Source organism: Cajanus cajan, chromosome 3 (genome assembly GCF_000230855.2).
Source record: "Cajanus cajan strain Asha chromosome 3, NIPB_CcT2T_4, whole genome shotgun sequence".
Classification (NCBI taxonomy): Eukaryota; Viridiplantae; Streptophyta; class Magnoliopsida; order Fabales; family Fabaceae; genus Cajanus; species Cajanus cajan.
Genome location: NC_138519.1, coordinates 62,405,398 through 62,477,486, shown reverse-complemented (window position 1 = coordinate 62,477,486; position 72,089 = coordinate 62,405,398). Strand labels below are relative to the sequence as shown.

Genomic DNA, 72,089 nt, shown 5'->3' with positions numbered 1-72,089 from the left:
GTACACATCAACCTTTAATTTCTTTTAGTACTCGTCAGGTCGATTAACACGTTAGATTAATTTATAATTAAACCTAATTATGGTCCCCTAAAATAGAAGTAATCACTCCATATCATTCATGAATGATGCAGTAAAAGTCAACTGTGTGACTTTTTAAAATAAAAAGTCCATTCAATTTTTCTATATACCTACAAAGAAAAGGATGAATATCATATATTATTTCAAACCCATCCCAATTCCCAAACTAAACTATGATCCCACAATACTCAACATGTTATTCATACTTATCAGATATCCGATTTGTTTAAAGAAAGTAATTTATTTTAAAATGTAAATATTATTTAATGAGAAAGTCAACACTTAATATTGCATGCATGCATAAATAAATCATACGTATATAAATTATTAATTTTCTTAACAAATTCGACGTACGGATGCTCTAACTGCTTTCCATAAGAAGTATATGTCGGATTTTCACTATAATATATGGCAATAGAAAATGTTAAAAGGCCAAACCCACTTACGTACTTTGGAAATTATTTGAGCAATTTATAAAGTATATATTAACCACCAAACACAGCTGAACTTTCGGTTTTTATTCTTGTGTGATAAAAGTTGTGATTAAAAATAATTAATGTCGTATATATATACATATCTGTCAAATAAAACACTTGCAACACACGTGTTTGTCAATTGGATACTCGCAAAATTTATCAATATAGTATTGGATATTTTCATCACGCAAATGCAATAAGTGCATGCTTGTTTAATCTTGTTTTAAAATTAATAAATAAACATATGTTATTAGAAATAAATTAATCCAAATATTTACTTAAATCAATTAGTTGTTTTTTTTTAACGTTTTTGAACATATATAGATTAATCAATAACTATCATCTTTAAAATATTGTGTGAATCTTAAATAATAATATTTATATCTATTATGAAGAGAATTTTCTGTTTCATATATGTTTTATTTAGGATAGCTTTAACCTTTTAAATAAAAATAAGAAACCGATAAATAGAGGTTATGAAAAGTTACATAAATCTTTTAGTGTATAATATCTACATACTTCGACTTATATATAACAAAAATAATTATTTTAAATATATTAAGAAAGTTCATTAAATATATTTAATTTTCATAATACACCATATTTCCTAAAATATTATTAACTACATTCATGATAAATAATACTTTCATTTATTTTCATAAATATTTTTGGATTAAAAATATTAAATAATATTGACTTGATTGAAATTTATTTATATTTTAGTCAAAATATTTTAAGCATCTTTTGCTTATATATAGATCTAACGGGAGTAATATTCTATTGATGTAGGTAGTTAAACAAAGGTACATAATGCCTTTCTTTCACTAATAATAATAATAAGTGGTGTATTTTAACATTGCATAGTGTTAGAACATGGAAACAGAAAAATTATAATGTATTATTTATCAATGAAACTACATCAAGTTGAGCATTAACAATGATAAATTAAACTAACAAAGAATTAAATAAACAAGATAAATAATTTAACGAAATTTGGGTTGAAGTACATAAGACGTCATCCTTAGAGTGAAAATGTCTCACTCTACTGATAGATTAATTTGTAATACGCTCCTTTCCCAAGATATTACAATTCATTAGATCAATCTAATTCGATCGTATGCAATGAAGGATCTCTGAAACAAAAAATATCGTTCCAAAACATACTTGAAGTAGTGAAAAATAATGCTCAAAAAGGGAAAGAAAATTTTAAGATGTAAATTATACTCCTCATAATATAGTAATGTAATATGTTGTGTCTTTTGTTCTCATAGCATACAACCATATATATGGATATTTTAGTGTTGTTAACTTTCAACCAAAAGAAGCGTCCAAGTGTGGCAACAAATCTAAAACTAAATCCAACGTGCAACAACAAATTTTTCTAACGTGTACCAACACACTAACAAAAGAATAAGACTTGGTCAAAATATATTAAAACCTTATTAGATTTTAAAATGTTAAATAAATAATTAAATAAAATATTGTAATAGAAAAAGTAATTATTTAATTAAATTTTAAACTATATAAAAAATTCCAACAACCCCCATTAATTTAAAATTTAAATAAAGAATTAAAATTTATGAAAACCTTAAAACCAATTTTTAATAGAGCATGACATTATTTTTTCAGTACAAGAAACCTTTCGATTTTGAGTCTTATACCTAGTGTATCTGAAGTTTTACATCAGAAAAATATAAAGACTTGATTGTCTCTTGAGACATATCCCCTTTAATCAGAGTTTGGAACATATAACACAAATAATATATGTGTTCATTTTGAAATCTAATTAGTATTACCCATTACGACCTTGCACAAGTATCTTATTTCGTGATTGTTACTTAGAAATTTGCCCATTGTTATCTTCCTTAACAAGTGTACCAAATTGTATAAGTAGTTTAATGAAAGTATGAGTATCATCTCCCAAGGGACTTACGCAACATTTTACAAAATCACTCGTTATACTAACTAAGCTACCAAAAAATAATAAGAATTTGATTTGTTGCAGTAAATAATGTAAGCAAACATTGTGAATGTTATAAGAATTATTTTTGGTATTTTTATAAACACTTAGGGCGTAAAACTTGATTCTAAAACAATATTAATAAATGTTGGGGTTTGACTTCACTAAACCTTCCTCTCATGTTTATCAATGAGCTCACAATAGTTATCATTCAGAATTTATGAATCGCTATAAAAAATAACCAACCATAATCCCTTACAAGTTGTCATCTAAGTTGCTAGATTAACCTTTCAATTCCTTTCATAGTTTAACCAAGAAACCAACTTTCAAAACAGAGCTTAAGAAAGACTGATGGCATTTACTCTATTCCTATATGTAAGCACCATTAGTTGCTCTATTTCCATTCAAAGGTTCAAAAGTATTTTCCAATCTATTAAAAACCTCAAGTTCTAGTTAAGGGAGATCAAATCATAACAAGAATTATGCATAGGAAATAGAGCAATAAAACTGAATAACAACTGAGATTGATCACATAGAGTTTATACATGAGAATGGGTTTAGTTACATAAACCCCAACAAGGGTGAGATTAGCTACACATAGACATGTAGAACTCTACAAACTGATGAAGAAAGGAAGAAACTTGATCTTGAAGGTTCTAGAGCTCTCCAACTGCCACACAGACTCCAAGAAAGGTTTTCCCCCTCTCCCCCCTCGAAATTCCCTCTTTTAGGTCATAAAAGTTTTTCTCTTATTTGAGTAACGACATGTCAGCACAATTCATGCTAAGCATGAGATGTCATGCTAAACGTGAGGGATTGGTCTAGAAGGGAGAGACTTTCTAGAACACTAACGCTCAACGCCAGTTTCCACGCTCAGCGTGAAGACTGAAGTTTGTTCCTTGAATCTCTGCCAAGCTAAGGCTAAGCATGGATCTGAGGCTTAGCGTGGAGACTAGCCAAAAATTCCTTCTGTTTTGAACTCACCACTTTGAACTTTGCTTCCTTCCACGTTTACTAACTTTCTCCTAAACTACAAAATAGCAACCAAATGCTTGTAAGTCACCTAAAAACATGATTCAAAGACAAAATGTGATCACCTACCAATTTAGATATGTTTTAAGTTCAAAGCAAGATCTCAAGCTATTGGAAATTGATATAAGTGCTTCAAATTGGGCCATAAACTTAATGAAATCATAGCAATTATCACCCATATCTAACAGTGGTGGTCACACCACCACACTCACTAGGTAAACATTTCAAGGGGTGACTTGTGACCAAGGACTTAAAGGAGATTCAACACTCCACTTCAAGAGACAACTTATCCAATAATGATTTTTTTAACAATTTGGAATCTTAAAGCACCACAACACATCCACACAATGGGATATCTCATGTTTTAAAAAAACACTTCTCCTTTAGTCCTAAGTTCTCAACATAGCTCAATAACATGCATCATGCATCTTACAACATAGGTCATCTTAACACAACATCTATGTCTATTTAACATAGTTTATACAACACTTGGAGTAATATCCAATTCAACTTAAACAACTTAATATATTTCATCTTCAGCTTTCTACAACATGATTCACTAATCATAGCAACATATTACAATAGAACTTTATAATAATTCACCTTATCATCTCAACACAATGTATACAACATTTAAAAGATTATACAATCAATAATATTCCATTCATTATACTTCATATTAATATATTATACCATGTTATTCATCATAAACAACATAAACACTTCACAACTCCACAATTATATAACTTAAAACTTCTCATACAAGGTAAAAACTTCAAATATAAAAGAGTCTCAAAATAGGGCTCTCGTTGGGTGCAATTGATCTTTTTGGGTGAACTGAGCTCTATGGAGCTTCTTGTTGAAACGAAGGAAATGCAATATAGCTTTCCTCTTTGAGAAACCATTGCTCGCTATGCAAGAAAAATCCGTCATGGGTTCTCTCATCGAGCACACTATGTCTCATTGGGTGAGAATAATGTTTTCACCCAAGGATATACAACTTCTCACTTAAAATTAAGTCATCACTCAACATAATCTCAACATGTTTCCTTCAAAATAGTATATAATACATCTTATACAACTCAAAATTTACAAGAGAAACAACATGATCCAAGATCATCATTTCAACTCACATTATCATTAACATCTTTTAGTATCATAAACAATCTCGTAGAAATCATTATCAACTTCATCATATCACCAACTAAATTATCATTTTTAGTATTATACAACATATAATTATCATCCATTTTATAAAGCAACATATAATTGTTAATCGATTATGACAAGCACACCAATTGCACAATAGCTAGTAATAGGTAAATATTGTCCTCCAAATTGTGTAATACATGACAATAAATATACTTAATAATTAATTTAGATAAAAGAATATTCTATTAATATGATGATTTATAAAAGAAATAAAAACTATACAAAAGAAAGGTAAAGTTCTTTTTGGTATTTTGTCAAATAGTTAGAAGGTAATTTAGATTAGAAATGAAATGATATGTTAATGTTGGGATTAGACTTCACCAAACCTCACTCTCATACATTATAATCACTCAAACCTTTTTTCACATTTAATGTTAATATCAACCCATTAGTTTACTCAAACCCTAATTCCTTAGAAGAAAGAATCTAAGTTTCCTTATTAAACATTAATTAATCCCTTAATTGTAACAAACTTGCATTAATATAAAGAGTTTAAGACAACTAATGGGTCAAGTTTTATTCCTAGATATAAGCTCTATTAGGTATTTTGTTCCTATTCTAGATTACAAAAGATATTTTCCAATACTTAATGAATCAAATATATATCAAATTATGGTTGATCACTCCACAACAAACATTAAGAGTAAAAACAATATTAACATTGAAATGGAATGACACACACACACACACACAAACACACACACACACACACACATATATATATGTGTGTGTGTGTGTGTATAAACAATAGAAACTACATGAGAGTTCAATTGATTACATCTAACCCTAACAAGAATGGACTTAGCTCCTCATTATCATAAAATGGACAAAAAAGAAAATAAGATCAATTATTGAAGATGGAGTTAAGGAGAAGATTGAAGGTGATGAAGGAAACCTTAGAAGTCTCCAAAAGAGCCCCAAAACTTGTTTAAGTCAAGAATGATTGAAGAATCCTCCAAATCCTTCAAAGAAAAAGGGAAAAAGTAAACTAAAAGTATCACATCATAAAAATAGAGCCCGACACATGATGACCCATATCCGGTGTAGGCAGCAAAATAAGAAATGGGGACTCTCTCTCAAGACTGCATTGGGCATGGGTAGTGTGGCATCTGGCATTGGCAAGATAGAGATTGTCTAACAAGGTGGCATCAAGCATGAAAAAAGTAGCAACCAACGTTAGAGAGTCTAATGTTATTTGCCAGGATGGCATCGAGCCCAATGTTGGAGAGTAACTTAGTTCTTTTTTTTTTTCACTTCATGTGTCCTTTCTTGCTTGGCTTGCTCCAAATTTACTTCCTAATCAAATATTAGACAAAAAATAGGGATTAGTTCTATGATTAGATGATGGTAACCAATATCCAATTAATTACAAAAAATCATCAAAATGAGGATTATTAAGCTAGTTAAAAGCTAAAGAAGAGTTGATCTTGTTAATATAAAATAACCAATAATTATAGGTAAAAATTAACATTATTAATAACCCCTCATAATCAACTTAAATGACTCATCAACTTAGCAATGTAGCAACATATCAGTATGAAGAATTCAACATAAAACAACACATATGAAGTTCTACTAATCTTATTAGGCTCGTCTTTATCTCATGAAAATTAAGAAAATTATCTACAACACTTATGTTGACCTCCAATTTTTATTAAAACATTTGCTATGCTAAAAACCACAAAAAATTGCAATAATTTAGCTTAAAACTAATAGGTTGACCTTTGCTCACTCAAAAGATTATAACTTGAGTTATAGATCTCCTTTTTAGGTAATTCTAAAGCCATTGGAAAGCTAAATCTAATGCTACAACTTTCAAGAAGACAATAAATACGAATTCAACCATATACTACTTTTTGAGCGATCATTTTCTCACAGAGTGAGCTAAGCTCTCTTGAGCTCCTCGTCGTATGACCAAAACTCATCGTTGAGCAAAAATATGAAGATTGGGTCGATGTTCTTCATTTGTGTATGAATGCTAAGTGACCATACACTTCTACATGAGCGAGAATGTAATGTTCCTCCATGGAAATAATCTTTTCTCAACAAAATCTAGCTAATCATATCAAAAATGATACATGCATTCCATAATTTTTCTTCTCAACGCCTCATACAGTTCAAAACACCTCAAAAAATCACATACAACCAATACCGAACTCAAAATCTTCAACCCATCTTCATCCTTCAAAACCTCGAAACCTCACTGTTGAACTTCATGCATCCTCAACATAAAGGTTGTCAATATATGGGCCAAACAACACAAAAATTAACACATGCAAACCTTGAAACTCTTCGTACAACGATTCCTGTCTAAGATTCTCCACTCCTCAACTTGAATCTCAGCTTCTACAACTCAAACTATAGATCAGGGGAAGAGAGAAGATCTTCCAATAGAATTGAATTGAAGATCGAATTCCATTGGCTTCAAAACACATCTCTCTATGATTCTAGAGTTATGAACTTATGAAGTTCATTTTACTAAAAAAATTTCTTATATACTTAGTCCTCCCTAGAGCAACTCTCACATGCTTAAGCTATATCTTTTATAACATAAGCCTAAATTTATCGCAACTCAAACTCCCACCACAGGTAGAACAAAAACAATTAAAACAAGATAAGACATCACTTTTAATTACATATATCATCAATATACATAATTAAAAAAACATGGTGTTACATGTGTGGTCAACAATTTAAACCCACGAGAAAATTTCAAATAAACATGGTAGTAACAAGTTTTGAGAAACAATCCCACACTCCAGTGAAGCAATTTTTGCCACTTCTATAGTACATGGCTTTGACAAGAATACATTTGTTGACAGGAACACACAAGAAATGTGGTGAAGATGAGTGTACTTAAACATACCCATTTAAAAATAAAAAACCATTGAGCAAAGTGAAGTGAGAATGATAATTAGTAATAATAATTGACTTGTACAACATTCTCTTATTTCACACAAAAGTTTTGCAAGTGTTTTCCTTTTTTTTTTTGAAGATGAAACTCATGAAGTGTATATGTTTTTCAATTTTAGTTTTTCTTATGCTTTAAACATTAATCCAAAGAACCATTAGTAATCACCCTTCCATTAGTAACAAATCAACGAAAGTATGAAGGTATAAACCCAATATGTTTCAACAAATATTATAATTCACATTAGGCATATATAAAAGTTCCAATATTGCATAATCAACCAAAGTAAAATATAAATTTTCATCCTTAAAAAATGCAAGCATAATGTTTATGTCATAAAGATGGAAACTTTAATAAAGTTCTTTTCAAGTTTTAGAAATGGAAAGAATGTAATCATGTATCAAAATAAACAATTTTGGTTATCATGGTAAATATATTTTTTTAACCGAGGCATGCTTACACAATTGAAGATCATATGAGCACTAGACCCTATCTCAAGGTTATGTCATAGGTGTGTTAAATATCATAACTTTTCATCACTATAGAACTATATAACCAATCATGTATGAGTTGTCATTCTCTACCATCATGTCCATATTTTCACATGATTGCACAATTTATTGGCTTCTTTAAGAAAATGTATTCCCTTTATATCACCATATCCATGTTCTTCCTCTACCCATCAAAACAAAGTTCATCAAATGATAACCCAATTCATATTATTAAATTCCAATATAATAATTTCTATATTCATGAAAAATATTTTTCATAAAAAAGAATTAAAGTTGAGATTTTTCTCTTTAAGATTGTAAGAACATGGGATTAGGAAAATTATAATGTATTATTTATCAATAAAATTACATCAAATGAACATCAAAAAATGATAAATTAAAGTAACAAAGACTAAACTAATAAGTTAAATAGTTTAGAGAAGTTTGGGTTGAAGCATGTTAGGTGTTATCCTCAAAAAGATAACATTCTCCTGCACCGGTAGATTAATTTGTAATATGTTCTTCTTCAAAGATACGACAACTCATTAGATCAATCGTATTTAGTGAAAGACTCCTAAACCAAAGAATATTGCTCCAAAATATACTTATAGTTAAAAGAAATAATTCTCAAAGAATGGAGATAATTTTAAAGTGTAATTTGTACACTTAATAATGTAGTATTGTGTGTTGTGTCTATTGTTCTCTCAACACTCAACCACACACACATACATATATATATATATATATATATATATATATATATATATATATATATATATATATATATATATATATATTGGTGTTAACTTTCAACCAAAAGAAGTGGACAATTGTGCCAACCAATGATTTAAAACCCGGATCGAACCGGCCGGTCAGACCGGTTGGGCCAAGAACCGGTGGTGCCGATTTGAATCTTAAGTTGGATCAGTTATGTAGTCGACCCGTTTTAAACCGGATGGAACCGGTCAATTTTCCGGTTCAACTAGTAAACCGATGGGTCAAATTGGTTCAATCACTTTTTTTTCTTATTTTTAAAAAAAAAAATTTAAGGGACCATAAACCACAAAAATAATAATGAAAATTGAATCTCTTAATGGAAGAGCAAAGAGTCTTATTAAATATAATAATGACTACTTGTTCTAATGTATTTGTTTGTAATATATACAACTTAAATAACTTTTATAATATATTATTAATTTTAAATTATATATTTAATAATATAATTTCTATGTAGATATTACATATATTATTTTGTGATATCAATTGCAAGCATATTATATATATATATATATATATATATATATATATATATATATGTACATATTATTTATATTTTTAATTTGTATTAATATACAATTTAACATGCAATTTTTTATGTATTTTTTACAAAATAAAAATAAAAATAATTTTAAATAAGATAGAAAAATTGAAATTTAAAATAAGATATGAATTTATTAAAATTTATAAGTATAAAATATATTTAATATAAATATTTTTTAATAAAAATAAATAAAAATTGAGTCATGCAGTTCAACTAATGACCCACCAGTTCATCCTTTGACCCACTGACCTAGTACCTTAACCGGTTTGATGACCGGTTCGATTTTTAAAACTATGGTGCCAACAAATCCAAAAATCAAATCCAACATGCAATAATTTTCTAATTAAAAAAAGAATAAGACTCGATCAAAATATATTAAAACCTTATTATATTTTAAAATGTTAAATAAATAATTAAATAAAATATTGTAAAAAAGGTAATTATTTAGTTAAATTTTAAATTATAAAAAAAATTCCAACACATGATAACAATATTTTAAAAAAAGGATCATATTAGTTGGTCCAACTGGTTGAACCGAGAATCTAGCTTGTTTAAACTTTGATTTTGATCATTTAAATGTGACTCATTTCAAAGAAACTTGAATTAATTGGTTTTTGATTTTACCAGTGGCTCTGTGTGTAACAACTTGGACTGATACAACCAATGAGGTTGGTGAATGTTAGAGCCATATATGTTGGTTCACAAACTACTATACCACCAACTTTAATTCTTATATGGGTAACTTATATTATTTTTATAGTATCCACCAAGTTTAAATGTTATAGGGACAGTTTATATTATTTTTATAATATATTATTGACTTTTAATTATATAATGTATGTGTGCATATTATATATATTATTTTATCACATCAAAATTGCAAGTATATTATAGACATATGTACATATAATTTATATTTTTAATTATATTTGTATTAATTTATATAATTGTTTACGGGAGAATTCGTTTATGGATTCTTTTTATTCGAACTAGCACGAAAAGCGTTTCAATTTAGGTATATCACGTTTTGCATTTTAAGGAACAAGAAAGAAATGGAGTAGAAAGATTAATAATTACTTGTTTCCAAATATTCATCAATGATCAACAAGAAATAATGTTCATGCATATAAATACTCAAATGAACAAAATGAACAATAAATATATTAGTAATACAAATCATGGTTCTGATAAAGTAACAGTGAAGTGTTTTAATAAAGAAGAAATTGCAGAAGGAATACTTGTTATTGAATGAAAAATATCCAGGCTATAAATATCCATACAGAGCAAACAGAAACAGTGATAAATAAGGGGTCTACTGCAACTATATCTCACAAAACAGTAAAGCCTATTCTAAAACTAAGAATCCCAAATAAACCGGGATTTTATTTACCGACTAATATCCTAACATTTCCTCCTTTAAACTAAATGCTGAGAAAATTTAGTTTATACTATTCTCTGCATGAACTCCAAGCATAGTGCGCAGCTTCAGAAAAACATCCAACTTGAGAGGCTTTGTCATCACATCAGCTATTTGTTCCAAAGTAGTGCAATAAACCAGCTCTATCATACCTTTCTGTGCAAGCTCTCGAAGGAAATGGAAGCGAACATCTATATGTTTGCTACGACCATGCATTATTTGATTTCTTGAGAGCTTGATTGCAGAACTATTGTCACAATGGATAAAGTTTTTATCTTGTTGAGTCTGATCCAACATTTTGAGCACCCTTTTTAACCAAATTGCTTGACAAGCACATGCAGCAGCAGCAATGAATTCAGCTTCGGTGGTAGATAAACTCACAATGGGTTGTTTCTTAGAAGACCATGATATAGCTCCTGAACCAAAGAGAAAAACATATCCTGTCGTACTTTTTCTATCATCCAAGTCACCTGCATAATCACTATCCGTGTATGCTATAAGACCATCATTTTCTCCCTTTTTATAGAAAATTCCATACTCAGTTGTTCCTTGCAAATATCTCAACACTCTCTTTGCTAGTTGAAAATGAAGCTGAGTAGGATTCTCCATATATATTCTCAAGAGACTTACTGCAAACATCATATCTGGACGAATAGAAGTAAGATACATAAGACAACCTACAATTTGTTTGAAGTGAGTCTTGTCCACCTTAATTCCGTCTTCATCCTTGCAAAGCTTGAAACCGGGAACCATTGGAGTTTGAACAGAATTGCTTTGAGTCATTTGAAAACGCTGCAACACCTCATGAGCATACTTTCTTTGACTGATAAAAATTCCACTTGATTTCTGCAAAACTTCGAGACCCAAAAAATATTTCATTCTACCAAGATCAGTCATATCAAACTCATGCTGCATTGAGTTTTTAAACTCAGTAAACATCAATTCATCATTTCCTGTAAAAAGAAGATCATCAACATACAAACTGACTATGAGCATGCTGCCCTTAATGTTTTCGTTTAACAAAAAGAGTATGCTCATAATCACATTTTTGAAAATTTTCCTTCATAAAATATGCTTCAATACGACTGTACCAAGCACATGGAGCTTGTTTTAGCCCATAAAGCGCTTTCTTCAGCTTATACACTTTCTCCTCTTTTCCCTTTTGAATGTAACCGCAAGGTTGCTCAACAAAAACATCTTCAACCAGTTCTTCATGTAAAAAGGCGGACTTCACATCTAATTGATGAATAACCCACCCTTTTTGTGTTGCCAAAGCAATCACCAGGCGAACAGTGTCCATACGAGCCACGGGAGCAAACACTTCTGTGTAATCTATACCATATTGCTGAGCATATCCTTTTACGACTAACCTTGCTTTAAACTTGTCGACTTCTCCCTTTTCATTTAATTTAGTCTTATAAACCCACTTTACACCAACTGTTTTGACTCCTTTGGGTCGATCAATTAGTTCCCATGTGTCATTTTTCTCAATCGCCTTAATTTCAGCATCCATGGCATTTCTCCATTTTTCACTTTTTATCGCTTCTTCATAATAAAGTGGATCAGCAACTGCTATATATGATGTAAAAAATGCTGCAGTTTCTTCATCAAACAATCCTTCACCTGATACATAATCTTTCAACCAAGTTGGTTGCTTCCTAGTCCTCCCTTCAACTGAAGAATTTTCTTGATTAGTGGCAAGAGACTCCCCTGACTGTGTATCAATAGTAGTTGTGGCAAGAGACTCCTCAGATTGTGTATCAGCAGCAGCTTCTTCTACAAGAGATTCTTTAGTCACATCCTTTTCAGCATCTTCCCATTCCAGCTCGCAAAGAATGGTTGATTCATGTTGTTTGTCCCATTCCCATTCTTCACTTTCTTCAAAAACTACATCTCTGCTCACTATAATCCTTTTTGAGATAGGATTATAGAGCCTATAAGCCTTTGATTCATCACTAATTCCGAGTAAAACACACTTCAAGCTTTTTTGATTTAGTTTAGTTCTCGAATTATCAGGCACATGAACATGGGAGACACAACCAAAAATTCTAAAATGTTGAACTGATGGTTTGATTCCACTCCAAGCTTCTTCAGGTGTTTTGTCCTTTACAGCCAGCGTTGGACTATACAGTTTAAAATGTGTACCGCCCAGTTTACAGCTTCTGGCCAGAATGTTTTGGGCACTTTCTTTTCAGATAGCATGTTGCGGACCAAATTCATGATAGTCTGATTCTTCCGTTCTGCAACGCCATTTTGTTGCGGTGAGTATGCAGCTGTTAATTGTCTTTGCACCCCATGTTCTTTGCAGAAATTGTTGAATTCTTGAGATGTAAACTCTCCACCACGATCTGTCCGCAGCCCTTTTAGAGACATATTTGTTGCTTTCTCAACATGTATCTTGAAGCTCTTAAAAACAGCAAAAGCTTATGATTTTTCTGTCAAAAATTACACCCATGTTTTTTTGGCTAAAGTCATCAATAAACGTAATCAAATACCTTTTGTTGCTATTTGAGGCTGGCTTAATTGGTCCGCAAATGTCAGCATGAACAAGTTGCAAAATTTGTGATGCTCTCCAAGAACTCTTTATTGGAAAAGAGTCTCGATGCTGTTTGCCCGCAATACAATCCTTACACAACTTTGAGGGAGACTTTAATAATGGTAAACCTTTCACCATTTCTTTTTGCTGCAAAGTTTGTAAGCCTTTGAAGCTTAAATGCCCAAACCTGCAATGCCACAAGTGTGCCACGTCTTCCGTGGCTATTTTGAAACAAGTGGATGATATAGGCAAAGAGATGGAATGCAAGATAAACATTCGATTTGCAAACATATTAGCTTTCATGATCAACCCTTTATCAGGATGGTATATTTTGCAATGCCCTTGTTGAAACAAAATACTCAACCCCTTCTCTTGCAATTGTCCCAAACTCAGCAGATTATTCTTTAATTCTAGAACATAAAAGACCCCTGAAATGATGCTAATAATTCCATCAATTTTCAGCCTAATGTTACCCTTCCCATTGACCACTATATTTGAATTGTTTCCCAACTTCACCAAGTCTGTGAAATTTTCATCAAGATCAGAAAAATATTCCCTTTTTCCACACATGTGATTACTGCACCCAGAGTCAAGAAACCACATGTCTGTCTTATGTTGCTCAATTTCTTCAACATAAGCCATCAGCAACATGTGTTCTTCACTCTCCACTTGACTTTCTGCAAAATTTGCCACTCCTTTATTGCATTCCCATTGAAAATGACCAAGCTTGTGGCAAGCAAAAGATTCCACCGTTGCTTTGTTAAAGTTTTGTCCATTTCTTCCACGACCCCTACCTCCAAAGCCTCCACGCCCTCTTCCTCGTCCAGCATATTGGTTTCCATGAGTCACCTTTAGAGCCTGTTCTTCATGGACAGTGTTACTCATGCGTTGTTCATGCACGAGCAAACTGCTTTGTAGCTCATCAAGTGATAGCATACTTGTATCTTTGGATTCTTCAATTGAGCACACAACATAATTAAATTTTGGTGTCATGGACCTTAAAATCTTTTCCACAATAGCAAAATCTTTCAAATCTTCACCATTTGCTTTCATCTTGTTGGTGATAACAAGAATACGAGCAATGTATTCATTCACAGATTCTCCTTCCTTCATGTGAGCAATTTCATACTCCTTTCGCAAAGCTTGTAGATTTGCACGCTTTACTCGCGTTGTTCCTTGATATTTCTTCTTCATAGAGTCCCAAATACTCTTTGACGTATCTTTATTAATGATTGTCTCCAAAATAGAACGATCTAAAGCCTGAAACAAATAGTTCTTGGCTTTGAGATCCTTCAATTTCTGCTCTTCACAAATTTTCTTTTGTGCCTCAGTTTGAGTGACACCTTCTGCTACGAGAGAAACTCCATTTTCCACCACACCCCAGTACTCCTTTGATCGCAGAAAATTTTCCATAAGCATTGCCCAATGATCATAGTGACCATCGAACCTTGGCACTGCTGGTTGAATAAAGGCACCCTCTGTTGCCATTTTCATTACCTAAAAGACGTTTAGAAGACTGTTGCTTCTACAGAACCTCTTGCGAGGCGCTGATACCAAATGATAAAGTAACAGTGAAGTGTTTTAATAAAGAAGAAATTGCAGAAGGAATACTTGTTATTGAATGAAAAATATCCAGGCTATAAATAGCCATACAGAGCAAACAGAAACAACGATAAATAAGGGGTCTACTGCAACTATATCTCACAAAACAGTAAAGCCTATTCTAAAATTAAGAATCCCAAATAAACCGGGATTTTATTTACGGGCTAATATCCTAACAGGTTCACTTTGCATAATGTTCAAGCATTACAATATTAAAGTAAAACAATCTAGAACTACGTGATTAAAAGGAGAAAAGAAAACTACACTAATTGTAATCCTAAAAAGAGAAAAGAAATGTGGTCGAGAAATGGTTATACCCAGAAACAATTCCATGCACGGAAGCCATATGCGCAGGCAGTGAGTGCTTGAGAGTTTCAAGTATGGTTCTCCTCGAGGGTGGTTACTCCTACGTAACTCCATCATGGGTGCATAACTGTCATCCACTATGTCCTTTACATGGGTTTAAAATATAATTTCTCGTAACCGTTCGTCTCACGTGTTTTTATCTCTTCGAATTATTTTTCATCAACTGCTCTGAGATAACTACTCAAACTGCTTGAAAACCTCCAATAACCTCCTTCATCCATTTTTCGAGTTATTTGACCAGTTTCTATTCGACCATGTCTCAAATACAAACAAATAAGGCTCTTGATAGGTGTTATCCTTTATTCCTTCTTTCGAGTGGCTTCCTAAATGTAACTTTCGAGTTTCATGATTTTCGAGTGGTCTTAAAAATAATTAAACATACATTTTTCATGTATTTTTTAATATAAAATAAAAATAAAAATTATTTTAAATAAAACGATAATTTAAAATTTAAAATACAATATAAATTTATAATTATAAAAAATATATAAAATAGATATTTTTTTTTAAAAAATAATAGAAATCAAATTATGTGATCCATTAATTACTCATCAAATTTTCTTATTACTTACTTGTACAATAATGGATTTGATATCAGATACATCTTTTAAAAGTATGGATGATGATGTTTCAAGTTTCAACCCTATTCGATTTTATAACGGAATCTTGTTTTAAAAGTATGGATTCCAGTTTCAACTGGACAATGATGAGCCGAAGAAAAAAAGGAGTCGGAAGAAACATTCTAAGATCGTACATTCGTACCTCGCGCACTTGACTTTTTACATTTTACTTTTCCTTTTCCTGCATGAATGCAACATATTTTCCTTTTCACATCCAAATTTTGTTATTTCGCTTCAAATAACAAGCCAACACCAATATCAAACTTATCCATGATATTCACCACGGTCAACAATTCTTATTTTATTCTGTGTAAACAAATAAAAGTCAAACCATAAATTTAAAATAGCATAAGTTTTTATATTTTTTTAAGTCATTTCATCGGAATACTTTTTTTAGGTGGAACGTACTAGTCCGTGTCTAAAAATTTTGAGTTATTAAAATTTTAATTTTTAATATAATTTAATACTTCTAATAAGACATTATATTATTTTGTTGTTATATCTTTTAATACATTAAATTCAAGAAAAAATTCAATACCATTAATATTAAATTAATTTATGCTCACTAAAAATTAAATTTATTTTTAATTTGAATACTATATATATATATATATATATATATATATATATTTCAATTCACTCTACATAATTAAATTAATCATTAATTGGATGTGATTTTATCAATAATTATATTGTGGTGATTTTAGAGTTGTTTGTTGAAAAACTCTTAGGATTAAAGGATTCTTGTGAGTTTTAAATGTGTAGGAGTTTCTTTGAAAAGAGGTTCAGTTTAACCTAGAGAAAAATGTATACAAGATTTCTTTTAATATTTGAGTTTTTTATGAATTAATTCCTTAAGAAACCTTAGAGAGAGAGAGAGACTAGAGAGAACTCTAGATTTCTAATCTTCTTTCTAGATTCTCAATAGTTGTACGTAGAAGTTCATAGTTGAGTAGCTGGTCGACGATTCAAAGTTGTTGAAGCTAAGAGTCGTATTGGGTGAGGTGTGGTTTGGAGCTTCCCAAAGCTAGCTTGGAACCGATTTCTTCTTCCTTTTGTCTTGTTTCTCTTCGATCTAGAGGTAAGGGGAACTATAATCTAGTTGTTGTTGATTGTTGGGTTGTGATGCATGAAATGGTTATTGAATGATTGCAATTGTGTTGCTGAATTGCATGATTTTGAAGTTGGTTGTTAAACCTTTGGGTTCTTTGTTTTTCAAAGAAGAGAACATGGTGATTTTGAGAATATGATATTGTATGTTGTAATTCTAGTTGAATTTGAGTTGCTTGAATATGGTGTTAGATATGCTTGATTTTTTCTAAATTTCAAGTAGATTGAGCAATATTGTGATTCTACTATGTAAGGAAATCACCATCACGCTAATTAAGTATGCTTTCATGGCGTTGGGTGTGGCTTAAATTAGGGACTCAATCCATTTTACAACCACTTCCAAGAAACCAAAAACTCAAGCAACCACATTCTCATGGAATTCAATTCAAAACAACCATCCTTGATGAATATCAATAGCAAAAACTTCTCTTACTTATAGTTGATTCAACTGAGAAGAGGAGAAGAAGAAGAAAAGAACTTCGCACAACCTTTGACTTGAGATCTTCTACTCCACAAGCTTCAATTTCATAGTTAGACACCTCGGATCAATTGTAGGGAAGGATTGAAAACAAGTCTCAATAGGAAAAAGAGGAAGAAGAAAAAGTTTGGCTTCAAAGAACTTCTTTCTAACTTCTCTCTAGTTTTTCTTAAAGCATAAACTTATGCAACTCACGTCTTAAAAAAATATTAAATACCCTTCCTTATATTAAACCAATAACTTAACTCAGTCTAAAACTATCTTATAGACAACTTAACCCTTAAGATCTCCCTAAACTCCCTAGAGTTTTAAAACAACAACAACTACAACTATTAATACTTAATCAACCAACTAATCATATAATTAATCAAACATGTTAAAAGAAGACAATGTTACAAAAGGGAATACCCTGATTTGGTGTCCACATTTTTTTGACCTTTTTATTCTATTAACTAATTTATTTAACTATCTTACTCTTTAAGTTAATTGAGTAAAAATAATTCTTATTTTTAATATCGGAGGCAGAAAGTGTCCCTTTCATTAATTAATTAATAATAATAACAATAATAATAATAATATAAGAATTGATGTAGTAAAATCACGTGTAAACATTATTTTTCTATTAAAATAATATTTGATCAATAAAAATTATGTCAAATAAGTATATATTAATTTTTAGTTGTCAATTTTGAAAAACTACCTAAAGAAAAAAAAAACCATGTTTATAGGAAAAAAGAAAAAATATGTATGGTGACTCTCGTTCTTTGAACACGTACATCCATACAATGAAGTGAGACAAAGTTTTCCAACGTAAGACCCAACCATAAAAAGAGTCCTTTTCATCTTTCTCCTTCTTCACCCCCACAGAAAAAATCAAAACCAACTTGTTTTTCCTTTCCATTGCATCACCAAAACAAGCCACGAAGCCCCAACTTTAATTTCCCTGCAGGAGCTGCGTTGTCTACCTACCTTTCTAGCCCTTCTCAACCTTAATTAAACACAAGCGCCGAAACAGTACTACTCTTCCTTCCCCACCATACCAACTCCATCAAACTTCTTAAACACCATACAACACAACACAACACCCATCATCACCTTCACCTTCACCTCCCCAAGAACCCAAAAAGATGAAGTTCGGAAAAGAATACACGTCCCAAATGGTGCCCGAATGGGAAGAGGCCTACATGGACTACAACAAGCTTAAAAACGAGCTAAAGGAAATCCAACGCTTCAAGCGAAAGAAGAAGCCCACACCACCCACTCCAACAACATCGCTAAGGCGAAAGCTAACACTCTACAGAGCCTTCAGCGGCCTCACCACGCAACAAACAAAACACTACCACCCTCTCAGTCCCATGGTACTCATGGATGGTGTTATTTTATGATATTTGTTTCAGAATATATAATGTTATTTAAATGATGAGGTCTAAGCCTTCACGGTTTTGTTTTTGCTGATCACCTAAAAGGCTTCTCATTCATTAGAGTATGTTTGTATTTTTATAAATTATTATTTCATGTCTTATTTTATCGATGCGAGACATGTTTGTATCTCAACAGGAAATGATGTCCCAGCACCAAAACGATGACGTGGAGAGCCAACAAGCCATCACGGTGGGGCGCGGCGGGTCGGACGGGTACGAGACGACGTTCCTGATGAGCGGCGAGGAGGGAGGGGAGTACGAGCTGGTGTTCTTCAGGAGGCTGGACGATGAGTTCAACAAGGTGGACAGGTTCTTTAGGGCTAAAGTGGAGGAGGCCATGAAGGAAGCGGAGATGTTGAACAAGCAAATGGATGCCTTCATTGCTTTCAGGATCAAAGTTGAGAACCCCACTTCCTCCTTTGATCGCTCTCTGGAGATGACTCGTCTTGCTTCCCATGTTGCTTCTTCCTCCGCGGTGTTGCAAGCTTCCACGCCCAAAGAAGCCAGATTCAACAGTAATAATTCTTTCTCACACCATTTTGCTTCTATATTTTTAGCTCTAATAATTATTACATCATTTTTGTCATTTTTGTGATAATTAATAATATCTCTCCTCATAATATGTGTAACATTATTTTTTATTTTAATATGCTAGGGAACACATTTTTTTAGAATATATTTTTTGAAAATTTATTGAAAATTATAAAATTTAGTGTATTCTATTTAATAATCTCATAATTTTGAATAAATTTTAAATATTTTTTTTGGTATTTGTTTGAATAAATTTTATTTAAGATAATTTTAAAAGAGAAAAATAGAAGGAACGAATGAAATAAGATTTTTCATAATCTTACACATAAATTAATTTGCAAAACTTTATTATATTAGGAGTTAATCACCTATACACTGTCAGGGTAAAATTTTTTTACACTGACAACCAATTATATCTTTTAATTGTATCATGTCACTATAAACACATTTACTTTTAACAATGACATATCACAATTAAAAGATATAATTGGTTGTCAGTGTAAAAAAAATTTACACTGACAGTGTAGGTGATTAACTCTTATATTAGTTTCTCCAAAATTTTATTTTTAACTTACATAAATTATAAACTAGCTTTAACTTATAAAAAATTTAATTATATTTAGATTTTTGTCTCTATAAATATTTTTTTAAAAAAAAAAGATCCAAACAAACCTTAAATCTTACAAAGATTTATCAATTTTATCATTAACTGATTTTTATCACAAAAATACCTTTAGCTTATTGAAAAACACATATTATTGTTTGTTTTTCTTTGTCTTTTTGTTTGTACGTTTCTCCAACTACCAAAAACACAAAAGAAAAAATAATTTACATCACAAAACATGATCCACTATTTTTTTTTCTTTGAATAATTTGTTTTTCATAGAAGTCAAACCAGATCATGTTGGATGAGAATTCACATATTTGATGAGAAATTAATTAGTTCATATAAATTAACTAAAACTCATCATCAACATAATTTTTTAACGTCATTATTGAAAAATCGATACTATTAATGAATCTAATGTTGATATAATATAAATGTAATTTTTTATACCATTAACAAATCAAAAAATATCTTAAATGTAATTATTAATTAGAAGAAGAAAAAATACTCTTGTCATTCATGATAAATGCTGAATTGATTTGCTGGATAAAAAAATTTAACGTTTCAACTCATTCTAATTAAATTATTTGAGTTTAATTACGTGTGGATGTGCTTGTTAAGATGTTGGTCATCACTTATCTTGTGGCAGTTTTAATAACATACGCTGTTGTTAACCTAGTTGGTTCGTTTAACTTTGCATTAAACAGTAATTATCAGACACGTTGTTGCAGGTGTTCTTTAAATCATACATCATTATCAATGATTGCGGTTTATTTTATTTTATTTTGATAGATTAAATTTTTTAATATATGTTCACATTTGTTTATTTTATTTGAAGAAACTTTAGTCAAAATGCGTTTAAGTGGTGTTTGATTAAAAAGTTTAGTTCCTAGAATAAAATATCAATCTAATTAATATTTTTAATCTTATGAAGAATAATCAAGACCCTCGAAATTAACGTATAATAATCTTATTTTTTTGTAATAACATTGAAAAGTATTTTTTTTATAACTTATAAATTCAACAAATAAAAAAGTCATAGTATAAATAAATAAAAGTAGACTGTCAACACTCAACAACAAATATACATAAAATTAAATAAAAAATGTCAAAGAATGATTCATTAGAAAGGTGAGGGGTGGAGAAAAGTTTGTAAACAAGTAATCTTACTATATAATTTAAATTTCATAACCACTTTATACGTTCATTTTATATTCTTTTTTCTTTTTCTTTCTAATTATTCACATTTTTTATTTATAGTTATTTTCTTCTAATCTTTCTCTTCCTTCTCAAGATACATGCACCCTTTATGAGAGTTATTTTTTTTTTCTTCTCTATAATATGTGGCATTCGCGTCAGCTTTAGCAACTGATTTGACAAAATTTATTGAAACATCAACCGTTATTATTAGAATTTGAAAGATTAAGATTAAAAAATAATTTATTAATACATGAAATAATTTTCAGAGATGTTAAAAATGTAATCTAATAGTCATTGAAAATTTTTAAGAAATTATTAGGCAATAAAAGCTGAAAATTTGAAAAATATAAACGAGAGGAATGAAAATAAAAAGAAAATAAATCTATAATTAAAAGAAATTATAACATTTAAAAATATGTTACGCGGTGACAGTGGAAGTAACCTAATAATCGAGTTACTATAGTTTTGCAAAATTATCCATAATATATAAAAACTGATAAAAAAAATCCATAATACATAAAAGTTGAGATATACTATCTCGTCAATTTACGTCTTTGCCATATAAATAATAATTTAATTTTTATACACTTAAAAAAATATTATTCAATTATAAAAAGTAAATTGTTCATGCAATGACTATGTAAATAAGTTTTGTATTATCATTTAATTATAAATTATATTTATTGTAAATTTATTACACTTTTTACATATTATAAACTTTTATTGTTTAGTTTAACTTGTAAGAAAGGAAGAGAGTGGAGGGGAGGGGAGGAGAAGGAAGCAAAAAAATTTCACCTAATTTTAGCTCCCTCTAATATTGGGATAAATTAGAGGGAGGAAATAAATTTTTAAACATTTTTAGTATAATATTCAAAATATATTTATTTATGCTCTTAAATTTAAAATTATAAAAATAAATTAATTCTTAAAATCTTTGTCTTACCTTTATGAACTAAATAAATAAAAAAAACTTTCTTCTCCCCTTCTCTCATAATCAAATCAAATTTTTAATTCCTTCTCTCTCTTTAGTTTCTTTGAATCAAACAAAATTACATTAAAAATCATTTATATCTATCATAATTTCTAATCAGTTAACTGTATGATTTTATTTTTTATTTTTTTCACATTAACGGTGCATACATAACTTGTTAATTGAAATTTCCAATATATAACTTTAATCTTATCGCTCTATATGACAATCTACAATTAGCTGATTATGTAAATTAAAAACTTCTACACGGTGAGTGTATATTCTAATTAAATATTATTATTAATAATATGACATTTTGGTTGAATATTTCTTCTTTTATTATTCTTTTAAGTTGTTTATTATGTCCATTTTTCTTATGTATTCCTTCATGTTGTTACTTAATTAATCTTAATTAACCTCTCTTTTCTCCTCATAAACCTGACACATTACTTGAAAGTTATTTACAATTAAGCAGCTAATTGACCTACAAATATTTTTCATCTTCTTAATCTTTCTATGTCTAATTATTATTGAAACAGTTTCATTTTTCTACAAGACTCCTTATTCTTTTGTCACCATTTATTGACGAAGATACAAGCCATTTGTTTATTTGACTTTCTTCATCAATTTGATCATTTAACTGACTTAATTTTCACAACTTTTTTCGTTTAGTCAACTTTAGTTTTCACAACGGTATTCATAAACTATTTTCTAATTCAATATAACTTTTCTTAACACTTATAAGTATTATTTGAAAAATCAAGTAAAATTATGCTAACAATAAGATCGTTAATGAAAGAGATAATTATGTGTTTGCATCCTTTTTACTTCACTATACCAAAAAAGATTTTCACAACATGAAAAAAATGTTACATAATTGTATATAAATATTGTTAATTAATTTTTACAACATATTATTAAATATTGTGTATAGTTCATATTGTTAAAGTCTTTTAATAATATTTTTATATAATTAGATAATGTTTTTCAAATATTATCAAAGTGATATTTTTGTAACAATAATGTTGCTAAGTTGTTTTAGTTAATTTTATAAAATAATTAATTTTAATATAAAATGTTACTATCACTTATACTTTATGATTCAAGTCTCCTACTAATTTTTTAAAGTAGAAGACATTCTTAATTAATTACAATCAATTCTACATTAAATATCAAAGTTCATTTATTTTATGTATAAATATATACTTTTTATATATCATTTATTTACTCGATGTGAAATTTTAATTTTGGGAAACAATTAGCAATTCAAAAGATACACTCTTTATATTACTTTATTTGTAATAACATTTTAATAAATTTAAGTAGGTAAATATTGCTAAAGAAATAAAATATAGTAATACGTTTTCATGTCTAAACTCATTATTAAACTACTTTTTAAGATAGATATTACAACTCATCTAATGTGTCGAACTTAAAACTTTAAACATACTATGCGAATATCAATGCTTCAACAGTAATCTTTATTTAGTGTGTATTAAACATAAGAAAAGTGTACAAGTTTAATTGCTATATGCTTCATATACAGGAAAGGTTTCCATGGTGATGGAAGTGATCGAAGAGGGAAGCACCCATCATGAACAATCAGATGATTCTAATGATGATCAAGACCATGTAAAACAAAATACAAAACAAAAAATTGAGGTAAAGAAGGCAACGAATATAAGGGGTACTAGACCAGCTCCTTTGGAAGTACTTGATCACGTGCAACTAAACCACACCTATGAAACTCCACGTTCAACTATAAAAGGTGTTCTCAATTTCCCTGCCAATACAGAACTCAAATTCAGCAGAAAAAATCTCAACAAAGTTGAGGAACAACTTAAAAGGACATTCATTGAATTCTACCGCAAGCTTCGCCTTCTAAAAAGCTATAGGTAATTCTAGTAAGAAAAGAATCCAGTGTATTCAGTTACTACATGTTTCTCCCACCAAGAGATTATCTAATCATTTTCATGAAATTAACAGCTTTCTAAATACCTTGGCATTTTCAAAGATAATGAAGAAATATGATAAGGTGCAAATTCAATTACCCTTCACTTCATTTTTCTCATTTAAAATTTTGGACATACAATTTTGTCTCTTCTATCACTTCATATGGTAACTTCATGATGCAGATCACGTCAAGAAATGCAGCTAAAGCTTACATGAAAATGGTGGACGACTCCCCCCTTGGAAGCTCTGATGAGGTAAGAGTGCTAATTTTAATTTTTATACATTGTTATTAATCCATACATGACAGTTTGCGATTGGATGTTTAGTGTAACATCATTTTACGCTGTCAGAGTGTTAGTGCATGTACTAATTAATCTATTCATGTTACTTTGTCAATGAATTAAAATCATTCATTAAAAAAACACTATTTATGTTTTTTGGCAACGACTTACACTTACTTGACACTTCCCATGGCAGGTCACAAAGCTTATGGATAGGGTTGAAAAAACATTCACTAAACACTTTTACAACTCAAATCGTAATAAAGCCATGGGCATCTTAAGACCAAAAGCAAAGAGAGAAAGACATAGAGTTACATTTTCCATGGGTAAGCACCAAGATATTGTTGTATAATTCAAACCATTATTTTTGGGTTGAAAGAGAGGACAAATTTTGATTCTGAATTCATCTTTCTCATGACACTGTCGATAAATTCTCAGGTTTCTTAGCAGGATGCACTGCAGCTCTAGTGTTAGCCCTTATTCTAATCATTCGCACCCGTCGCATATTGGATCACGAAGGGAGTACTAAGTACATGGATACCTTGTTCCCACTACACAGGTAATTTTTCCAATCAACAAGAGTTTTTCATTTCTTGTACCAACTAAAATCAACACAATGCAGATATTAATCCACATGAAACATTATGTAAAACTTTATTTATTGCAGTCTGTATGGATTCGTAGTTCTACACATGCTGATGTATGCAGCAAATATATACTTCTGGAGGAGGTACAGAGTGAATCACTCATTCATATTTGGCTTTAAACAAGGCACTGATTTGGGTCACAATCAAGTGCTTCTCCTTGGTTTTGGCCTAGCAGTGTTGGCACTAGCTGGTGTGCTTGCAAACCTAGACATGCAAATAGATCCAGAGACAGAGGATTACAAGACACTGACTGAACTTATTCCACTCATCTTGCTTCTTGTATGGAGATTGTTTGAAACAATTTAAACTTTTTCTTCTATTTGGGGGAATAATGTGTGTTTACTTTTTAATCCTTATACTTCTAGGTAAACGTGGTCAAGGTCCATTTACTTTTATATCAATGAAGTTAGTCTTTAAACTTTAAAAAACAACAAAAGTTAAGAACTAAATCCATATATTTTTTTAAATTTGAGTATCAAATTCTTCGGTAAGAAAATATAATGAGCTTGATCACGTTTAATTGAAAGTATAGGAATTAAAAACACAATTTTTTTCTCCTTTTTTTTTAAATATATTTACATAACAAATTCACTGTGTATTACTCTGCAGATTGTGAGTGCTATTTTATTCTGCCCCTTAAACATCTTTTATCGCTCAAGCAGGGTTTTCTTCCTCATATGCCTGTTTCACTGTATATGTGCTCCTCTTTACAAGGTATAGTAGTCTCCTTGCAAATACCAAGGTCTTTGCATTTTCCTGATTCTCTTGGGTAGTCCAACACTTGTTATTTCTCATGTATCTCAGGTCACACTCCCGGATTTCTTCTTGGCAGACCAATTTACCAGCCAGGTTTGTTACCATATTAAAACAACTAAACATGGATTATAATTCCTTATCAATTTTCTCTTTGCCCATATATAACATTTTGATCCTTTTGTGTACTCAGGTGCAAGCCTTGAGAAGTTTTGAGTTCTACATTTGCTACTATGGCTGGGGAGATTTCAAAAAGAGAGAAAACAAGTGCAACTCTAGCAGCTTATTCATTACTTTTTCATTCATTGTTGCTGTTATTCCCTACTGGTCTCGTTTCCTCCAGGTGACTAAATTTGTTCTACTCTAATCAACTTTTAGAAACTTGCTTCTTGGAGGTAAAAACGGAAATGAACAGGGCAGTAATACCCGTTTGTTTAATTTTTTTGCAAGTAACTAGTGAGTAACAAATAATGTAATATACTCCTGAACAGAAGTATAAGTGGAAAAGATTAATATTAAGAAACCACAAAATTATATTTGACTTTCTTCATTATATAATTAAGAGGATCAACAACCGGGAGGTTAATTTAACAAAAGGGTTAGTCTCTCAGAACATGACAAATCAAGGTTTAAATTTCTCCTAAGAGAGATGTTTATATTCGGTGTTTGATTTGCATGGAATATAACTGTGTCCTAGAAGAGAATCTTTAGTTTGTTATCTGTATTTATGCATCTCAAATACTTGAGTCGAGCTGTTTTTGAATAAAATTTGTAGTTTTAAATAAAATGTTCTTGAACATGTTGCAGTGTCTTAGGCGCCTGTTCGAAGAGAAAGATCCAATGCAAGGATATAACGGGTTGAAATATTTCCTCACGATTATTGCTGTTTGCCTAAGGACAGCCTATAGTCTTAACAATGCAATGGTATGGAAAGTGCTGGCATGGGTTTTCTCAATATCTGCAGCAGTTGCTTCTACATATTGGGACCTTGTAATTGACTGGGGCCTTTTGCAAAAGCATTCCAAGAATCGCTGGTTGAGAGACAAACTCGTAGTCCCTCATAAAATTGTTTATTTTATAGCCATGGTATGTAGTCAGTTAACCCCACTGGGCAAGGAGGAAACAAATGTAGTTGAAATTTTCAAAGATGTTTTACAATTATGATTGATATTTTGTTTCTCTGTTTTTAAAATTGGAAAATTGCTGACAGATTGGACCCATGCAGGTCCTTAATGTCTTGCTGAGATTTGCCTGGTTGCAGACAGTCTTGAAATTTAACTTCACCTTCTTGCATAAACAAGCCATGACCAGCATTGTTGCAAGTCTAGAGATCATTCGTCGTGGCATATGGAATTTCTTCAGGTAAATTAGAAATTAATCAGGATTTGAATAAAATGATATAGCAGTGAATCCCAAAATCACACTAACCTAGTGGCAATTGCAGTTGGATATACCATAGTTTACAACTCTTTATAATCAATTTTCTTTGCCTTACGTATCACAAATTAGCATGCCATGCATCATTCAGAGAAACAATCCTTACATACAAATTTCGTTTGATTTATCTGATAATTGCTACATTTCTAACTTTCAGACTGGAAAATGAGCACTTGAACAATGTTGGCAAGTATCGTGCATTCAAGTCTGTGCCTCTACCCTTCAATTACGATGAAGATGATGATAAAGATGAGTAATGTGATATTAGGCTTGCTAAAGCAACATATAGTTAGAACATGGATTTATTGTTTGGCGTCCTTTTTCTAAAACACCTTGTTTCTTCTTTCCTTCATATGCTGAGAATTCAAGAATAAATCTTCCTTTTTGTATAAAGTAATATAGTTGCATGTCACGGGTGACAAAAATATTGCGAGGGTGAGATGATGTTTACACCTGTGCTCATTTTGTTAATGTCTGTACAAATGAGGAAATTTATTACAAATGAATAAGATGTAAATTTTTGTATCGATCGAGCTCATTGCAAGTCTTGAGAAACACTGATAAAGTGAGGTTGTGATGACAATAAATTTTTTTAACCCAATTACATATGAAAAGAAAGAAAAGGAGCTTCTAACCATGTCCGCACTTCAAATAAAGTTTTGGCATTACAGATAAGATAAACAGAAGTATGGCAAACTGTCACTAAAGAAAATCAGTAATTCAAACATCCACTTCATAGTTCGTGCTTGTTTTGGATACACATCCCTAACTCAAGTCTCGGTATTATTTTTTTCACATCAAATTTGAAAACAATGCAGAAATTACTCTTTCTAGCTTCGGCCGAACATGGATCAATTATTAGCATAAAATGCAGAAATTACTTTGTAACTTCTGCTGACTGCTGAACATGGTTCAACTGTTAGCATGTGTTACCAAACACGTAGTTCATCCACTTCTAAGGTCAGTGCATCAAAAGTTATGTTTTAATCCTCAAATTCCCTCCCAATATAGGCATGTTTTAGGAAATATACCAAAATATGGCTAAAACGATTTACATTCCTTCAGATCAATTCTACTAACAAAATTGATTTCAGAAACTCAAATTTTGCAGCAGCACAGTGCAAACCATGGCATTTAGCCCTTAACATGATTTTGGGGTAAAACAAAAAGGCCCTTCACAATTATTTAATCAAAGTCAACCTTTTTCTTTATGAGAAGTGCTAGCTTGCTACACACTCCTCTTAACACAGATTTTTATTGGTTAAAATTTATTAAAAACCACAAAATCAAAGGAGAGAGAGTGAATCGCAAAATAGGGTGTAGGACCCACCGAATTGAGTTTTCCAATAAGATTCAACTAAGTAGAGTGTGTTTAAAAGAATGTTAAGAGAGTATATTGCTACCATTTCTCTTTATTTATTAGATACAGAATAGGAAATATAACTGAATACAAAGTTAAAATGCAAATGCTGCCATCAAGCGGTATGCATATTTCAACTTGCAAAATCTGCATAAAACAGCAGCTGAATAGAAAAATAAGTAAAATGAATCAAACTTTTTTCTTAAAATCAACTTATACTCACACTTTTACTTTTTTAAGAAGATGGATGAGTTTAGATAGATGGATTTCTAAAAATTAATTAATCCATATCAACTGTTTTAAAAGCAATGTCAAAAGCTCCCTCCCCTTACTCTTCAAAAAGCTAGCTAACATACAAAGTATTAAAAAACGGTTCATCACCACGACCACAATTTAGGTCACAACTTCAAGGCCTTTGGTTTAACCACATCAACATTGCAGCTTCAATTCCAACCACATTTACCCGTAAGTCCATAACTTCCTGAATATCACGGATTATGACGAGAATGCAACAAATGTAATTTAACACCATACTAAGATACACAAGCTACTTAAAACTAGTGAAAGAAACTTAATTCATTTTACCTCTTTATTTCCTTCTCTTATAACTACTTGTCAAAAAAATATCATCCAAACAAACCCTTAACTGAGAATTTGAAAGTGTAGCTAATTCTCATATCTCATTCCCCACTTGTTCTTGCACTTAAATTCCAAAATCAACAGAAACACATCCCCATCATTATATATACGTTTAACTACCACATTCAACAGAAGAATACACATTCCAATGCAAAAAAAAATCATAAGCTAGTGAGTGTAGCTTTTATTTTTCAACCCCAATTAAGTTTAACTCAACTGATTCCCAATCACACCCGATAAAGTTATAACACAGCCATGAAGCAGAAAACCCAATGTCACATATTTGGTATCCTAGGGTTAGACAAGCATATAATCAAATAAGTCAGCAACTAGAGAGAAAAATAGAAACCAGAACTAAAATCATTAATCGAACATATTTAGGGCTGGGAATCCAATTCCCAGTAAGAAAATATTCGTCATTCGAATTATTGTGACAAAAAAAATGAGAGAGCGAGGGTGAAAAGTAACTGTAATCTATTAGCGTTGACGTTACAAGTATGAAATTGAAAGGGTCTCACTTTTGGTCTTGACTAGAAGCATGTTGAGGTTGAGGTTGAGGTTGAGGTTGGGGTTGGGGTTGGGGTTGGGCCTCGTTTGGCTGCGAGTTTTGCTTTTCCTTCTCCAATTCAATGATGGCTTGTTCCTCGGCGAGCTTCTCGGCGCGGAGAATGGGTTCGTAGTAATCGGAATGGGCGTCCATACAGCGCTTAAGCGCGGCGGTGACCTGGGAGCACTTTTCGAGGAGATCCTGGTTGTTGGTTTCGGCTTCTTGAACGCACTTTTCCCAATCGACAAACGCGTCTTTGCAGCCACCCCCTTTCATGAAGAGGCAAAACCCGCACTCTCCTTCTTCCTCCTCCTCCTGCTCCTCTGCTTCGGGAGGCTCCCAACCTGGCTGATCCGCAGGAGGGTCTTCTGGCTTGGGGTCGGATTGCTCCTTCGGAGCTTCGTTCGGAGGCGTGGACATTGGGTCGGGGTGAAGATTCAAAGATGGTTGGTGGCTGCGTCGGAACACGAGGAATAGATGCTTAAAACCTCCTAAAACCCTTGCCTCTACTTCTTTACCAAGCAAACAAAATTAAAAAAGAAAAAAAAAATACTTTTTTTTTTATTTCTTTCTAAAAAAGATATATTTATTAATGGAGTGTATTAGATTAGAAATTTAAAGAATTTTTTTTTAGTTATAAAAAAAGACTCGATGGGATTTTCATGATTTTTAAGATTTTGTAAGATTCAGCAAGATTTTAAATCAGAATTTTAATGAATTTTGCAAGATTTTTAGGTCAGATTTTAATAGATTCTGTTAGACTAGATCTTGTAAAATTTCTTGAATTTTTTACATATAATAAGAGTTTAAGATTTTTTTTCATACATTTAAATTTAAAAAAAAGTCAAAAATAATAATAATAAATAAATAAAAACAATGTCAAGATAAATAAAAATAAAAATTCTGCATAATTGAATGTTTATAATTAGTATTTTCCGTAACAAGTATTTTCATGCACGAGATTTGGAATGTTTTTAAGAAACTACGTTATAACATAATAGTATTGTGAAAAAGAATAAAATTCAGTTTTTGCATTTGAGAATATGTTAGTGCGTGGATTACATAATAAAGCAATTTGTTGTATTTTATTCTTTATTATATTTTCTTTATTTTGTGACTATTTTGTTTTATTATTAAATTTATTGAACAAAAATACTAGGATGGAACAAATTACAATATAACTTTTATAATTATTATATCGTTTAATAATTTTAAATTTAATGATATTTTTTAATTTTTACTATTTGATTGAAATTTATTTTTTATTTAAATTATATATATAATATTTTGTATTAATTAGAAATTATTATATGCTTCATTCAAATTTGTATAAATCTAAATTAACTTAATATATACTTTTAAAAATATATTAAAATATAAATAGTTTGATTATCTTTTAATTATTGTTTAATTTTAATAAAATTTGATATAAGTGTTCAAAGTAATACATTGAAATATTGATAAATTTTGAGAAAGCTTCACTGAATTGAAAGTCATTAATAGGTGTAATAGTTGGTAACAATTACACCAATATTGTTTCAATCATCTTATTACACCGATGTAATTTTTACCAATTATTATATCGTTCAATAACTTTTAATTAAATATAAATTTTTCTCATCAACTATTAGATTGAAATTTCTTTACTCATAGATCATATATACAAAATTTTATATTAATTCAAGATTGTTTAATATCTCATCCTTATATAACATATTTGACTGATATATATATATATATATATATATATATATATATATATATATATATATATTCAAAATATATTAAAATATGAATATTTTAATTACCTTCAAATTGTTATTCAATTTTAACAAAATTTGATATATACATGCAAGATGATATGAAATTATAATTTAACAATTGGATCGACAAAATTAACATTTAATTGAAAGTTATTGAATTTTTTTTTTGTAAGCAATATCACCAAAGATGGAGGAAGAAAGTGAACTACAGGCGAGTTACATTGTCAAACCAAAGAGGCTAAAGACCAAAATTAGGGGGAATGGAAGAAAGAAACATAATTAATAGGAAAATAATCATGAGAATGCCTAGCCAAGCAATTTGCAACTATGTTAGCCTTCTACATAACATGTTTAATTTTGACTAGCCACACACGATTGATAAGTATTAAGACCAACACGAAGTGTATTATAGGAGGGATGATCTAACATGAGGCCAAACCTCTACACCCAACAAATCGACCACTGCAATGAATAAACCTATCCACATTATACTTTACCCAACCTTAGGGAGGAGGAACCCACACAGGAGAGTAATCAGTTAACTAAGGTCCTAGAAGCATATCAGATTTCCAATTTTGAATGACACCCAAAGCTTTGAGTTTTGATTGATATATAACTTGGGCTTGACTCCAATTTTTTATTAGAGACAACCAGAGCATTTCTATGCTACTAAATGATCCATAAGACAATCCCAAACATAAAATTCCACCAATTGGAACTAAAGCACGAGTTAGCAATGATCCACTCCATAAAGTTTGTAACAAAGAATTGATCCATATTTCTAGAAAATTCACCCCTAATACATCACTAGATTGGTTGAACTAGATGGCAATCTCTCAAGATATTTGAATCTTTTTCTACATGATTAGCATAGATCGGGCAAAAGTTGTCCTCTGTCAATCCACACTGAGCCCTCCTAAGGTTGGTTTTCAAACCTTTCTAAAGGATCATCCAAATAAAAAACTTTACAGTATGAGGGCATCTCCACCTCCAAAGCCTCTTCCAAATAGTAGGGGAAATAAAAGTAGAGTCAACACGCACGTCAATAAGGGATGAATAAGCTGACTTAATTGAGAAATACCTATCTAAGGAGTTTTTCCATAAAGGAACATCTTCACCATTCTCAGCCTTAGGAATAGGAAGAAGGCGAACCCTCCTACAAACCTCCATAGGAAGAACATTCTACAAAATACCAACATCTCACAACCCCTCAATAGTAACAAGTTGACATACTCTAACATTAGTATCCAGAGCTAATAAATTATCATATGCCACGTCAATCAATCTAGTATGAGGCGAGACCCAATAATCTTACCATAAACAAATTGATATGCCATTGCTAAGTTGCCAACAGATATTTTTGATCACTTGATCCCACATCGCTACAATCCCTTTCCAAAGATGAGAATCAATTGCTTTAGCATTTAAAGAGGGAATAACTTTCATTCCACATCTATACTTGCTCCTAAGAAGGGATTCATTTACTTTAAGAGTAAGTCTATATACATTTACTTCACTCAATAACCTATGTTTTACATCAAATTTTAATAATCCAGTCGTTGAATTAAAATTTCTTAATGCTTAGATCAAGTTTGCAAAGTCTTAAAAAATTTTAAAATTATTTGATACTTGATTTCATTAATTCAAATCAATATATAAAATACTTTTATGATTATTTATCAATTTGAATTAATGAAAAATTAAATAATTTTCAAATTTTTTGAAACCTTGTAGATTTGATTTATACATTAAAATTTTTTAATTTAACAGTTGGATTGTTAAAATTTAATATAAAATATAAATTATTGTATAGAGGAAATATAAACAAACTTTTTCTTAAATATGCGTATGAAAGGGATGAATGCTTAAAAAAAATTAAAATATTGAAAACAAAGAAAGATAGTAAAGTTGGAAAATTAGAAAATAAAAAAATATTAAGATAGTTTGAATAGAAGAAAAGTATAATAAAAGTGAATTATTAATATAAAGAGGTAAATATATCATTACATGAAATGTTATATAAAAAATTGACGAACAAAATATAGTAGTGGGCCACCAAATAGCTGCTGCAAGTGGTGCATGGGCTGTGCAATGGGCTTATGCTAATATTTTTTTACATGACCATCCTTCCAAACATGTAACGTGGTGGTGGGTCACCAAATGGTTTTTTGAACAACTCAATGGCCCATAACACCCTTAACTAGCATTAAGTTTGTAAAAGGGAAATCACATTATTGGTCTGACTTTTGGTTCATTTATTGATTTTGTTTATTTAAGGCCCAATATTCCCATGTAAGAAAAAGTCTGTTTCGTTTTTCAATTTCTTCTTTTAACTGCACATATAATATGATCATTTAACCAATATTGCACACACTCTTAAAATCTTCAAAGAGATTGGTGTTAATTCTAACTTTACATGGGGTACCTTACCCTAATATAAGTTTGGAGTAAAAAAAAAATCTCTTTTTCACATATAAAATATTACTCTAAAACTTTATTTTACATCCTAAGTAGTCATCAAACCACCACATAGGATATTACCATTTGAGCTATAAAAAAAAAGGTTAGATATTTCCTGCTCAAATTTGTATGTGGTTTTAGTGCAACCCTATACCCTAAACCACATACAAATTTAGGTGGAAGTTCAGTTATTGAAGCTGAGTTGAAAGTGATCTTATTCAGTCTCAAATTGGCAAGAGGTTTGGATTAAAATATAAGCGTTAGATTCAAATTATAAATTGGCTATGAAATTGTTGTCAAATGGTTGGTTTTTTGGCAACACCCTTATTACAACATTATTAGAACAATCCATGAAGTTCACTACTGCACTCCAACTTGGCTCACGGCCCACGTGCCTTGGAACCGTATTTATAGAAAGACTAATCAACTTGTTGAAAAATTGTCTAAACAATCTATTTTGACCAAAGAAGAATTTCATGTTTATGAACTTGTTCCTAGCTAATTTCATTATGAATGTTGTAAGAGTTGATATGGCTCGAGTTTCTTTCCCTATAAACTTTTAATTTTTGTCTCCTTTGTAATTGTTCAAAAAAATAATTATTTCCTACTCATTTTCCATTGTAAATGCAAACACATGCTTCCCATTTTATGTTTATTACACTTTGGAAAAAGTAAATTGACTTTTATTTCCATTTGTCACGTTTCAAATTTGAAACAAATATAAGGCTTTTCAGCTTGTATCCGTAAAAGAAAAAGTGTTCATGTGTACAAGGTAAATCGATAATGGAGTATTCGATATAGTTTCAGAAATTGACATTCTTGTAATTAATTTATTAATATATATATATATATATATATATATATATATATATATATTTCAAAATCTTTATAAGTTGACTGTACAATGACTGGTTTATTAAAAAAAAAACTCATTTTTTATTGACAAACATAAAATCCACAATGCAAATGTCTATTTATTTTTTTACATTGAAGTAGAGAACGACATTGACTATTTTTTTTTAATCATTTTTAAAAATTAGCTATTTTTTTAATTTTTTATTATATATTTTAAATATAGAAGTAGATAGTGTAACATTATGAATTTTAATTATTGTTTATCTAATTTCATCAAGTAAATTATTTATGTGATGTGTTATTTTAATGTTTTAAAACTCTAAAGATTTATGAATTCTTGTGAGTTTAGTTGTTTGAGGGTTGTTTTGTATTGAGGTCAAAGTTGACCAAGTTTAGGAGAAAAAATATAAGATTTTCTTAAGACTTGAACTTTGCCCATTCATTTCTTTAGAAAATTTGACAGAAGTTTCAAAGAGATGAGCTCTAAAGTCAAAAAGAGTCTTTTTCTTCTTTTGACTCCATAAAAATGTCTCAATCCTTTTCCAGTAGCAGACTTGTCGTGTTCGTTTGGAGATTCAAACTAGGAAGCTGAGAATCAAAGATTGAGGGGTTGTCATACAACGAACTCCTCAAAGAACCTTCATTCTTCATCGTATGTTCTTCCTTCTCTTTCTTGTTTCTAGGAGATTCAAGATAAATGAAGCTTGTAGATTGATTGATTGATTCTTGTTGTGTTGTATGCGTTGATTGTTGCTTTAATTCATCCATTTGTAGCTATGTTGATTTAATCAAGAAGTGGAAAAACTTGTTTCTTAGGTTTTTGGTTGTTTGGAAGTGAATTGATAATATTGAAGTATGTAATGGTTGCATGTTGGACTGAAGTTAGATTTTGGGTATTTTATGCAATAATCACAATTTTGCTAAGTGTAGAAATTGTCTTCACACGCTGGGCGCAACTTCATGGCATCGGGCATGAATTAAGTCAAAGACTCTTTGTCTCACTGATGTTGGATGTAGGATGTAGGATGAGTGGTTGGGGCATAGGTAAGTTAAAGGCTCTTTGTCACATTGATGCTGAGCATAGGATGAGTAGTGTCAAGCATGGGAGCTTTAGGGACTTTTTGACTTGGTCACGTTGGACATGGTAGGAGTGGTCCCAAGTGTGAATAAGCCAGAGGCTTTCTGCCTCATTAGCGTCAAGCATGGAAGGTGTAGTGTCGGGTGTGAGTTACTCAAAGGTTCTCTACTTCATTAACATCGGACGCGATAGGAGTGGGGTTGGGCGTTAGTGAGCCAACGACTCTCTACCTCATTAACATCAGGTTTGGAACAAGTGGGATAAGGCATGGATGCTAAGTAGGGATGGCAACAGGGCGGGTCGGGTACGGGTTTCATGATACCCGTCCTCGCCCCCGCGAGTCAAACTTATCCTCATTCCCGTACCCGTACCCGTCAAATTTTTTTTATTTTTTTATTTTTTGTAAAAAAAATATATGATATTTTTAAATTATTTTTTTTATTATATTATAATTATAATTAGGTTATTTCTCTATCTCATATTATAATAAATAATCACACAAAAAAATATTAAAATTCTTTAATATAATTAAATTGAAAGTGAGTATTAAATTAAAAATGGGAACGGGGACGGGTACAGGTACGGGTATGGGGCGGGTAAGTACATACACGTACACGTACCCGTACCCGATTTAATATATCGAGTTTTACCCGTACCCGGTCAAACCGGGTATTTCCTGTCAAAGTCAAGACGAGTTTGAGTATTACTCGCGGGTACGAGTGTATTTGTCATCCCTAATGCCAAGCCCAAGTTGATAATGTTGAGCGTGAGTATGCTAAATGTAATTGATAAATGTATTATTGTGTGTTGTGTTATGAATGCATGATAAGTATGTTTTTATGTAATATTATGTTATGATATGCATGAGATATGTTGTAGTATTAAATTATATTGATAAGATGCCTGATGCATAATCTTGAACTATGTTGTAAACTTACGATTAGAGGAGAGATATATTTTTTAAAGTTAAAATATCTAATTGTGTGATGTGATATGATGTTCTAAGATTTCAATTGTTGAAAAATACTTCTTGAGTATTGTTATATCTTAAAGTGGAGTGTTGAATATCTTCAAAGTCTTCAATTAATATTGTGTGGGGTCAAGTCAATTCAAATAATGTGAGACTTCTTTTTTTAAAATAAAGCATGCATATATGCAACATGATTCGGCTAAATTAATGTTGTTCCAAAAACAATTTCAAAATAAATTAGACGTTGCGTTGATAAGTACCTCTTATATATCTAATAGGTTTCAAATTAGTTACTTAAAAAAAAACACGTGGCCTAGAGAAAATAAATGAATAATAAGCAAGTCTTGGATTTGCCGTAAATTAAGTGATAGTTGTAAAGGAAATATATATATATATATATATATAAACCTCTAAAGAAAAGTATAATAAAAGAAAATAATTTAATCATAAAAAGATAAATTTGAGTTGATTGATTGAGTTGTGCCAAAGATAAACTACAAATATTTGGATTACGATGGCTATTTATACTGCCAAGTTTCTAGCCCAAATTTATATGTTTTATTAGAATGAATGAAAATAAAAAAGCAAATAATTCCATTTATTCAGATAAAAAAAATAAATAAAGAGGATAAAAACACTTTATAAGTTATAATTTTGCATATTTAATTATTTAAAATGGTTACGTTGGATGTTATTGTCTTCCATTTTCATAATGACTCTTGAATTCAAATAATTATTTTGAATTTTAATTGCATGTAATTTTTTTTAGATAATATTTTTTTAAGACACGGTCAAGTATTAAAAGTGATTTTCTTTAATAAAAATAGAATGTTAGTTCAACACATTATAAGTGACTAAACACTTTAATTCCGCCAAAGCCACCCCCCGATTGTTACTTACAAATATATATATATATATATATATATAATAGTAAGTTTGGGTAGATTTATTTCATTCAATAACATGTTGTACATTAAATTTTAACAACTATTGAATTTAAAATTTTTAATGCATAGATCAAATATGTAAATTTTAAAAAAGTTTGAAAATTATTTAATGTTTCGTTTCATAAATTCAAATTCATGTATAAAATTTACAGGTTTGATCCATACATTAAGAACTTTAAATTCAACGGTTGGATCGTTGAAATTTAATATAGAACATGAATTATTGAATGGAGTAAGTATAAGTAAATTTACTCGGTAAACGGATCTCTCCTCTCTATATATAAATATATTTATTTATTTATTATTTATTGCAAACCTAAATTTCTACTATGGTACCTGAAGTATTTACACCTACATTATGATCACGTGTTTGAAAACTCAAAATGTGAGAGGTTGTACGAATTAATATATAAAATTAAAAAGAAATAAAACATGACTTGACTCAATATGACCAAATTATTGTGAGCCTACAAAGTACAGGTTTGAAAAATGAAAAACCAAATACGAAAGCTTTTTTTATTTATTTATTATTTTTTTTATATATTTTATTTTAAGTAAAAAAGTTATACTAAATATAACATACAAAACCAATAGCTCTTAAAAATAGTATTCCAATAATATGTTCACATTAACACTATAACAAGTTATTTGTAACGACCCGACAGGTCATCACACTCATAACCGCAGCACACCGGAAACACTAGACAAAATAGAACGAGTATATAAATATAGGATCTAGAATATAAATATATACAAATGTTCCCATCCGACTAGAGTTAGGGCGTACAATATAAAATACAATCCAAAATAGCCAGATAGTGGCTTAACATCCAAAACATCAGCCAGTTAAGACTCCCCGTCCTCTGCCAGCTATAAGTTTGCTCCTGTCACAAATCTAGCCTGCTCTGCTCCCATACAAGTATGATCATCGCAGTCCAAACACATGGAAACAACAAGGGTAAGCTAGTATAAAAAGAACAAGATATAGGGAAATTTTTTAAGTAATAACAGCAATTACGACCATCAACAATTCATCAATAAACATCCTGTCAGTTATTACCACACAGTTATCAATACACACAAAATGCGTCGTCACGCATATCACCTCGGAGATCTCCTACAACACCTCAGCCTTTCGGCCTACAACACCTCAGCCTTTCGGCCTACAACATCCAAAAGCAACACACAGTGCAACACAACTGTTCAGCTCAGCATATCAACTTACAACAATATACAACTAATACAGCTCAACATATCAACTTACAACACAACACTACTCAGCAACATACAACACAACTCAACTCATCAACATACAACACAACTTAACTTGTCAACATACAACACATCTCAACATCATCAACTTCATTATCTACTAGTCACCCCATCATATTCATTTCAACTCAACTTGGCATATAGTAAAATCCCATCTCCGCGCGGCGCACTCGTGGTTGCGCCCAGCGCAGCACAACCAGAGAGCACTAAGGACCAACACGCCCGGCGTAATACCTATTGCGCCCGGCGTGAGGGAAGGCAGAGACCTCACAAGATCTCACACGCCCGGCGTACGAACCCGCGCCCAGCGCCGGGTATGCAGAGACTTTCTCCAAGTCTCACGCTCGGCGCAATATATATTACGCCCAACGCCACCTCTGGCAGAGACTCCCATGGAGCCTCCGCGCCCGGCGAGACAAAGCCAAGCCCGGCGCCACACCAGAACCTCAAAACTTGAGTCATCCACTGATATCGTGCCCGGCGCGGTTCCACCACGCCCAGCGAGGGCCATCCAGAGACTCACATCCTCAAGCCCGCCCGGCGCATTCACCATTGCGCCCGGCGTGCTTGCCTAAATGAAGTCTCTGATGGTCACGCGCCCGGCGCGAAGAACTACGCCCGGCGTGATACCCAGCAACAACCCTCAAACTTTCGAAAATCTCATCAAAACCTGCAAAATCAACTTCCCAGGCACATGCAATCGGTTCAAATTATCACATTTCCATCCAAGAACCCAAAAATACTACCTTTTTCAACATGCAACAACAAATCAAGGATTTCTCCAAATTTTCTCAAAAACCCCGAAACCCCCAAAAACAAGTTCTCATTCAACACAGCCATGAATCAACCATCAATAAGCATCTAATGAGTTTCTAGAACTCATCCACAGCCAGAAACAGCGACAAAAGAAGGAAAATTACTAGCTTCCCTTACCTCGGTAGAAGATTCCGAGCTTCGGGAAAAGAACGAGAATAGAAGATGAAGAAGAAACTTGAGGGAAGAAATCTCCACGCAGATCAGCTAGCTCTACCTAACTTGAATCACCACCTTCAGTCCAGGGAAGAGAAGAATCAGCCAAGTGAGTAAGAAAGAAAGAGTGGGAACAGAATGGGTGAGAGAGGAGTGTCGGGGAGAGAAAAAGGAAAAGAGAAAAAGGGTCTCACAACCTCCCCAACAATAAGAGTTTTCGTCCCCGAAAACAGACTTACTTGGGAAAAGAAACGGATACCGCTCCTTGCACTGCTGCTCCACCTCCCAAGTAGCCTCATCAGTAGCTGTATCCCACAAAACCTTTACCAGAGGAATGGACTTGCCCCTGAGCTCCTTTAGCTGATGATCAACTACAGCTACTGGCAACTTCTCAAAGGTCAGGTTCTCCTTCACTTGCACATCATCTAACTCCACCACATGACTCGAGTAATGGACGTACTTCCTCAGTTGGGAGACATGAAACACATCGTGCAGGTTTGAAAGAGATGGTGGCAAGGCCAACCGATAGGAAACTGGACCCACACGCTGTATGATCTAGTAGGGGCCCACGAATCTCGGTGTCAACTTTTTTGCCTTCAGTGCTCTACCCACACCAGAAATCGGAGTCACCTTCAGAAACACATGCTCCCCTTCGGCAAACTCCAAGGGTTTTCTCCTCTTGTCAGCATACGACTTCTGCCTACTCTGAGCAGTCTTCATCCTTTCCTGAATCATCTTCACTTTCTCAGTGGTCTGTAGGATTAACTCCGGACCTACCACCACTGTCTCACCATCCTGGTACCAGCACAGAGGAGTCCTACATCTTTTGCCATACAACGCTTCAAATGGTGCCATCCCAATGCTTGCATGAAAACTGTTGTTGTAGGTGAACTCAACCAATGATAGGACTTCCTCCCAGTTACCCAAGTGGTCTAACACACAAGCCCTAAGCAGATCCTCCAAGGACTGGATTGTCCTTTCTGACTGACCATCTGTCTGTGGATGATAAGCAGAGCTCAGCTTCAGTTTCGTGCCTAGGGCCTGATGTAAACTCTGCCAAAATCGGGAAGTGAACCTCGGATCTCGGTCGGAGATAATACTAGAAGGCACTCCGTGCAACCGTACTATCTCCTTTATATACAACTGAGTCAGCTTCTCCAAGGACCACTTGATGTTGACAGGCAAGAAATGTGCACACTTGGTCAAACGATCAACAATTACCCAGATAGCATCACTATTCTTAGCTAACCTAGGCAACCCAACCACAAAGTCCATAGTGATGCTATCCCACTTCCACGCCGGAATCTCTATCTGTTGCATCAACCCACTCGGCTTCTGATGCTCAACCTTTTCCTTCTGACAGGTCAGACAGGCCGCCACATACTCAGTGATCTCCCTCTTCATACCCGACCACCAGAAATTCTTCCTGAGGTCTTGGTACATCTTAGTTATACCCGGGTGTATGCTAAGTCTACTCTTGTGGCCTTCTTCCAATACAGCCCTCCTCAGCTCCGCATCCTGAGGTAGGCAAATCCTGCCTCTGAACCTCAAGATCCCATATTCTCCTAGTTCAAAACCAGCAGCTTTCTCGGTACCTAGCAAACCAAGAAGTCTCACCAACTCCTCATCCTGCAACTGCTTGAGTCCAACCTGCCTCAAGAACTCATTAGTTATGGTAACTGCTCCACAACTAATGTGATCCTGAGCTAACTCCACACAGAGATTCAAATCCCTGAACTTCTCAACCAGCTCTAGCTCTCTTACCATCATACTCGACATGTGGAGAGATTTCCTACTCAGCGCATCTGCCACCACATTGGCCTTGCCCGGATGATACATCAACTGAAAATCATAATCCTTCAGAAACTCCATCCACCGCCTCTGCCTCATGTTCAGCTCCTTCTGATCAAACAAGTACTTCAGACTTTTTTGATCACTAAAGACGCTGAACCGAGCACCATATAAATAATGCCTCCAGATCTTCAAGGCGAACACCACAGCTGCTAACTCCAAGTCATGAGTGGGATAGTTCCTCTCATGAATCTTCAGTTTCCTTGAAGCATATGCCACCACTCTCCCATTTTGCATTAGCACACACCCCAGACCCTGATGAGAGGCATCACAGTACACGTCAAAAGGCTCACCAGAGTCCGGCAACACCAGCACAGGAGAAGTGGTCAACCTCTCTTTCAGCTCAACAAAACTCTGTTCACAGGCATCAGTCCAAATGAATGGCTGCTCCTTCCTAGTCAGCTGGGTTAGGGGCGCTACTATCTTAGAGAATCCCTCAATGAACCTCCGATAGTAGCCCGCTAAGCCCACAAAGCTCCGAATATCCGTGACAGTCCTCGAGCGCTCCCACTGCAACACCGACTCCACCTTAGCCGGATCAACAACAATCCCCTCAGCTGAAATCACGTGGCCCAAGAACTTCACATCATCCAACCAGAACTCACATTTTGAAAGCTTAGCATATAGCTGCTTCGCTTTCAAAATCTCCAAAACTGTCCTCAAGTGCTCTCCATGCTCCTCCGGGGTCCTGGAATAGATCAAGATATCATCAATAACCACCACTACGAATTTATCCAAGAACGGCCGGAAGATCCTGTTCATGTAGTCCATGAATACTGCGGGGGCTTTGGTCACACCGAACGGCATCACAACATATTCATAGTGAGCATACCTAGTCCTGAAAGCAGTCTTCGGTATGTCACCCTCCTTCACCCTAATCTGGTGATATCCTGACCTCAAGTCAATCTTGGAAAACACCAACGCGCCCCTCAGTTGATCCATTAAGTCATCTATCCGGGGAAGAGGATATTTGTTCTTAATGGTCAACTTGTTCAACTGCCGGTAATCAACACACAGTCGACTACCTCCGTCCTTCTTCTTCACCAATAGCACGGGAGCACCCCACGGCGAAACGCTCGGCCGCACCAACTGCTTCTCCAATAGGTCTTCCAACTAACCTTTCAATTCTACCAGCTCGGCAGGAGCCATCCTATAGGGAGCCACCGACACTGGCCCCGCACCTGGAACCAAGTCAATGCTGAACTCCATCTCCCTAACAGGAGGCAATCCAGGCACTTCATCAGGAAACACCTCAGCAAAGTCTCTCACCACTTCTATTTCAGAAATGACTCTCTTAGTCTCCACACTCATCATAGCAAGCAGAAGACAACACTCTGCTCCATCTCTCAACATTGATTCAGCTTGTTCAGCTGAAATCAATAACTCATCTTTCTCTTGAGGAAAGATCAACCGTCTATTGACACAATCTATAAGAATACGATTGGCAGACAACCAATCCATTCCCAAGATTATGTCAATATCCACCAAAGGTAAACAAATCAGGTTCACCTTATACTTCTTCTCATTCACCACAACCGGGCAACCCACACACAATTCAGAAGAAATCACAGAAGCAGAAGCGGGCATCGACACAAGCAGTCTCAACCCCAAATCACACACAGGCACACCCAACATAGCAACACATGCATAAGATATAAAGGAATGTGTAGCACCCGAGTCAAAGAGAATCATCACATCCTTACCAGCAGCTTTACCCTTCCCCTTCACAAGATCAGAAGAAGTCGAAGCTTCAGCACCCGTCAGAGCAAATACCCTACCAGCTGTAGTGGGTCTGTCACCCCTCTGAGTCTCAGTCCTCTGCGCACTACTCCTCTGAGTATCAGCTCTCTACACATCTCTCCTCGGTGTACTCCCCTCTAGTCTACTCCTGGTGGGACAGTTGAACGACATGTGGCCCATCTGCTGGCATCTGTAACATCTGCTCTCCGCGTGTGGACAATCCCTGATCAAATGGGATCCACCACACCTGTAACATCTCAGAGTGGCACCTCCACTCGGTCTACCTCCACTAGTAGTACTGGAAGATTGCCTACTGACAGGACCCCCTTGCTGTGAATGGGGCCTATCATAGGGCTTCCTCTGACTTCCACTTCCCCTCCTGGACTCAGCTGGTCTCTCAGTAGCTCTAATCACACGGTTACCCCCTTATAACCTCTCCACAATCTTCGCCTTCTCTACCAAGACAGGAAACTCGGTTATGGCCATAGGCACCACCACCTTCTTCAGCTCATACTTCAGACCCTCTGCAAACTTTCTACACTTCCATTCCTCAGAAGTAGCCTGTGAATAAAAACGAGCCAAGTGCTCGAACCTCATCGCATATTCCGATACAGACAACCCACCCTGGTGTAACCGCAGAAACTCAGCTTCCTTGGCGTGCCTTACACTCTCCGGAAAGTACTTCTCCATGAATACCGTCCTGAAGCACTCCCAGTCAACTGCAACTCCTCTAGTAGTAAGCATCTGATAAGTGCTTCCCCACCAATGCTCGGCCTCTCCCACAAGCATATACACAGCATATGCTAACCTCCTCTCTGGAGGACATCCCAGGACAGTAAAGATCTTCTCCAGCTCACGGATCCAGCGGTCAGCTACCTCTAGATCCGCATCTCCTGTAAACTGTGGAGGATTACACTTCCGAAACTCAGCAAGATCCCCGCTTTCCTGTGACCCTGTAGGTCTTGCTGCACCAGCAGCAGCTCTCTCAGCCTCCATCCTAGCAAAATAGGCATTTTTCTGTTGCATAGCCATAGCCATCATCTCTATGGCACGGGCTATTTGTTCGTTGGTCCTAGTCATCGTCTACAAAAAGGAACAACATCTTTAGTATACTACCATTCAACCCAACTACAATTAACAACACAATAATTCATCACATCAGTCAACACAACAAACAACACAACAAGATCACACAACACAGAGTTAACACAACAAAAGCCTAAAGGGACCACCCCCAAAGAGTGTCCCCTAGACTCGACCTGCTCTGATACCACTAAAGTGTAACGACCCGACAGGTCACCACACTCATAACCGCAGCACACCAGAAACACTAGACAGAATAGAACGAGTATATAAATATAGGATCTAGAATATAAATATATACAAATGTTCCCATCCGACTAGAGTTAGGGCGTACAATATAAAATACAATCCAAAATAACCAGATAGTGGCTTAACATCCAAAACATCAGCCAGTTAAGACTCCCCGTCCTCTGCCAGCTATAAGTTTTCTCTTATCACAAATCTAGCCCTGCTCTGCTCCCATACAAGTATGATCATCGCAGTCCAAACACACGGAAACAACAAGGGTAAGCTAGTATAAAAAGAACAAGATATAGGGAAATTTTTTAAGTAATAACAGCAATTACGACCATCAACAATTCATCAATAAATATCCTGTCAGTTATTACCACACAGTTATCAATACACACAAAATGCGTCGTCACGCATATCACCTCGGAGATCTCCTACAACACCTCAGCCTTTCGGCCTACAACACCTCAGCCTTTCGGCCTACAACATCCAAAAGCAACACACAGTGCAACACAACTGTTCAGCTCAGCATATCAACTTACAACAATATACAACTAATACAGCTCAACATATCAACTTACAACACAACACTACTCAGCAACATACAACACAACTCAACTCATCAACATACAACACAACTTAACTTGTCAACATACAACACATCTCAACATCATCAACTTCATTATCTACTAGTCACCCCATCATATTCATTTCAACTCAACTTGGCATATAGTAAAATCCCATCTCCGCGCGGCGCACTCGTGGTTGCGCCCAGCGCAGCACAACCAGAGAGCACCAGGGACCAACACGCCCGGCGTAATACCTATTGCGCCCGGCGTGAGGGAAGGCAGAGACCTCACAAGATCTCACACGCCCGGCGTACGAACCCGCGCCCAGCGCCGGGTATGCAGAGACTTTCTCCAAGTCTCACGCTCGGCGCAATATATATTACGCCCAACGCCACCTCTAGCAGAGACTCCCATGGAGCCTCCGCGCCCGGCGAGACAAAGCCAAGCCCGGCGCCACACCAGAACCTCAAAACTTGAGTCATCCACTGATATCGTGCCCGGCGCGGTTCCACCACGCCCAGCGAGGGCCATCCAGAGACTCACATCCTCAAGCCCGCCCGGCGCATTCACCATTGCGCCCGGCGTGCTTGCCTAAATGAAGTCTCTGATGGTCACGCGCCCGGCGCGAAGAACTACGCCCGGCGTGATACCCAGCAACAACCCTCAAATTTTCAGAAATCTCATCAAAACCTGCAAAATCAACTTCCCAGGCACATGCAATCGGTTCAAATTATCACATTTCCATCCAAGAACCCAAAAATACTACCTTTTTCAACATGCAACAACAAATCAAGAATTTCCCCAAATTTTCTCAAAAACCCCGAAACCCCCAAAAACAAGTTCTCATTCAACACAGCCACGAATCAACCATCAATAAGCATCTAATGAGTTTCTAGAACTCATCAGCCAGAAACAGCGACAAAAGAAGGAAAATTACTGGCTTCCCTTACCTCGGTAGAAGATTCCGAGCTTCCGGAAAAGAACGAGAATAGAAGATGAAGAAGAAACTTGAGGGAAGAAATCTCCACGCAGATCAGCTAGCTCTACCTAACTTGAATCACCACCTTCAGTCCAGGGAAGAGAAGAATCAGCCAAGTGAGTAAGAAAGAAAGAGTGGGAAGAGAATGGGTGAGAGGAGAATGTCGGGGAGAGAAAAAGGAAAAGAGAAAAAGGGTCTCACATTATTGATGTATAATCATCCATGTTACTTAACATTTCACTTTAAAGTAGACTCCATCTGAGATATTTATGTTTTTTCTATATATGTATATAAATCTTTGGATCAAAATGAAGATCACGTATTTAAGGGATTATATCCTTCCGTTTTTTTTACCCTTATATTTTAATTATAATGGTACCTCAAACATTTATATCCACTTTAATATTTACCAAACATTATTTATGATGTTAACCTCCAAAAGTGTTATAAAAGTGAAAATATGAGATACATACTACTATATATTAGTGACATGGTAATAATGACAGTACTTGGGAAACGAAAATGGGGCGGGTAACAGGCTTCTGTCATCCATTATGTTTATTGCATGTGTTTATTTTGCAAATATTTATGAATTTTTATATATCTATAAATATTTACCAATATTCTTAAATATTTAATAAAATATAAATTTAAATAAAAACAAAAAATAAAATTAAACAAAAAATAAGTAGTTTTAAAATATATTTATATTAAAAATAATTTTGTAACATATTTCATTAAAAATAAATAGTTATAACACATATATTTAATGTAAAAATAAATTAAACTAAATTATTTTATATAATTAAAATTAATATTTTCAAAATGAGGTTACCGATACAAATATGTATATCTTACTATTTATCATTTTTTATTATTAAACGGATACCTATTTAATTATTTATATAAAATTTATAGCAAATTTTATCTACAGATATCTATTCATACAATTTTTTTTCTTCATCTATAGTAGAACTTATAAATAAATAAACTAATTTGAGTAATCAAATAAAAATGTGGTTATACCAATGAAACTGATACAAAATGTTATTTCAATTTATTTCACAGACACGATTCGACCAAATTAATGTGTACCAGCAATATTGTACATGGCTTATTTAAATGTGAAATCAATTGTCAAAGCTATTGTACTGTTTTTCTTTTTAAATAAGGTTGAATATGTTTAGATGATCTTTTCAATAAATATTTATAAGAGACAAAAATAAAAGGTAAAATGAGTTGGAGCCTATTTTATAAGATAAAAACAATTTATATATTTCACTTTTATAAAAATAAAATCATATAGTAAATTGATTCTCAAAAAAATTAAATATTCTCTATATACATACTATAAATTAAAGTCCTAATGACTTAAAATACATATATTTATCAATTAACTGCGTTAGACCTTGTTAACACAAATATCATATCTAGTTAGTAATGTTCTATCCCATCCTTAAATTTTACACACCCATATATTTTATTATTGTACTTCAAACATTTACAACCACGTTAATAGATCACCCATATCATTTATGATTTTAACATATGCATATCCAACAGAGTTAAAAAAAACAAAACATAAATATTACAGCATATAGAACAAGTTAAACTCCAACAGTACTCCACGAACGTACTAGTTTATATAACCAAAATAAAATGTATTGATTGGTTGTATCAATAAAATTGAAATAAAAAATATTTTAACTTAACCGATTTACTATTTGATTTGACCCAATTGATGGAATTAACCTACAAACCAAAAATGATAGTCAGTTTATTTTATTTTTTATGTTTACCTAAATATCATTTAATTAACACAGTGAATTACTTTAAACAATAATTCATTTTAATTAAATATTTTGATATAAATAATTTAAGGTTTTAATAACATTAACTAATTAATTTATAATTAAAATTTTTGTTTAAAATAAATAAATAATGTGAAGCAGTGGGCAATTTATTGTATTGAATAATCTGAAGATATAAAACATGACTGCACCTTAGTTTATTACTAGTATTTTAGTCTATGTAATGCATGGACTATATATGTAACGACTTACCATGACCTTTACACTCAATGAATCATACAACTACATTAGTCGACCAAGATAAACTAGTGACTAAATAACAAAGCATATATATACATGTAATAATAAGACCGACCACTTGTTTATATACAAAATGACACACACACACATATATATATACATATATATATATATATATATATATATATATATATATATATATATATATATATATATATATATATATTCTATAATCCAAAACAATAGTAACACCCTGGTGCCAATCAAGAAATACTAACTACTACCTTTATATTAGTTCGACATCAAGACCAAAATACTCCACAGTAGCATAGCAGCTCTAGCCTAACCCTGGTCTGCTCCACACATCGTATGATCATAGCAGTCCAAACTACAAGGAAACAAAATGGTAAGCTAGAGTTTAATAAACAATCATACAAGTACAAAATAACAATCTATAATACATGTTCGTCCAATCATCATTCATAGAGTCAAATCATACACTTCATCATACAACACTCACGTCATCAAGCAACACATGAAAGATACTCGCACATATCAATCATCTAATGCGTCGTTATGCATTCACCTAGGAGATCTTCCTAACAATAGAGTAGTATAAATACATCTCATCCTACCAAAATCACCCCAACCGCTTTTACCCCCAAAGCACCCTATTGGGTCAACATCAAATCAAGATATCAAATCCCCCCAAGTGTTTACTTGGATAGTGTCACTTACACCTTTGGAAGTCCGGTTCCATCGTCTGGAATATTATAATTAGGTACATGTTTACCACGAACTTGGCATGCATTACCAAGTCACTTATGGATTTTGCTCATCGCCTACCCCCTAGGAACCACGTAGCCTTCCCTAGTACTTGGTTAAGGGAATAATCTTCGACCTCATACCCAACTCCAATACTAGCTAAGGACTTAAAGAAGACTCACCCAAACTAGTGGCCTATGCCAAGCACCACTCTCACCCAAAATCAATGGCCTATCCAAGCACCACTCTCAAGAGACTCTATGTGAGCTCTTCTAGTTCAAAATATTTTTTCTCTCCTCAAGTCCTAGGCTAGTCACATAAAATCATAGTCAACTTATTCATCCCTAAGTTGATCCATAAAATCATCAATCCTCGAAAGTGGATACTTATTTTTTATCGTCAACTTATTCAACTGTCTATAGTCTACACACAAACGGGTTACACCATCCTTCTTCTTTCTAACAACACTGGAGCCCTGTAAGGAGCCACTAATATTGGTCTTGCACTTGGCACCAAATCAATGCTAAACTCAACATCACACACAGGTGGCAACTTTGACATGTCATCTGGAAATACATCAAGGAACTAGCTACAACCTCAATCCCACTAATAGCCCTCTCTGCCTCAACACTCAAAGTAGCAGACAACATGAAGCACTCAGCTCCATCCCTCATCAACTACTCAACCTGACCAACTAACACTAATACCTTATCCTACAACTGAGGAAACACCAAATCTTTTCGAGCACAATCTATAAGGATGTGATGAGCAAATAGTCAATCCATCCCCAAGATGATATCTATATCAACCATGGGCAAACAAATCAAGTTCACCTTAAACTTCCTACCAAAAACCTCTATAGGACACCACATACACATCTTAAAAGTAACAACATACATTAAAGTCGGGGTAGATACAGATAAATCAACATGCAATGCAGACACAGGCAAATCCAACCTCACACAATCAACATATATAAATGAATGCGTAGCACCAGAATCAAAATAGAAATAGAACGTCCTCACCTACTACCTTTCCCTTCCCTTTCACCAAGTCTGATGAAGTGGAAGCCTCTATATCAGACAAATCGAACACCTTCCCTACTATTGTAGGCCTGGCTGGCCTTAACGCACTCCTAGATAGAGTCAGATGCATCTAACAATCCCTGGAGATGTGACCTAGTTGACCACACCGATAGAAAACATTCCCATAATGGAAACAGTCTTGAACCATATGAACTCCTTAACATCTAAAACATCTCACAGACTATGCTCCACCATGAGGAGTGGTAGGGTGAGGTCCCCTAATGACAGCACCCCTCTAAGACTGAACGGGCCTATCATAGGGTCCCCTTTGCTGACCTCCCTTCCTGGATCCTAATGACCCATCCTAAACTCTGGCAGCCTTACCACCACCACCGCCACCCTCCAATCTGTCAACAGTCTTCGTCTTCTCAACCAAGGGAGGAAACTCTTCTATAGACATTGGTACAACTAGTCTCTTCAACTCATGTCTCAAACCTTCTACGAACTTCCTACATCTCCAAGCCTTAGATATGGCCTGAGAGTAGAAATGAGCCAGATGCTCAAACCTCATAGCATACTTAGATACTGACATACCCTCCTTGGTGCAGTCTCATGAACTCGATCTCCTTCATATACCTTAAACTATCTAGAAAATACTTCTCAAGGAATACTCTCCTAAAGCACTCCCTAGTCCACAACACCTTTGCTCTTAAGCATCTGTTTGGTGCCTCTTCACCAATACTCTACCTCACCCACTAGCATATATACAGTATAAGCCAACTTCCCCTCATTAGAAGAATCAAGAACATTGAACATTTTCCCCATCTCACATAACTAATGGTCTACAACATCTGGATCTGAATCCCCCTTGAACTGGGGAGGCTAACATTTCCTAAACTCTATCAAGTCCCTCCCATCCTGAGTAACCACTAGTCTAGTAGCCTCTGCTATCATCCTACTAGCCTCCATCTGAGCAAACTGAGCATTCTGCCTCTACATTATTGTAGCCATCATCTCCATGGCATGAACAATCTAATCATATTGAGGTCTCACCATGCTATAGGAATCAAATATCCATTTAGTGACACTGTACCACCATAACTCACCAACAACTAAAACACATATTAGAGATATGGCACAACAGAAACTTAGAGGGATCACTCCCCCACAAAGTGCCCAAAAGACTTGATTGGCTCTGATACCATAAAAGTGTAATGACCCACCATGGCCTTTACACTCAATGAATCATACAACTACACTAGTCGACCTAGATAAACTATTAACTAAATAACAAAGCATATATGTACATACATGTAATAATAAGACCACTTGTTTTTATATACAAAATGACATATAATATATGTATATATATATATATATACATTGTAATCCAAAACACGGTAACTCCTTGGTGCCAGTTAGGCATGGCAACGGGGTGGGGCGGGGGTGAGTTTTACGTTCCCTGCCCCCGCCCTCGCAAATTTAAACCGCACTCGCCCTCGCCCCTGATACCCGCTAAGGGTAAAATCTTGGTACCCATCCCCATCCCCGGCGAGGTTTGGGTTTCCTTGCCTCGCCCCCGCCCCCGCTCCTATTTTTTTTCTTCTTTTTTTTATTTTAAATAAATATGAACAAATTTAAAAAAAATGAAAGAAAAGTAAAATAATATAAATTTTTACATATAAATATTTCTAATTTGGGTTATATATATATATAAATAATTTTTAATTATATTATTAAGTGGGGCGGGGCAGGGGCGGGGCAGGAGCGGAGCTGGTATTAACATTCCCGTCCTCGCCCTCGCCCCCAATTTTATCAATCGAGGAAAACCCGAACCTGAACCTGATAAACACGGGTTTTCCCCATCCAAATCACGACGGGTTTGGGCGGGTACCCACGGGGGCGAGTTAGATTGCCATGCCTAGTGCCAGTCAAACAATACTAACTACTACCCCTACATTAGTCCAACATCAAGATAAAAATACTCCACAACAGTACAACAGCTCCAACCTAACCCTAGTCTACTCTCATACATCGTATGATCATAATAGTTTAAACCACAAGGAAACAAAAGGGTAAGCTAGAGTTCAATAAACAATCATACAAGTATAGAATGATAATTTATAATACATGTTCGTCCATTAATCATCATTCATAGAGTCAAATCATACACTTCATCATACACCACTCACATCACAAAGAAACACATGAAAGATACTCATACATACCAATTATCTAATACATCATCATACATTCACCTAGGAGATCTCCCTAAAAATAAAGTAGTATAAGTGACATTTCATCCTATTGAAACCACCTCGACTGCTTTTATGCCTGAAGTGCCTTGTTGGGTCAACAACAAATCAGGATATCAAATCCTCCCAGTTGTTTACTCGGATAGTGTCACTTGCACTCGTCGAAGTTTGATTCCATCCTTTGGAATAGTACAGCTGGGTACAAGCTTATTTTGACCTTGGCATGCATTACCAAGTCACTTATGGATTTCGTCCACCGCCTACCTGCTAGGAACTATGCAACCTTCCCCAGTACTTGGTTAAGGGAATAATCCTTGACCTCATACCCAACTCCGACACTAGCTAAGGACTTATAGGAGACTCACCTAAACTAGTGACCTATGCCAAGCACCACTCTCACCCAAAATCAGTGGCTTATCCAAGCACCACTCTCAAGAGACTCTATGTGAGCTCTTCTAGTTCAAAATATTTTTCCTCTCCTCATGTCGCAAACTAGGATCACATGCCATAAGGTACCTCATGCAACAATGCATCATACATCATACATGATCAATCCACCATTATGATTAACATCATCCTCATATCAACATACATGCATAGTAGATCATATTTAAATTTTGTTTAAACATTCATATATATCATTCCGAAACATACATATGAATCAATCACCCCTTTTTCATCATATAATCGGTATATGAACCAACTTTAAACACCAAATCATGCAAAAGCATCACAACTCAATCACAACACAAATTACATTCTCATCACATTATAGGCCCATGCCTGGCAAAATTACCGTATCACCCGACACTAAGCTCAACCCGAAAGCACCAGGCTTTGACGGGGTGTCATGCTCGGGGCTAAGGCTCGACAGAGACTACCCTAAGGTAGTCGTGCCTGGTGCAACTACCTGGCGCTCGACCTCATCTCAACAAACTCATCCATTTCAACTTCTGACATCACGCCCTACCCCACCCCTTCACGCTCGACGCCATTCATCCAAAAATCCCCAATTTCAGTTCATGCCCGACGTAACTAGCCTTGCGCCTAACACAAATATGAAATTTAAGCATCTAATGAATGCCCGCCTAGCGCCGTGAAGATGCACTCGATGCTAATATCAAAAGTTGGCACACCGAGTTCGAAGAATTCAAACAGAAACCAGCAAATATAGAAGAACCAACCACATGTAATCCATCTAAAATGAAAAACATACTCCATACTATCCAAAAACCACCTCAGAATCAACATGCACCTATCCAATGCATCAAAATCAACAATTCTCAACTTGGCACAAAATTGTGAAAATGATGAAACTCCTCAACAACGATTTAATCCACGAATCATGCATCAATTGTGTTTTTAAACTCACATGCAACCAATCTAAACAATCAAACAATGTCCTAGCTTCCCTCACCTAAAAATTGGTTCAGAATAGCCAAGAAAATAGGAAGAAAGAGAGAATCCTAAAACTCATCCCGAAGACTTCAATCAACAAAATTCAAGCTTCCTAATCTGAATTCAAAGAAAAGACAAAAGTATTAGTAATATATAGAAAGATTATTAGTAATATATAGAAAGAAAGGAATTAAACTGAAAAATTTGAGAAAGAAAGGAGTTCACGAACTTAGAGTCATTCTCTCTTTAACTTCTCTCTAATATTTCTTAAGAATGAGATTATGAGGCTCAATTTTCAAAGGAAATCTTATATATATCATTCCGTCTAGAGTTAACACACACACACACACAAAAATATTATATTTAAAATTAGTATAAATAAATATTTCTAGGAATATCAATTATATTTTAGTTTCATCATAAATAATAGAAAATTATTTTGATTGATTAAAAAATTAATTTAAAATGTTAACATTTAATGAATGAAATAAAAATAAATTAGATAATAAGTTAAAAAAAAAATCTACAAATCTTAATGAGAAAAACTTTTAAAAACATTCATAGGAATTGATTGATTCCGCAATTGTTCATAACATGTAATGGGCCGGCTATCATTTCAATTTCAACTCATTAAGTAGCATCTACCCTAAACCCAAATTGACACCTCGATGAGATCAGGAATCATGACGTCATTAATTAACTGCATAGCCAACTCATTACGAAAAATGCACGTGAGATGGCTAGTTTCTTTAATATAATTTGACAGATATCTAAAACAAGAAATTGTTTGACAGACATACCCAACCCAACTATGGAGAAAGAAAACCAATAATAGAATAAAAGAGAGTGCACTACGTGTACCAACTAAATAAAAATACAAAATAACATAATGTATGCGTGTGTTTCTAGTAATATTAATTCAATCTATAAGGACACATTTGGTGGAGGTGGAGTGGAATCCGCATTCTGCACAATGTGTAATATTTCTTGCGTATTTAATCTGGAATATTACGTACAAATTAAATGCAATTATGCTTTTATAAAAATAGTGATACTCCCAATTTCTTTTTCTTAAGAACTTAACAATCCCAATTTCAAAGAAAGCAGCAGATTGGTAGGGACTGGTTCCTAGCAAAGATTGGATGGTTGCTCCGCATTAATTCAAGTTCTTAAATGAACAATGACGTACATGTTGATAATGGAAGATCGATACGTGGGTCACTAAAAGATTCTACCAAACTTCATAAGTTGCATCTATAGAGAGAGAGAGTGTGTGTTTTACTGTTCATAGTAATGATTATATAAAGCTAATGTTGATGCTAATGATTGCCATGGAAATGGATATATAACACAATGTAGTACATTAATTAATTAATTAAAAAAATAGTTACTAGTATTTGATTTTGTCTCTTGTGAAATGGATACTCCCAAGAAAATGGGTGAGTCCACATCCTAGAACAAATTAAGCTAAATAGAAAGAGGGGTTACCTTTACTTTTACTTTTACTTTTACACACTCAACTCAACGGTTACTTCTAACACATAAGATCCATTTTGGACAAGAATGATCATGGTTACATGCATACTTATTTTGGAGACATTATGATTATTACTATGATTTAATTAACCTAAAGTCCTATAGCAAAAGCTACTACTAATCTCACTAACTAACTAGCTAGCTCCACACGCGACCGTGTCAAAAGACAGAGGAATCAGAAAGCGTGTCGTTAACCAAATTAAATATGTTATTCCAGTAATGCTTATTATTCTCGTCGAGGTTTACGTTGCAGAGGCTTCCGTCCCCGTTGATCATTGCCATGTTCTCCTCCTCCGTACCCAAGTTATCGTTGGAGTCATAAACCAAAGCATTATTATCATTACCGTTGAGTCCTTCGAGGACAACACTGTTGGAGAGCGTGGGAGGAACAACGATAACGTTGTTGTTGTTATTGTTGTCGTTGTCATTATCGTTGTCGTGTTCGTCGTTGTAACCTGTAGTACTGGAAGTGAAAGCTTCCACCGCTGCCATGATATCATCGTCTTGCAAGTGCAACATGGTGGCGGCATCGTTAAGCATGTTGTTGTTTTCATTGAACAAAACTCCAATGTTGTTGTGGGGGACAGGAAGCACGGTGGTGGTGGTGGTTGTTGCTGTTGTTGTTGTTCCTGGGAAGCACAAGGTGGAGGTTGGAGACTCGAGGGTGTCGTCGGTGGATAGCATCATGGCGTACATGGCATGCATCATTTTGGTGTTGTTGTGATCTTTGGTGGTTGGTTGTGGTTTGGACCAAGAGCTTTGCCACGCCTTGAGGATGTCAAGACAGGGTGGGAGAGAGGGTTGGTGTGTGGTGATTTTGTTGAGGACGAGTCTCGCAGGTTGCGTGGCGTTGGAGCAGGATCCGAGGTTGTTCTGGACTTGCAACTTGGACTCTCGAACCAACCTTGCTTCGGCCTCGAGGCGAGCACTCTCCCACTGAGCCATGTGGCTGAGGTTGGCTGCGTCCTTGGAGTGGCAACCACCACCAGCCGAGCCTCCGAGTGCGTCGCTCTTGGGCTTGTGCGTTGTGGGGTCTATCCCCATTCGCGTTAGCCTCTTCTTCAGGTGCGTGTTCCAGTAGTTCTTAATCTCGTTGTCAGTTCTCTTCGGAAGTTGAGCTGCTATCGCAGACCACCTGTGCTCAAACAAACATTTAACAATTGTCTTATAAATGGCATGTTGGTGTGTCACTTTTCCACTTGGGAAGCTTGCATGCCCCAAAGAAAGTGCATACTAAAATTAATTATATATATATAGTATGCTAGTTAAGTTTAGTTAAAGAATGGGTCGTGTGTGAGTGACTTTACTATACCTGTTTCCAAGAAGGGCATGGAGTTGAATGATTGTTTGCTCTTCCTGCAAGCTGAACTTTCCTCTTTTAATGTCGGGTCGGAGGTAGTTAGTCCACCTTAGTCTGCAGCTTTTCCCACATCTTTGAAGGCCTAAATGTGAAAAACAAAACCCATTGTTATCTCAAACAAACAAAATAATAGATTAACTCAGACACAAGTTTCACTATGAGAAACTCTTATTCTAAGCTTGTAAGTTGTAACCCTTAATATGATATATATAGTTATATACCAGCTTTGGCAGGCAAGGCACGCCAGCTTCCATGGCCAAATTCTTCGATGTAAGCCATGAGTTTTTGGTCCTCCTCGGGAGTCCATGGCCCTTTCTTCAAGCCAACTTTTTCGCAGCATGGTGACCTACCCATTTTGTTTTTTATGGGAGCAATGAGTACTGGAACGTTGAAGTTAGAGGTTGCAGAGAAGAAGTGAAAGAGAAGAAACGACAAAGTAAGCAAGTTGAAGGAGAAAAGGTAGGGAAGGAAGGTTATATATAGAGGGATATACATTACATACAACTGTGCAAGTAGTTATGATTCGGTACGTGTATTTGTGGGGTGAGGTTCCGTATCTTAATTTTAGACACCTGCGTGGGAAAGAGACAGTCAGTGGAAATATATATTATTTTATAATATCATATCTTCATATTATGCTTTCAACTTGTTCAAATTCACATTCACTGATTACTGTATCATTGGTGGAATTTAAAAAAGATTTAATTAAAAAATATATTAATCTATACTATAAGGATATGAAATTGAAACCCTGTATAAAATCAACGAAAAGAATGCTTTTACTTGTTTATCAATGTTGCTTTGTAATCCAATATATATATATATATATATATATATATATCAACTGTGTGACTGAAATAAAACTAACAATATTTGATATAATCACTAATTCACGATGGATACTCATTTTGAATAGATGATATAGCTTAGGAAAATCTTTAAATATCATGTCAAAGTTTCTATCATGTGTTGCAAATTATATGACATATCTAATATAAGGCTTGGCTTCTTTCTCAGGGAATTATAACTAACTAACTAATATGCTGATCTTGCATGTTAAGTTTTAAACAAGTTTGTAATTTAGCCAAACACTTGTTTAAAATTAAGATATAACAATAGCATATTCAAATCTTATATATATTAAATGTAATTTTTTAAAAGTACAATGTACATTATAAAATGTTTGATACGGGACTTTGTAATTTTTTTTTTAATAAAATGTTGAATATATATATATATATATATATATATATATATATATATATATATATATATATATATATATATATGAGAGGGATCAAATCACACTGATATAACTTTTACAACTTATACTATAAAATAACTTTATATTAAATGTGATTTATTCAATCGTTAAATTATAACTTTATACCATCTTTTATGTTTATATCAAATTTTTTATTAAAATTAAGTAACATTTTGAAAATAATTAAAGTCTTTATATTTTAGTATTATTTGAAATGTATATATTATGTCAATTTTATTAAGGTATCAAATTATTTTGAATTAATATAAATTTATATATATATAATTTACGAATAATATTAAACCTTCAATCTAATAATAAAATTTTAAAAAATTATTTAATTAAAAGTTATTAAATAGTATAATAATTAATAAAAATTATATTGATATCATTTGATTCCTGTATCTCTTTATTTATATAAAGAGAAAAAAAAACATACCATTATATAAGGGGATACTCATTTTGATAATGTTTACCCTCTTTAAGTACCAAAAATTTTACTAACTATCTAATGATTTATTTTAAATAGTATTTTTATTTTATTTTATCCTCTACAATAAATAATTATGGACTCACTTATTTATTTATTTATTTTTTGTACAGAACATATAGAATAATAAATTATCTTGACTCTACTAAAATATTTATATATAGGAAAAATTCACTTATTCTATTTAATAGTTTATCTTTTATATTAAATTTTAATAATTCAAATATTATATTTTAAAGAGAACTAAGGAGCTTCTCGAAATCTTCGGTCAAGAATAACGGCCTTGCTCCCTAACTATATCCCCACGCCCTAAGCTACCCTATTTCAGCTATCTGTGTTCTATATTCAGCTCTCCTTGCCAATCATGTTGTGATCTATTCCTTACAAGGTTAAATAAGGACACAAAAATATACAAGTTACATGGTTAACACACTAATAAAGTAGTGAGAGTCATCGTGGTTTTGAACCGTGCCCTTAATCTAATCAACTTTTATCAAGTCTAAAGAACTGGTGAAGTTATAAGGAACACGACGACACTAGTATTTCTCATAATCAAAGTACAAAAATACACAAAATATTCCTTGTACTTAAGATAATACTCTTCCTTCATACATGTTAACTTGATTTGACACCTATCCAATATTTGACACCTATTTCCTATCCAATATATACACCAGTGTAGAGGTTATTAAGTTGCACGATCATTGAATATTTTAATAATAACTAAAAAATCATGTACACTAAATTTCAAATATATCACACGTTAAATTGAATTTATTTAATAAATAATCAAATAATTTAAAAGTTTTATAAAACTATTTAGACTTGATATACTCAACATGTTTTCTCAATTTAAGGATTGAGTTCATAAAATTTGGCGTATACAAATAGTTATTGAAGTGAGTATTTATAATTATTTTTTGGTACCGGTGATAAAAAAAAGTTTGAACATATAGAACTCCACCCTATCTACTTCCATCCACCTCTAAACTGAACTTATAGCGAGTGGATTAACATTTCATAGTTATAAATTTATTTTTATAATTCTGTTAAACTTTATGAATACATTTATCAAATTATGCATATTATTTTTATAACTATATACACTAAAAATTACTAGTAATTTGTAAATATTTATTTTATTAGTAAAAAAATTAGTAATATTTTAAAGAATTAAATAAGTGTCAATTTAGCTTTTTTACATTATCAACTTTTCAAAAAGTATTTTTAGTATGATTGTTATGGTAGATATTATAAAAATTAATAAAGTTACTATAAATAGTAATTTATTTATGATTGGATGATAATAAGATATTTAATATTGTTAATGTATACATTATTTATTCCATTTTAAATAATATATTGTACATTAAAATAAAGCAGTCCAATGAAATTTCAAAAAACATTTAAAACCTTCTTTTCAAATTTAATATTTGATAGAGATCAAAATTAATTACATCAATCTTATATACTAAGTAAGAATAAACTTTCATCTTATTAGGGTTGAGCATTGCTCAATCCAACCCACTAACTCAACCCATCAATTTTGAGGTTGATTTGGATATGCTTGGACTTTGAAACTGGATTTGATGCATTTTTAATATAGGTTCGTTATATTTTGAGGCACCTATATCCGGGTTTGACATATAGTATTCTCTTCTAAAGTATAAGTATTTTTGAATTATTATGTATTAATATTAAAAATTTAGTAATACATTTTTTAACATAATTTTATATTTATAATGTAATTATTTATTTTAAAACATATTATAAATTATACCTTAATTTAAGCTTTGCACATGTTTTATTTTATAATTTAACTATACGTAATGGTAAAATTAATATAATATAATAAAGTCAAATCAATTTGACCTTATCCATATATTTTTAGATCTTAATCGAGTTTGGTTTAGACTTTAAAAAATGGCATGACAAAAATTCGGGTCAAGTTTAAACAAAAATAAATCTAACCTAACTTGATTGATGCTCACCCCTACATCTTACATACTAAAATCACACACACATATGCATATGTATATATATATATATATATATATATATATATATATGTATGTATATATATAGAGAGAGAGAAAGAGAGAAAGAGAGAAAAAGAAAGAAAGAAGAGTGAGTGATCCACTTACTACAAGAATAAGTCTTGATAGACTTACTTCACTTAATAATTCATATTCTATATCAAATTTTAAGAATCCAATCATTAAACTAAAAGTTCTTAATGCATAAATCAAACTGTAAATTTTTAAAACATTTCAAAACTATTTGATACTCCATTGCATTAATACAAATTTACAGATAATTATAAAATCATTTTATACGATGATTTAAATTTATATAATGAAGTATCAAATAATTTTTAAATTTTAAAAAAAATTTAAAAACTTAATTAATCGATGCATTAAGAAATTTTAATTTAATGATTGGATCACTAAAATTTAATATAAAACATGAATTATTGAGTGAAGTGAATTTATGTAAACTTACTCTTAGAGTAAATATACATATATTGATATATGTGTGTATATCTATCTATCTATCTATCTATCTATCTATATATATATATATATATATATATATATATATGTAAAGAGAGAGAAAAATTAAATGCTACCCTTATATATTTAAAGGTTTTGGAACTATTTTTGTTTTTTTTTTAAATATTTGAACATTTGATTTAGAGTTGATTGATTTTTAATGCAGTTTATATTTTTTATTTCAATATATATTTTCTTAAAATTCTTAATATATACACAAATTGTTTAGATGTAGTAAGAATATATATTTTTTTTTACAAAATCTTCCTCAACTTAAGCAAATACAATCTTATTGTGTTTTTCTCAAAGTAATTTTGATTTTCACAAAATGATTTAAAATATTTGGATCAATATTTGATGAAAAGAAATAATAAATTAATTACTTAGATCAACTATTTATTAAGAACACATTATTTAATGTAAAAGAAAAAATACTAATTAAAAGTGAAAAGGTTAACACTTCAATCATTTTTATTAGTTAAAAAATTGACTGTACTAATACATCTTAATTTAAAGGTATGTAATAACTTTCATATATATATATATATATATATATATATATATATATATATATATATTATGATATTTCATAATAGCATCCACTTACAAGAAAATTGTCGTATAGTGACACACACCCTATAGTGACACAATATGTGTCACTAAAAATTACTTTTACCCACACAATAAATATAATATATGTTGGTATATTGTTAAAGAGTGTAGGTATAGACTATAGTGACACACAAAATATGTTGTTAAATCTCATTCAAAATCAACACTAAAATTATATGTAACTATATGTCAAATAGGTATATACCTACATATATTATACCTATAGTGACACTTTTTGTATGTCACTATATGGAACATTTTTTGTAGAGAAATCTATGTATGTGGTCCATATATGTATAAGAGCAAAAGAATTTGTATCACTAATCAAGACCTGTCGCTGCCTTGCATTGCAGAATTATGCACAGAACATATATACACATTAGACGTTGAATTTAATTTGGTGGGGTTCAAGCGCCTGCACTCTCACTATATTTTCACATTTGATTTTTCCATTCATTTACTACTGTTTGGTAGAGCGCATGAATGTAATTTCTACAGGAAACGTGCTTCTGCGTTATATATATTTATATAAACTGACATAACTTTTGTGACAAGGTTGACATATAGCACCACAATAAGATCAATATCATCACATCTTCAACTGATTTAATTTCTGAATAAATATTAGTTTTTCTTAATATGTAATTTGACATTTGAAAATTTTTCTTGTAATGAATATATCTATAATGAATTTTTTACATGTTAAAAATAATTATAGTTTTGGAAAGAATTAGTTTAATTTATTACTAATTAAATTTACGGGAGAGAAAGTATTTTAATTAATTTTTCTTAGATAAAATATAAAATTTGTTGTTCGTTAAGACAATATGAGATATCTACATATTTCCTTTCAATAAAAGTTGATAATTAATTTATTCAATTTTCTCTAACCAAAAAAAAAAGACAGTAATAATAATAATAATAATAATTAATAAAATAAAATCCAAATAAATAAATCTCATTTCTTTTCTTTATTATATCAGGTTATCTATCTTTACTTTCAAGAAATCATGTCAAACTAAGTTCCTTAATTAATTACTACAAAATCGCTTTTACTACAAAAGACAATAAAGGTGTTTTAAATTGATCGTTTGATAAGTGAACAATTTTATATTTTTAATCATTCAAATTGGACTGTTGACCAAGTTTCTCGACTTTTTAATATTATGTAAACTTTGATAGGACCTAATTTAAATTGATTTTGCATGTTTGAGAAACAACGTATGGAACAGTAAGTAAGGTATTTTGGGCGGTTTGCAGAAAATTATATATTGTCATAGTAAAAATAAATATTTTTATACACTTCTATAGTTCTACTTGAATAGGATTACGTAAGTTGGGTAGACGTGTTGCTAACACATGTATAATAAATTGTGAATGTGTAGAAATCTTAACTATTGATTTTATCATGCTTAGTTACTATATTGATGCTGACTTTATAGGAGAAAAATTCTAGTTTTTTTAGACATGGCACTAGAATATTGTAATTTTTTTATAAAAGATTGTTGATGATTTTTAGGGCCCTAAATAAATTTTTATAAAAATATTTTTTTTCCAGATCATCTAATCTAAATTAAATATAACTAACAAAGGGTTATTCCCAAAAAAAAAGGAGAATAATAATAATAAAAAAAAGGTAATCGGATAAATGTAAACAAATAAAAGAAATAATAAATTATTGAAATTCAAAATGTATTAATATGTTCTAAATAATGATCTCATCTTCCCTTATATTTATTTCCTGTATTAGCTATTTATTGATTAGCTAGGTCTGAACACAATAATACGAAATCATAACTATTGAAATAAATTCTCACTGGAAAGAAAAATGGGTTCCATCTTCATATTTACTATGGTGTCACCAAATTTAATTGCTCTTCGAGTTACAGATCTTAAGATTAATGCACGAGTGAATGCAATGTAGCACCACAGAAGGTTCGGACCGTCGAGCATCTTATAATAATACAAGTTTGTTGTGTGTCCTTTCAATATGCTTTCTTTTCTTATTTTTTTCTCTTGGTGCAAGTATGCAGTAATTAAAATATTAAATAATTACATATTTCCTATTTTTTTTTTTTAATTTTTTACAACCAAATGATTAAGATTAGTAACACGCATATATATATATATAGTCTTTGTAATTCGTTAATTGAATATTTTCATCATCCTTAATTAGTAGTGTAACATGTGTAATAACATGAGTATATTAACACTGTATGTATAGTTTAATTTCTTTCTGAAAAACTGTAAACATATGCACGGACAGCAAGCAAAACTGTAAAGATATATAATTGAAAAAAGAATCTCTAGAACCCGATGGAGATAAGAACAGTGTCATATTTGTCAGGAACTAAATTTTCAGCGAATAAAGAAATTATGCAGATAGAAAGTTATACATGTTAATAAATACGTAAATATGTATCGACTTAAATACTAACTGACATATTGAGTGATAGACATTGGTAGGTACTGACTCAATTTTGTCGACGTAAACTTTTCTGAAAGAAGGGACCAAAAATTAATTAAAATAAAGGAGTATTATTATAGTGCCTTATATATTATACTATTACGTTGAAACTAGTTCTAGAGAAAAAGAAAAAGGAAAAGAAAACCATGTAAATGGCAATATCATTAAAGCATTTTCTTTATAAGCTTATGTAAATGCACTCTGTTGATCTTGATTGAAAACCATGAAAGCTACGTGATATTTGTTATATATGGAGATTAGCGTAGAAGATGTAATCTTATGAATAAAAAGTTATACGTGACATCTTATTCGTCCACTTTTTCTGTAAAAATTAGAAAAAAGAAAAAGAAGAAAACATCATTATAGTTCTTTACTAGTGCTTTTAAAGAACCAAAAAAAGAATAGTAATCATCTGATTTAGACTTAAAACTGATCACCAAATTTTATATTATGCGGATTCTTTTGTATTTTAATAATACTAAAATAACATTTTTAGTGATATAAAACCCCTAATTTAACTATGTTTTTTATATTTATGAAAATCCCCTTCACCACTAGCATACGAATTTATGTAATATGTTGCACACATTGCATAACAATTGACTTGTAATAACATTAATCCTATAATGATATAATATTTGACATTAAAAATTATTTTTATTTACATTATGAATATAATGTATGTTGATATATTGTTAAAAAGTGTAGATATATACTATAATGATAAAAAAATATTATTTGATCTCATTTAAAATCAATATTTAAATTGTGTGTATGTGTATATCAAATTGATTTATACCTACATATATTGTATCTACGAATACACTTTTTATATATCATTATATGTAACATTTCTTGTAGTGATAATAATATTTTTTTGAAAATAATGTCAATTAAACTATAATATTTTCCTATTTAATCAATATGGTACAACACTTTCTACATCACTTCAACTCTTAACCAATGTAGAAAGTGATATACTACATTGGTTAAACAACAACCAATATAGAATATCAAATTTTACCATTTCAAATATAATGATCTGACAAGTCTCTACAACACAACTCAACAAACACAACTTAACAACATAATTCAACAACATGCATCATGCTTCTTCTCAACACAACATCTCAACTCATTAACATAACTTATACAATACTAGAATATCTTCTAGTTCAACTAAAAAACTCAATATACTTCATTTGCAACCTTGTACAACATGATTCATCAATCAAACCAACATATTACAACATAGTTACATGATGGTTCAACATATCACCTCATTATATCATATAATAGCATTAAATATATAAGTCACCAAAATAGGGCTCTTGATAGGTGAAAGTATTCTCGTTGGGCAAATTGAGCTCTCTAAAATTCCTCGTTAGGCGACATTACTCTACTCAACAAGGGAAACACTTTGCCATTTTTCTCTCTAGGAAGGCTTTTTGTTCGTCGAGTAGCCAAACTAGTTTGGAACTTTGTCGTTGGGTGATCAAGAGCTTACTAAGCATTCCACCTCCACTGTGGATATTCTTGTTGGGCGGACATATCTCATTAGGCAACAAAGACCCTTAATATATGGGTTCGTTGGGCGCGATATGTCTCGTCGGGCGAGATTAGCCATAAAATATTTTTCTTACTTGGTGACACATATATCATTGCGTGAGGGTATAATTCTAGGCAAATGTTCATTAGTTCTTGAACTGGCACTGGGCGCCATAAATTAGGAGTGGAAAAACAGATCCGTTTGAACTGTTTAGGCCCACCTTGTTAGAGTAAGATATCCTGGCTCGTCTTGCCTAAGGATGGGTTGACTAACTAGCAAAAAATAAAAAATAAAAAAGTTTGCATATTTATTTAGGGGACCTCTTCCAACATATTTCTTTCTTGATATCTAAAGGATTCACATAAGTTAGTGTACCTAAATAATAAAATAAATATCGAATAACAACATATTTGTTTTGATTTGTTACATAACAAATATCAATTTTTTTAAATATCAAAATAGATATGTAATAATAATAATAATAATATAATAATAATAATAATAATAATAATATTAATAATAATAATAATAATAATATAATAATAATAATAATAATAATAATAATAATAATAATAATAAATTTTTTAACAATTTTGTTGCACAAAAAATCTTAAATTATATATAATAAAATAAATCACATGCATAACATATTTGTTGTACAACAAATTATAAATTACTTATATAATAAATCTCATGCGACTCATTTAAACTCAATATTAAAAATAAAATAATAAAAAAGATAGGCGAGCTAGCAGGTTAGTATGCCAAACATGGCCCACTAATTTTTGATGAGCCAATGAGCTAGCTCGTAGGTCAAGACCCATTTTATCATCCCTACCATGAATAATGCTCACTGGGTGACAATAGGGTTCTCACCCAAATAATCCAACTTCTCTCTATGCATTTAGCCATCAATCCTTACTAAATCAACATGTAATCTTCAATTTAATCTTTGTTGTTCTTAAATAACTCAGAATCACCAAGATAATCAACATGCAACAATAACATGATCTATGATCACCAATTGCTCTTCCAACACCAAGAAAACCCAACAACATAGAATACAAAGATTTCAATATTTCAAATTCAATACAAATGTCATTTTAAACATGATAAATTACAAGTTTCCCTTACCTTAAATCTTCTAGAAATAAGAAAAAAGGAAGAAGAAAACCTTGAGACCCCAAACTTTATTCGTACAATGACTCCTTCTACTGATTCTCAACTCTTCAACTTCAAATCTTAACTCATTTACTACAATCTCCGTTTCAGTGAAGGATGGGGACACTTCTAAGAATTCAAAAGAAAGAATAATCTCTTTTTTTGTTCTAGAGTTTATCTTTCTATAACTTCTTTTTAACAACTTTGAGAAATGAACTTATGAATATCAAGTTCTCGTAAAACCTTATATACTTTCTCCAAAATTTGGTCAACCTTAACCTCAACACAAAACAACTCTAAACAACTAATTATTTAATAATTCGTAATGTCTTAGAGTTCTAAAAACATCCAAACATCACATTTTCATAAATCAATTAATTATTGAAATTTAAAATAAACAACAAGTACAACATAATGTTACACCAAGGGTGCCGTTTCTTCTTCATGCTCTTGTTTCAGTTCACTCTAAAACCTCTAGTGACCTTTTCTAGAATCCTATGAATCTTGTCATCCTCTTTCCTATTGAAGTATTTAGTGTTGACGAGACTTGGTGGGGTTCTTGACTTTGCTCTCGTCCCATTTCTCCAATGTTTGTTGTCTATCTTCAATCTCTCGTGTAGGTACATTTTGACTCCCTTAATCTTCATTGTTCATTGATGTTGGATGCTTGTTCTATTATTTTTTCACTGTATGTTATTCAATTTTTGGGTTGATTATTATGAGTTTGGGTTTATTTGTGTTGTTATTTATTGGGGTGTTCATCGATCATTTTTTTTAAAATCCGAACCGAACCGAATCGTTTTATAAAAGTGGATCGGTTAACTGATCCATTTTTTTATAAAGTGAATTAGTTTGGTTTTTTCAAAATATGGATCGCTTTTTTTGAAATTGGATCGGTTCGGTGCGGTGCGGTTATCCATTTTTTACTCATATGGATTGGTTTTCTTTTATTTTAAAAACTGAACCGATCCATTTTGTAAAAATGGATCGGATATTTGAATCGGTTTCATAAAGTGGATCGGTTCGAATTTTTTTCAAAATGGATCGGATTTTTCAATGAGGATCGGATTGGTTTGGATCAATTTGGATTTTTTGCACACCCCTAGTTATTTAGGTTGAATGTGAGAGGTGGTGGAGTGTTGGGAACAAAAAAAATACTTTTTTTATTCTTTACGCACAATGATGAGAGAACTCACAAAAATGCCATAATAGATTAAAGAAAGATGACACAATTTTTTCTAATGTGATTTGGCCCATCATGTCTATACCTTCAAGGATATTCATTATCTCAAATGTATTACATATATTTTTGAAAATCCTCCCTTCTAACAGATGAAACTTGAAAACCACTCCTCATATGTTTTATGGATGAAACTTGGAAACCCTTAATATAAGTTTTCTAGCAAAACTTAGCAAACCCCCTTTCACAAGTTTTCTTGCGAAACTTGGTAAGCCCCTCCTCTACAAGTTTTCTAATGAAACTTGATAATCATCCTTTATATGACCCTCTCTCACTTAAAACACTAACTTTATTTATTGACCTGACATCCTAATCTTTAAAAAAGAAAACAAACTCATAAAATAAATACAATATTTTTAATTTTAAACAATATCTTAAAAATAAATAATATCTTCATATATCAAAACAATATCTTAGAGAATTGAGATTGAAAATTTAAATTGTTTTCTCGATAATTCCTCCCTTAATTAAAATTTTCAAACTTGATCTTCTTATTATCATGGATGCTCATCACAATCATCTTTTTCTCTACAGTACTTTTTGTCTCCACTTTGTGAGTATCGGATGAACTTGTATTGTTGTTAGCTACTACCAATAGAACATGTTGTTTGAGTTCCACACTGCCAAGACTTTCCACACTAGATACACCATCAATTTCATTGTACTTCAACACTCATGTGATAAGTCACTATGATGTATAAATCATGAGCTCTGATACCATTGTTGGGAAAAACAAAACTTTTATTTTTTCTTTATGCACAACAATGAGCTAGAAAACACAAAAAAAGGCCATAAAGGATTAAAGAAAGATCACAAAAAAAATTATTTAACATGATTCCACCCCTCATGCTTATGTCCATAACTATTCATTATCTTAAATATATTACATATATTTATGAAAATTCTCTCTTCAAGCTTTACAGATGAAAGTTGAAAATCTCTCCTCTCAAGTTTTATGAACTAAACTCAAAAACTTTCAATACAAGTTTTTTGGTGAAACTTGACAAAGCCTCCTTCATAAGTTTTCTGATGAAACATGATAAACCTTCATTCACAAGTTTTTTTTAATGAAACTTAGCAAACCCTTTCTTCATAAATTTTTTAGCGAAACTTTTTAAATATTCCTTTATATAGCCCCCTCTATTATGACTTGGACATATTGGAATGAGAGGGATCTAGAAATTTATATGGGTATGAGACTGAGTAGTTGATGATATATAGATTAAAGAAATTCATTAGTACTACTTATACTAACAAAATGTATCTACTTTTTAGTAGATCATCATTTAAGAACTTCGCAGTTAAGTATGCTTGACTTGGAGTAATTTAGGGGTAAATGACTTTTTGGACAATTTTGTAGAAAGTGAGTCAGAAAAAAAATGTTGAAAAGTCTTGCTTTGGTTTATGGGACCAGGCGTTGATCTTAAATGTATACTAACATCTTAAAAAAGGCTACCAATAGAGGATTCTAACTGGTGAAAGATTCTTTGATCAACACGGAGTTAAGTGAAGTGTCATTATTGGAAGTGTCATGAAGTGCAACCACTAACTTATCAAATTTGAGGAGTTTTACACCCTCCCTCACTTAACCCCCTTTACATGTTTGAAGATTTTTTAATCTCAAAAATCTTTATTTATTGACTTAACATCCTAATCTTAAAAAAGGAAATAAATCTCTAAAAAAAATATAATATTTTTAATTTTAAACAATATCTTAAAGATAAATAATATTTTTTTTATATCTTAACAATATTTTAGATATTTAAAATTAAAAATTTGAATTATTTTCCATCTTGAGGTAATATTTTCAACCTTACACTAATGTCTTTTATGATAGTTAAAAATAACTTTTAATGTTTCATTCTAACATTCTATATCACATAAAGAATAGACATAAAAAAGTTAACTTTCTATGTTGTTCATGACTAACATAGAAAGTAGCCTTTTATTTTTTATTTTTGGTTGACTCAACAAGCCTTGTTTCCAAATCTTAAACAGTTGTTGTCTTCTTCCTTGGTGGATGTTTCATCCTTGTTGTACGTTAAGGTGGATGTTTATAAAATGAAGGCAGTTATTGTTTATAAAATTGCATGTGTTTGAATGAACTTAACGAGTTTGTACAATTGATTTTACTTTATAGTGAGTTCGAGTAATGTGATTTATATTTAGAAAAAAATCACTTAAAATTAGTAAATTGAAGTAAAATTTAACGTAAAAGTTATAATTTATCATATCTACTTAACTTTAGAGGAAAAAATGAATTTGGAATTAAACCAACCATATATGTTGACACAATAATCAAATCATGTATACATCTATTTATAGTAGGTTAGGAATCTTATTAAAGACACACATAAATGTATAAAACCTAGTCATCATGAGAAAATATTGTTTTTGAAGCAAATCATGAGAAAATATAGCAAAATCAACTCATGAGTATTTCATGAAGAAAATAAATATTTAAAATAAGAACTAGTGTTGGATAATCATTGTATAAATTGTGTTACGAGCGAGCATAATTTTAAATTAAGATCTTAACTCCTTTCAAGTTGCAAGAGTGACATTAATATATAAGTTAAATTAGATTTATGACTTTCTATTTTAATGATTTATTGTGATCTTTTATCTTTCAAAATATTCATTTCGGTTATTTATCTTTAAAATTTGAATCAATTTAATATTTTTGAAATTATGAAAGTTTTTGATTTTATATAAGAATTTTGAATTATTTTTTAATTAATTTAAGACATGAAACTTTTTCATTAAATCGATATGAAAATTATGAAATTTAATTAATTTTTAAATAAAAACAAATATATATATATATATATATATATATAGTAAAACTTGCATAAAAAATAAATTTCAAGAGCATCTTTAAAATAAAATAATTTTTTTTAGTTTTTTTTTAATTTCTTGATTTTCTGTTACAATCATTTTCACTCAATTTTCATCAGGTTTATGACATTTTAAACTTTGGGTTGGGCATCAATTGGATTCTACATTTTTCAGGTTAGTGAATCTAATAAATTTTAAGTTTCATGTTTTAAATCAGTCATGGGAGTTCAAAATTATGTTTCAAAATTGAAAATAATCATTGTTTAAAAGGATAAAAGTGATCTAAATATAAAAAATAAAGAACTAAAATGGATCTTGAAATTTTTTTTTTAATTTTTCCCCGCTAAAATTTATCAAATTCATCATTTTTTTCCTTTAAAATTTTTCATTTGGATTTGGTCTCAAAAAATACAAAACTGTTATGAATAATAATTAGTGGCTTAATTAGTGGATGCCAATATTCATTATCAATCATTACCATTTATGTTTTCGTTACGTATTATTCCCTTTATTGTATAATTGTTTAGTTACCATATGTACTTATAAATAGGTTAGTTCTCTCCCAAAGATAATACACAAGTCAGATTCTATTTTCCATCTCATATTGTCTATTCTCTCTTTTTTACTTTCTTTTATAACATGTTATTTTTTTTATCCAAATGTTTAACTCTATCATATCAGTGTTGACATGACTAATGGAGTTACACATCACCACTTCACATGTAGATTTTTATTTATTTATTTATTTTTATTACATGGAGGGTTGTCAAGTGGTAAATTTTCTTTCTGTTTTCTTTTTTTCT

General features: G+C 32.2%; 4 protein-coding genes across 5 annotated transcripts; 1 reads left to right on the top strand and 3 right to left on the bottom strand.

Annotated features, from left to right (window-relative positions):
* Window positions 1–18,461: 18,461 nt before the first annotated feature.
* On the top strand, window positions 18,462–27,937 carry LOC109818648 (EXS (ERD1/XPR1/SYG1) family protein). 2 transcript variants are annotated; one of them, XM_083071035.1, is made up of 14 exons: window positions 18,462–18,968; window positions 19,168–19,546; window positions 23,886–24,234; window positions 24,326–24,374; window positions 24,475–24,546; window positions 24,770–24,899; window positions 25,012–25,132; window positions 25,241–25,499; window positions 25,830–25,934; window positions 26,025–26,069; window positions 26,167–26,316; window positions 26,781–27,059; window positions 27,184–27,335; window positions 27,568–27,937. In XM_083071035.1, exons 1-14 carry the CDS (start codon window positions 18,738–18,740, stop codon window positions 27,665–27,667), a joined length of 2,421 nt encoding a protein of 806 aa, XP_082927161.1. In that variant the 5' UTR covers window positions 18,462–18,737; the 3' UTR covers window positions 27,668–27,937. The 2 variants fall into 2 exon arrangements, with proteins under 2 accessions (XP_082927161.1, XP_020239766.1); XM_020384177.3 differs by having other exon boundaries at window positions 18,463–18,968; window positions 27,199–27,335.
* Window positions 27,938–29,739: 1,802 nt separating this feature from the next.
* LOC109818650 (uncharacterized) lies at window positions 29,740–30,452 on the bottom strand. Its single transcript, XM_020384180.3, has one exon. The coding sequence runs from the start codon at window positions 30,374–30,376 to the stop codon at window positions 29,924–29,926; it is 453 nt and encodes a 150-aa protein (XP_020239769.1). The 5' UTR covers window positions 30,377–30,452; the 3' UTR covers window positions 29,740–29,923.
* A 13,517-nt stretch (window positions 30,453–43,969) lies between these two features.
* On the bottom strand, window positions 43,970–44,857 carry LOC145956378 (uncharacterized). Its single transcript, XM_083071967.1, has 2 exons — window positions 44,295–44,857; window positions 43,970–44,240 (listed from the first exon to the last, which is right to left on the bottom strand). The coding sequence occupies exons 1-2, from the start codon at window positions 44,855–44,857 to the stop codon at window positions 43,970–43,972; spliced, it is 834 nt and encodes a 277-aa protein (XP_082928093.1).
* Window positions 44,858–55,627: 10,770 nt separating this feature from the next.
* On the bottom strand, window positions 55,628–57,602 carry LOC109794363 (transcription factor MYB16). Its single transcript, XM_020353810.3, has 3 exons — window positions 57,335–57,602; window positions 57,066–57,195; window positions 55,628–56,888 (listed from the first exon to the last, which is right to left on the bottom strand). Exons 1-3 carry the CDS (start codon window positions 57,465–57,467, stop codon window positions 55,913–55,915), a joined length of 1,239 nt encoding a protein of 412 aa, XP_020209399.1. The 5' UTR covers window positions 57,468–57,602; the 3' UTR covers window positions 55,628–55,912.
* Between the last annotated feature and the right edge of the window lie 14,487 nt (window positions 57,603–72,089).

Excerpts from the sequence above, each read along its gene's own strand:
- LOC109818648 (XM_083071035.1), top strand. The coding sequence starts at position 18,738 with ATGAAGTTCGGAAAAGAATACACGTCCCAAATGGTGCCCGAATGGGAA. Across the intron at positions 25,500-25,829 it reads TTCCACTCATCTTGCTTCTT|ATTGTGAGTGCTATTTTATT; the intron begins GTATGGAGATTG and ends ATTACTCTGCAG. Across the intron at positions 26,317-26,780 it reads ACTGGTCTCGTTTCCTCCAG|TGTCTTAGGCGCCTGTTCGA; the intron begins GTGACTAAATTT and ends AACATGTTGCAG.
- LOC109818650 (XM_020384180.3), bottom strand. The coding sequence starts at position 30,376 with ATGTCCACGCCTCCGAACGAAGCTCCGAAGGAGCAATCCGACCCCAAG.
- LOC145956378 (XM_083071967.1), bottom strand. The coding sequence starts at position 44,857 with ATGGAGGCTGAGAGAGCTGCTGCTGGTGCAGCAAGACCTACAGGGTCA. Across the intron at positions 44,241-44,294 it reads AAGGCGAAGATTGTGGAGAG|GAGGGGAAGTGGAAGTCAGA; the intron begins GTTATAAGGGGG and ends AGCTGAGTCCAG.
- LOC109794363 (XM_020353810.3), bottom strand. The coding sequence starts at position 57,467 with ATGGGTAGGTCACCATGCTGCGAAAAAGTTGGCTTGAAGAAAGGGCCA. Across the intron at positions 57,196-57,334 it reads TGCCTTGCCTGCCAAAGCTG|GCCTTCAAAGATGTGGGAAA; the intron begins GTATATAACTAT and ends TTTCACATTTAG. Across the intron at positions 56,889-57,065 it reads CATGCCCTTCTTGGAAACAG|GTGGTCTGCGATAGCAGCTC; the intron begins GTATAGTAAAGT and ends GTTTGAGCACAG.